This window comes from Rosa rugosa, chromosome 3 (assembly GCF_958449725.1).
Source record: "Rosa rugosa chromosome 3, drRosRugo1.1, whole genome shotgun sequence".
Classification (NCBI taxonomy): Eukaryota; Viridiplantae; Streptophyta; class Magnoliopsida; order Rosales; family Rosaceae; genus Rosa; species Rosa rugosa.
In genome coordinates, this window is record NC_084822.1 from 2,007,638 (window position 1) to 2,079,726 (window position 72,089).

At 39.2% G+C, this 72,089-nt stretch overlaps 4 protein-coding genes and 2 long non-coding RNA genes across 6 annotated transcripts; 3 read left to right on the plus strand and 3 right to left on the minus strand.

The window, feature by feature from the left end:
• Window positions 1-7,486: 7,486 nt before the first annotated feature.
• On the minus strand, window positions 7,487-8,073 carry LOC133735958 (uncharacterized). Its single transcript, XM_062163398.1, has 2 exons — window positions 7,711-8,073; window positions 7,487-7,612 (listed from the first exon to the last, which is right to left on the minus strand). The coding sequence occupies exons 1-2, from the start codon at window positions 8,021-8,023 to the stop codon at window positions 7,587-7,589; spliced, it is 339 nt and encodes a 112-aa protein (XP_062019382.1). The 5' UTR covers window positions 8,024-8,073; the 3' UTR covers window positions 7,487-7,586.
• Window positions 8,074-29,145: 21,072 nt separating this feature from the next.
• LOC133736277 (uncharacterized) lies at window positions 29,146-31,175 on the plus strand. The gene is made up of 3 exons (XR_009859487.1): window positions 29,146-29,554; window positions 30,036-30,094; window positions 30,945-31,175. It is a non-coding gene; the product is annotated as an uncharacterized LOC133736277 (long non-coding RNA).
• A 483-nt stretch (window positions 31,176-31,658) lies between these two features.
• LOC133735997 (uncharacterized) lies at window positions 31,659-33,293 on the minus strand. Its single transcript, XM_062163432.1, has one exon. The coding sequence runs from the start codon at window positions 33,291-33,293 to the stop codon at window positions 31,659-31,661; it is 1,635 nt and encodes a 544-aa protein (XP_062019416.1).
• A 10,445-nt stretch (window positions 33,294-43,738) lies between these two features.
• LOC133738470 (auxin transporter-like protein 2) lies at window positions 43,739-47,518 on the plus strand. The gene is made up of 8 exons (XM_062166025.1): window positions 43,739-44,088; window positions 44,192-44,377; window positions 44,472-44,584; window positions 44,717-44,900; window positions 45,001-45,098; window positions 45,696-45,903; window positions 46,040-46,297; window positions 46,935-47,518. Exons 1-8 carry the CDS (start codon window positions 43,930-43,932, stop codon window positions 47,205-47,207), a joined length of 1,479 nt encoding a protein of 492 aa, XP_062022009.1. The 5' UTR covers window positions 43,739-43,929; the 3' UTR covers window positions 47,208-47,518.
• A 1,162-nt stretch (window positions 47,519-48,680) lies between these two features.
• Window positions 48,681-59,480, plus strand: LOC133735258 (uncharacterized). The gene is made up of 3 exons (XR_009858869.1): window positions 48,681-48,804; window positions 48,901-49,244; window positions 58,921-59,480. It is a non-coding gene; the product is annotated as an uncharacterized LOC133735258 (long non-coding RNA).
• Window positions 59,481-65,409: 5,929 nt separating this feature from the next.
• Window positions 65,410-66,477, minus strand: LOC133740036 (glycine-rich protein 2-like). Its single transcript, XM_062167866.1, has one exon. It carries the CDS (start codon window positions 66,357-66,359, stop codon window positions 65,754-65,756), a length of 606 nt encoding a protein of 201 aa, XP_062023850.1. The 5' UTR covers window positions 66,360-66,477; the 3' UTR covers window positions 65,410-65,753.
• Between the last annotated feature and the right edge of the window lie 5,612 nt (window positions 66,478-72,089).

The window sequence follows — 72,089 nt, forward strand, 5'->3', positions numbered from 1 at the left end:
TCACACCATCACACAAATCCCCAGGGAAAAGAACGCCAAAGCTGATTCACTGGCGAGACTGGCAACCGCCCAACCACATCAAAGTCCAGCGGATACAAGGGTGGAAAGCCTTGACAGACCAAGTATCACAAAAACCCTGGCGGAGATCTTCAGCATTGAGGTCAGTCCCAGCTGGATGGACGAGATCATTGCATACAAGCGCAACGGCACATTGCCGGAGGATAAGGTCCAGGCGAGACAGCTCAAACGGAGAGCAACCCGCTATAACATCCAGAATGGCAAGCTTTACCGCCAGGGATTCACCCATCCCAACCTCCGCTGTCAAACCCCAGAAGAGGGAAAGGTTGTTCTAGGAGAGATCCACGGCGGAGAATGTGGAAACCACTCGGGCGCCAGATCCTTGGCCAACCGCACAATCCGACAGGGCTACTTCTGGCCCACATTTGGTGATGACGCCCGGCGGATTTCGATGTCTTGCCCCAAATGCCAACAGTTTGCAGATCTCCCACATGCACCGGCAGAACCGCTATCAATCATCATCGGCCCATGGATTCACTCCACGTGGGGCCTCGATTTGATGGGAAAGTTCCAAACCGCGAAGGGCCAGTTCAAGTACATCATTGTTGCCATCGACTACAACAGCAAGTGGATAGAGGCGGAGCCACTGACGACAATAACTACCGCCAAGGTAATTCACTTCCTCTGGAAGAACATCTACTGCCGCTATGGTGTCCCACATACAATCATTACAGACAACGGCACGCAGTTCAACAACAAGGAACTCATCTCCTTTACCGCCAACTGGGGCACCAAGCTGAGTTTTGCATCTGTCGCCCATCCCCAAACCAACGGCCAGGTTGAAGCAGCAAACAAGATAATCAAGAAGTTGCTAAAAAAGAAACTCGATGACGCCAAGGGTTTGTGGGCGGAGAAGCTTCCAGAAGTTCAATGGGCCATTCGGACAACTCCAACCGCCGCCACCGGCGAAACACCCTTCTGTATGATGTTCGGAACAAAGGCTGTCCTACCTCTTGAGGTCACTCAGCCTACCGCTAGGGTCGAAGGCTACTGCCCAGAGACCAACAGCGACGACATCAACCTGGACAGGGACCTCCTAGAAGAAAAACGACAAAAGGCCCACTTGCACAACTTACAAAACAAGCAGCGGGTATCGCGTTTCTACAACGCCAGAGTCAAGGCTCGGAACCTCCAACTGGGGGACTGGGTAATGAAGGAAGTCATTCCACCGCCAACAAAACTCCGCCCAACTTGGGAAGGTCCATACAAAATTGTGGAAGTCGTTAGCTCAGGCACCTTCTACTTAATGGGCAAGGATGGCGTCACGTCGACCCACCCTTGGAATACCGAACACCTTCGGTATTACTACAAATAGTCCTGCCGCTACCCAGGAGCATCTTGACTTAGCTAAATTTTTGTTCAATATTTAGCTAAGGGAAGCTACCCAACGGGTACTACCCCACTTTTGTACACGCTGATCAATCAGCTATCAATGAAACGAGGAATTATTCAAACCATTGTTCCCAAGTCTAGCACCGAGGGCAACTGGCAACGCCAGCAATCGTCAGCGGACCACGTCCGCTACGTGGTGCACTTGGACCAATCTTAATTCCTTTAATGTTTCATTAATTGACAAAAGAAAATTCTAAGTCAAAGTACTAGCGGTACAAACACATCATAACAAACGCAAATTCAAAACTTCATTCCATTGCAAAATACTTGTTACAAATTGTTATGCCTCAGCGGCTACAAAAAAAAAAGAAAAAGAGAACATAGTAGAGGTTCCAGCTTCAGGGGTTGCCCTCAGCAACTTCTGCTTCAGCATGCGGCGGCGCAATGGCGCGGCTCGTTTGATCAGACCCTCGGGCTGTGGGACTTGGAGTTTCTATCGTGCCGTCCGCCCGGGTGTGCGCCGCCAGGAAGCCAGCACGTGACACCTCCGACTGGGTAGGAGGAGGAGTCTGCTGGGACCCTTCCGCTGGGCGTGCGCCACTTTCTCCACTGCCTGAGCGGGCACCTCCCGCTGGGGCAGTCACGACATTCTTCTCCGGCGGGGCACTCTTCGCCGGCGGCACATCGGGCTGGAACGCTTTTGCGAAGTCGATGGCGCCCTTCCGCTGCAGTAGCTCTACGTTCGCTAAGGCCCCAGCCTTCGCCGCCTTAGTCATGGCCTTCTTGTACTCCGCCGACTGTTTGAATGCCTCAACAGCGGCGGCCGCGGCAGTATCCCCTTCAACCCTCAGGCGGGCAACCTGACCCTCTAGCCGCTTCACCTCCGTTATTCTGGCGGTGGACTCCCGCTGCACGATAATGAGCTTCTTTTCCTTAGCGGCTACCCGCTCCTGCAGCAGGGCGATGTCCTGCTCCAACTTGGAGACGCGTTCATTCCTCTCCAAATCCCACTCGATGGCCACCGTCAGCTTGCCGCGGGCGTCCGCGGCGTCACACTCCGCCTTTGCCAGACGCCGCTCCACCTCCGCCAGCTCCCTCTGGAGACTTTGGATTTCCTCCCTAAGCTCCCCTTCAACCAGAGGCTGCTTCTTCGCCGCCTCAAACATGTCGTGCAGCCCTGCTGATATTTGACCAAACGCCGAGCTATAGGGCGACTGGTCAATCGCTGTGGGGCGCGAGATCCCGGCTAGGCCGCCGAACCCTAGCCGTTCGCACAGATGGAAGAGGAACTCCCGCTCACCATGAAGGAATGGATGGATTTCAAAACTTTTTAATTAGTGCGGAATTAGTTTAACCATTAAACTACTAACTAAACATAAAATCCATTCCTTTAACCCATGATCTTGGCTTATTGTGATATGTATATAAACAAAGCATGCATAGTAAGGAAGAACAAAGAGGGAGTTTATGTTCTACTCACCCTTGGAGCGTGATTTTAATCCGATCCAAGTGAACCACCAAAGTTCCTCTCCTTGATCTCTCCTTGTGTGTGTTTCCTCCACCTTGAAGCACCTTGAATTAAGAACTCCTTCTTGTACTCCTTGTGCTTGTAATATTCTCCTTGATGTAACAAGTAGAGCCACAAAAATATATGGCCTCTAAGGATCTTCACCAAGTGAATCAAGAGATGAAGAAAGATGAAAGAAAAGAAGAAATTATGCAAGTGTTCTTCTTTCCTTTAATTTCTGAAAAATGGACCAAGAAAGAACTCTTTCTCTCTCTCTCTCTCAAATCTGAAAATAATAGTGTGGAGACACACTTATTCTCTTTGTCCATGCTTTCATGACTTTTATATAATAGGAAATAACTCCAATTACTAAAAGAAAATATTGACTTTCATAAAGCCAATATTTTGGCTGGTCCATACTTGTTATTGGGCACTAAAAATGTGTCTTGGGCTTTCATTTAAATCTCATTTAGTGAAGCCCAAGTCCACACGAAAAGCCCGACAATCATTTAGGCCCAATAGGTTCGGTTTTACCCGAAAAACCTAATTATGTCCAAATAATAAATCTAATTAATTATTTGGTCATAACCAACTCTTGTTTAATCTTCTTCATATACAATCTCAAGGATCCACTTATATGGTGTGCGATCTCTTAGGTTCTAATTAACAAGGCAGTGAAGTTTATAGAAACCATTCTATTTTGTTTACGAATCAAAAACTCCATTTTTGATTCTCCCTTGTTATTAGGATTATAAATGTTTATTAATCCTCGGGGACTTCACAAGTCATGAGTGACGTCTTGCAACATATCATGACTACCTTAGTTAATGTAGAATGACAAAGAACCTATTCAATTGGAATTACAATACAATACGGTCCTTCTCTAACACTATGTTCTAAATCACATCATCGGGGTATGGAATTGATATGTCAATCCCCTAATGTGATTTTCATTCTTATGTGATTCTTAGAATGTGATTAAAAACTCCTTTTTAATCTCATTCAATGCTTTGGCCAAAGACTCATTGAATCACATCTTTGAACATACACCTTATTTACTTAAGGATAGAGATTCCTTATTGTACACTCACATGTCTCCTTGACCGAATTGATTATACCAATGAATGCATCTATTATATCCATTAAGGGACACAATGTTATTGCATCATCAAGAGATAATCCATTCACTCATAAGACAACTATGGTGTCTCAGGTCAAAGGACTAATTTGTATTATTGCAATTTAGAGTTCAAGTTTGACATGTAAGTAAGACTCCATACAAGAACTCTAATGATCGCGTTCAGTGTACTCTTTAAGTTAAGAGCACCCACATACTTGTATTAGTGTCTCTACACAAATGACAAGAGACATATCATCCTCCATATTGAGCATACATAGTATGTGCTAGTCTTTCCGGATTATCAATGTCCAAGTGATAATCCTATGACTAGGAACCTTTTAGGATAAGAGTGTGAAAGAGTAAAGGTCTCACACATCTAACTCTTTAGATTACTTTCTCTTTAACTCATATTCCTTGGACCTTGTTCAATCAAATATTAAATATAAGCAATGAACAATAAACTTGCCCTTTTGAATAATAATAATTACAATAATAATTACATCAAAATGATTGTTTTAGGACACAATTCCTTCAATCTCCCACTTGTACTAAACCCAATCAGCCATGAAACGTACACCCATCTTCTCAAGATGTTGTTCTAGCTTTGCTTGTGATAAAGGCTTAGTGAATGGATCTAATATGTTATCAACAGATGCTACTTTGAGAATGTTAACGTCTCCACGATTAACAATCTCCCTTATGATATGGAAACGTCTTTCGATGTGTTTGGATTTTTGATGAGACCTTGGTTCCTTGGCTTGAGCAATTGCCCCATTGTTGTCACAGAAAAGTGGAATCGGTGACTCAATGGTAGGAACAACATCAAGTTCAGTGATGAACTTTTTCATCCAAACTGCTTCCTTTGCAGCCTCTGCAGCTGCAATGTATTCTGCCTCAGTAGTGGAATCTGCAGTAACACTTTGTTTGCAGCTTCTCCAATTTACTGCACCTCCATTCAAGGTGAAGACAAACCCTGATGTGGATTTTCTGTCATTCACATCAGATTGAAAATCTGAGTCTGTGTATGCTTCCACTTGCAACTCTGATTGCAAATCACCACCTCCATAAACGAGGAATAAATCTTTAGTCCTTCTCAAGTACTTAAGGATATTCTTAACAGCATTCCAATGTTCTAAACCTGGATTGGACTGATATCGACTAGTTATGCTTACGCCATAACTGATATCAGGTCTTGTGCATAGCATCGCATACATGAGGCTCCCTATTGCAGATGCATATGGGATCTTGCTCATCTTCTGCACTTCCTCAATCGTTTGTGGGCACATTTTCTTAGAAAGGTGAATGCCATGTCTGACAGGCAGAAAACCCTTCCTAGATTGTTCCATGTGAAATCTATTCAGCACTTTGTCTATGTACAAGGATTGAGATAATCCAATTAATCTTTTTGATCTGTCTCTATAGATCTTTATTCCTAGTACATAGGCAGCTTCTCCAAGATCCTTCATAAGGAAGGTCTTGGACAACCAAACTTTAATTGAAGATAACATTCCTACATCGTTCCCAAAGAGTAGGATGTCATCTACATAAAGTACAAGGAACACAACAGCACTCCCACTGACCTTCTTGTAAACACAAGGTTCATCCATGTTTTGTGTGAAACCAAAAGATTTGACTGCATCATCAAAACGGATGTTCCAACTCCTTGAAGCTTGCTTGAGTCCATAGATGGACCTATGAAGCTTACACACTTTATGAATGTCATCTTTAGACGCAAAGCCTTCAAGTTGATCCATATAAAGCTCTTCCTCAAGGTTGCCATTCAGAAAGGCAGTCTTTACGTCCATTTGCCATATCTCATAATCATAGTGAGCAGCTATAGCAAATAATATCCGAATGGATTTAACCATGGCAACAGGAGAGAACGTATCTTCATAGTCAATGCCCTCTCTTTGCTTATAGCCCTTTGCCACCAACCTAGCTTTGTAGGTTTCTATTTTACCATCTGAGCCTATCTTTTTCTTGAAGACCCATTTGTTTCCAATTGGTCTAATACCAGGTGGAGGGTCAACGAGAGTCCAGACTTGATTGGTATACATAGAGTCAATCTCGGATTCCATGGCTTCTTGCCATTGCTTTGAGTCAACATTTGACATTGCTTCATTATAACTAGAAGGATCATACAGGTTTTCATTGTCACCAAGGAGATTTAACTCCCCAAGGCTTTCATGACACAAACCATACCTCTTGGGAGGTATCCGGATCCTACTAGAAATTCTTGGAGTTTATGTTATAGTTGGTTCAGGAAGTTGTTCAATGGGAAATGGAGTGTTAGTTTGTGGCTTGTTGGACACTTCCTTGAGTTCTACCATTTGCTCAACATTTCCATCAAGGACGTAGTCCCTTTCAAGGAAAGTGGCATTCCTGCTAACAAACACCTTTTGTTCTTCAGGTTGATAGAAATAATATCCTAAACTATCTTTAGGATATCCCACAAATAAACACTTGTTTGATCTAGCTTCAAGCTTGCCTGCTTCTAGTCTTTTGACATAAGCTGGACAACCCCAAATCTTAATATGATTGAGACTTGGTTTCTTCCCATGCCACATCTCATATGATGTAAGAGGGACAGACTTGGAAGGCACTTTATTCAACAAATAAATTGCTGTTTGAAGTGCATATCCCCAAAAGGATATAGGTAAATCAGTATAGCTCATCATGGAACGAACCATGTCTAACAAAGTTCGATTTCTCCTTTCAGAGACACCATTGAGTTGTGGTGTTCCAGGAGGAGCTAATGAAGAAACAATGCCTTCTTGTTTGAGATAATCAATAAACTCATTGCTTAAGTATTCGCCTCCTCGATCAGATCTTAGAGCCTTAATACTTCTGTCGGTTTGTTTCTCAACTTCATTCTTAAATTCTTTGAACTTTTCAAAGGCTTCAGATTTGTTCTTCATAAGGTATAAATAACCAAACCGAGAATAATCATCGGTAAAGGTTATGAAGTATGAGAATCCACCTCTACTAATAGTGGACATGGGACCACATACATCGGTATGTATTAGGCCTAGGAGTTCTTTAACTCTTGTTCTTTGTCCACCATAATGTGACTGGGTCATTTTTCCTTTTAGACAAGACTTACAAGTAGGCATAGGATCAGATCCTAATGACTCTAAGTATCCATTTTTGGATAATTTGTGAATTCTATCTTGGCTAATATGACCAAGTTTAAGGTGCCACATCTTAATGGGGTTAACCGTTTCTCGAGTTCTCTTAGATCCCAAAGCATTTTCCTTCATACAGTTAATACTACCATCTAAAGCTAGATGAAAGAGACCATCAATAATATTAGCATGACATATCATGCGTTCATTAATAGATACAAAACCACTTAGTTTATCAAAAACTACTCTATAACCATCATTCAAAAGCATGGAGATGGAGAAAAGGTTCTTTATACATATAGGAAGATAAAAACAATTATTTAACTCCAATGTATCTCCTGATGGTAACTTCAAAATATAAGTCCCCACGGCTTTGGCATCAACTCTTGTGCCATTTCCTACACGTAGGGAAATTTCTCCAGCTTTAAGCTTCCTTGCTCCCACTAGGTCCTGCAACGAAGTGCAAACATGGTGGGATGCACCTGAATCAATTATCCAAGTGGAAGTATTATTAACTGTAAATATTGATTCAATCACATTGATCATACCTTCTGTTGAAGACTTGTTCTTCAAGGATGCAAGATAAGCTTTGCAATTCCTCTTCCAGTGCCCATCTTTGTTGCAAAAGAAACAAATACCTTTTGGTTCCTTTTGTTCCTTCTTCTTCTTCTTTTGGACTACTCCCTTAGGCTTTATCACTTGTTTCTTCTTCCCTTTGCCTTTACATTTGGACTTACTGGATGAAGAAGAAGCGATAATAGCCGCACTCCCACTCTCTTTCTTAATTTGCTTCTCAGCTGTTACCAGCATATTGAGAAGATCAGAAAGAGTATGATCCATTTGTTGCATATTATAGTTCATTATGAACTGAGAAAATGAATCATCTAGGGAGGAAAGAAGAAGATCTTGAGCTAGCTCCGTATCAAGTGCAAATCCAAGGTCTTGAATTTGCTCAATAAGGCCTATCATTTTTAGACCATGTTGATGAACAGGTGCACCCCTCACATGCTTTGTCTTAACAAGCTCATTGACTACTGTGAAGCGCACATTTCTATTTCTCTCACCAAACAATTCAGTGAGATGAAGTAATATAGAACTGGCGCTATCCATATTCTCATGTTGCTTCTGAAGTTGTGAGTTCATGGATGCAAGCATAACACATTTAGCTTGCGTGTCATCATCCTTATGCTTTTGATAAGCAACACGTTGCTCATCGGTTGCATCTTGAGCCAATGGAGTGTGAGGAGGTGCATTTTGTAAGACATAAGCGATCTTATCGAATGTCAATACAATTTTCAAATTGCGGAGCCAGTCATTGAAGTTTGGGCCCTCAAGACGATTTTCATTGAGAATTTTGGTGATAGGATGTCCTGACATATTGCAGTCTACATAACATAAAATAAAAGAAGTGAGATTGATTTTAAAACCAAGTGACTCGGGTCTTAAGAATCAAATGTCACCCTCTCACTATTTTAACAAATTCCAAATCCCTCAAAGGAATTCGAGAGTATAAATTAAAACTCTTAGTGAGTATGGAAAACTCATTTTCATTAAGCCAACCGCATCATAATAGAACTATAAGTCAACTTAATTTCCATGAGAGGATACTCTTATCCAATCACATCAAATGTGAATATCCATAACTTTGGCCTCTAAAGTAATTAAGTCTCACCATAATAGGATATTGATAAATTACTCTAGTTAAGCTATACCCAACATCTCATGTAAGTATAGAGATCAAAAATTAAATCTCATCATAATAGAATATTGACCAAGATTTGTCCCTACCTTACAACATCAAATGTTGAATAACCTCTCTTTAATGCTCCTAGCAAGAAATACCTCCGTTCGGAATGATATTCACATGCAAGAACATCTACTAGGAGATTACAATGTTGGAAGGCCACAAAGAAGCATTCATAATGACTTCTTCGTTTTTCAACTTAATATCACTTTGAGGGAATTTTAAGGTCTCATCTTTAATAATCTTATTAATAACAATCACATTGCATTTGCTTTGATCCTATTGCAATCACACATTCATTATACTTGATCTATAATAAAATACTCCCACTAATTGTTTTCAGAAAAACAATTTGATTTCATCAAAAACATTTTTCAAATGGAATCATGGGAAATATAAAATTACTTAATCAAGTGCAATGAACATACAATTATAATAGGTCACATAGGATGATTATGGACTTGTTGTTTGATCCAACATGAGCCAATATGTTGGATCAAGGTCATGTTTGGGTGGTTGATTTTAATTACGCGTAACGATTACGAAAATTAAATAACTAAGCTAAGCTATTACACTTTGCACTTGAACTTCTTTCAAGGCTAGATGACTTCAAACTTCTTCTTTGAATCATCCTCACGTGCCTCCATCTTCTATTACAAGAGTGGATAAGGGGCATACAAGCTCCCATTTAAATTTAATCAAACTTGAATAAATTAAATAAGCTACTTAGTTACACAACCAAATGAATTAACTAAATTAATTACATAACCCAAATGAATTAACTACTTTAATTACATAACCACATTCATTCAAAATGAATAGTCGGCCAATCTCATGCTCAATTATATTAGGCCATAATCCATAATCATCCTTTAATTAACCAAGATTAATAAGGTTAATTAAACAAGCATAATTAACTTATTCAAAATAAATTAACCACTAAATTACTTTAATTTAATGCAAGTAAATTAATTGAGTGATTTAGGGGATGATGTCTTACATCATGCAACACTAACTTTTGGTGAGTAATTTAGGGGATGATGTCTCACATCACTTTTGATGAGTGATTTAGGGGATGATGTCTTACATCATGCAACACCAACTTTTGGTGAGTAATTTAGGGGATGATGTCTCTCATCATGCATCACCAACTTTTGGTGAGTGATTTAGGGAGACATGTCTTTTATCTCATAATTTAGGGAGACATGTCTTTTATCTCATTCCAACTTTTGGTGAGTAATTTAGAGAAACTAATAGTAAAGATGACTAACTCTACCAACCTTTTGGTGAGGGAAACATGGAAATGATTTTATGTCATCATTAACTATTAGGTAAATTTGAATTCATGAATTTATGGATCAAAAGTGAAAAACAAACACCATGAAAAATTAGCTAGTTCATAACTAGATTAGACATGTTCCAAAGCTGGAAATAAAATTTCAGCTTTGTGTTCTTCCATTGAACACTTGTTTAGTTCATCTTTGAAGCCAAAAATCATGCATACCCTAAAGCATATATAATCTAACATGTTTCTAAGATTAACACTTTAATTAAGAAACATATAGAACCCCTTAATACATTCTTATATGCATCAAAGTTTCATAAAACTTAAACCACTTCTTACATGTAATTTCTAGAAACTTTTCTTGCTATCATAAAATCTACCTTGCATCACATGCTTCATAACTTTTATGATAAAGCAAATTTTATGATCTAAATTACATATTACTCTAAGCTTAAGAAAATCACATCAACCAACATACTTAGCCATGTTTATAACATATCAAAATTAAGCCAATGGCTCTGATACCAATTGAAGGAATGGATGGATTTCAAAACTTTTTAATTAGTGCGGAATTAGTTTAACCATTAAACTACTAACTAAACATAAAATCCATTCCTTTAACCCATGATCTTGGCTTATTGTGATATGTATATAAACAAAGCATGCATAGTAAGGAAGAACAAAGAGGGAGTTTATGTTCTACTCACCCTTGGAGCGTGATTTTAATCCGATCCAAGTGAACCACCAAAGTTCCTCTCCTTGATCTCTCCTTGTGTGTGTTTCCTCCACCTTGAAGCACCTTGAATTAAGAACTCCTTCTTGTACTCCTTGTGCTTGTAATATTCTCCTTGATGTAACAAGTAGAGCCACAAAAATATATGGCCTCTAAGGATCTTCACCAAGTGAATCAAGAGATGAAGAAAGATGAAAGAAAAGAAGAAATTATGCAAGTGTTCTTCTTTCCTTTAATTTCTGAAAAATGGACCAAGAAAGAACTCTTTCTCTCTCTCTCTCTCAAATCTGAAAATAATAGTGTGGAGACACACTTATTCTCTTTGTCCATGCTTTCACTTTTATATAATAGGAAATAACTCCAATTACTAAAAGAAAATATTGACTTTCATAAAGCCAATATTTTGGCTGGTCCATACTTGTTATTGGGCACTAAAAATGTGTCTTGGGCTTTCATTTAAATCTCATTTAGTGAAGCCCAAGTCCACACGAAAAGCCCGACAATCATTTAGGCCCAATAGGTTCGGTTTTACCCGAAAAACCTAATTATGTCCAAATAATAAATCTAATTAATTATTTGGTCATAACCAACTCTTGTTTAATCTTCTTCATATACAATCTCAAGGATCCACTTATATGGTGTGCGATCTCTTAGGTTCTAATTAACAAGGCAGTGAAGTTTATAGAAACCATTCTATTTTGTTTACGAATCAAAAACTCCATTTTTGATTCTCCCTTGTTATTAGGATTATAAATGTTTATTAATCCTCGGGGACTTCACAAGTCATGAGTGACGTCTTGCAACATATCATGACTACCTTAGTTAATGTAGAATGACAAAGAACCTATTCAATTGGAATTACAATACAATACGGTCCTTCTCTAACACTATGTTCTAAATCACATCATCGGGGTATGAAATTGATATGTCAATCCCCTAATGTGATTTTCATTCTTATGTGATTCTTAGAATGTGATTAAAAACTCCTTTTTAATCTCATTCAATGCTTTGGCCAAAGACTCATTGAATCACATCTTTGAACATACACCTTATTTACTTAAGGATAGAGATTCCTTATTGTACACTCACATGTCTCCTTGACCGAATTGATTATACCAATGAATGCATCTATTATATCCATTAAGGGACACAATGTTATTGTATCATCAAGAGATAATCCATTCACTCATAAGACAACTATGGTGTCTCAGGTCAAAGGACTAATTTGTATTATTGCAATTTAGAGTTCAAGTTTGACATGTAAGTAAGACTCCATACAAGAACTCTAATGATCGCGTTCAGTGTACTCTTTAAGTTAAGAGCACCCACATACTTGTATTAGTGTCTCTACACAAATGACAAGAGACATATCATCCTCCATATTGAGCATACATAGTATGTGCTAGTCTTTCCGGATTATCAATGTCCAAGTGATAATCCTATGACTAGGAACCTTTTAGGATAAGAGTGTGAAAGAGTAAAGGTCTCACACATCTAACTCTTTAGATTACTTTCTCTTTAACTCATATTCCTTGGACCTTGTTCAATCAAATATTAAATATAAGCAATGAACAATAAACTTGCCCTTTTGAATAATAATAATTACAATAATAATTACATCAAAATGATTGTTTTAGGACACAATTCCTTCACACCATCCGTCATAAACTTCGCGTACGCGGCAAATTAGTCCAATTCACTGGCGACGGGCGCCTCTCCCTCTACCACAGCAGCTTTCGACGGAGCTTGACGGGCCTTCTTCTGCTGATGGGCCCCGATTGTCTCCACATCCTCCCCCTCTTCCTCGCCAGGAGAGTCAATCTGCCGGCGCTTTCTGTCCAGCGCCCTTGGGTTCCCGGCAGCGGCCCTCGTCACCCTCGCCGGCGGCTCCTCCCATGGCGCGGCTACAGTCTCCGCCGGCTGCACCGTTCTTTCTTTTTGGGAACCACGCCTGATGGCGGGTACCCTCTCCTTTTGTGAAGCCGCTGTTGCGGCCTCCTTTTTCCCGCCGCCCACGGAGGCCCCCGCCTGGACGACAGGCAGGCCGTCGTCACCAAGATGGGAGTGGTGCGACATTGGCAGCACCACATGAACCTCGGACTGGCTCAGCGCCAGTGTCTCGGGGTTTACCAGAGTCTTCTGGGCCGCCAGACCCTCGGCATACATCGATTCCAGGAAGTTGTCAACCTCCGCACGATCCATCGCTTTTTCGAAGGCTTCGCGACTCGCTTTGTTACCCGGCGGATGTTCTAAAAAAAAAAAAAAAAAAAAAACTAGTCAGCCTGGGCTACTTATTACAAAAAAACAGTATGGCGGAGATTTCTTACCAACGTAGCGAGTTAGCCGCTGATCGACCAGCAACTCCCAACCGGTCAAAAGTCGGAAGTCCAGCAAGTTACGGTTCCGCCAGCAACCTCTGATCCGTGCTACGCGACACTCTTCTTCACGCGTTAGGTTATACCGCAGTCCCGCTGCACAAACACAATAGTCGTTAGTAAAAATACAAGTATGCAAATACAAGAACCCGCCAACTACTTTCAGCGGAAACCGGTTACCAACCTCGGATGGGTTGGAACTCCGACTTAATCCTAAACGTCGGCCCTTCCTCGTTCGACCCAGCCTGATACTCCCACCCCTCTGTGGCGACGCAGAAGGTCCCCCGCCAGTAGGACATTGAATCCCTTAGATTCTCGATCAGCTTGGGCGCTCCCTGGCGGCGGCTCAAGTTCACTTGCCCTCTGCAACCCTGGCGCTTCACATAGACCAGCTCGTAGAAGTGCAGCACCTCCGCCACAGTAGGCCCCTCACATCCGGACAACCGCCACAGAGAGTTTAGCGCAAGCATCAACAGCCACATGTTGGGGCAAATTTGACCGAAGGCAAGGCCAAATTCGCACACCAGGATTTGAAGATTTGGCACCAGTGGGAGTGTCACTCCTTGGCGGAATATCGCCTCATGCACGGCGGCAAACCCCTCTGGGAGAATCGACGCCTTCTCATCCGCCGTCGGCGGGCGCAGCTTCACCGAACCCGGCAACCGGAACATCCACTTCACCCGAGTGACGGCGGCGGCATTCACCGGCCCTCCTGCCTCGTCAACGGCGGTGCCATCCTGGAGGAACCACGGTGACTCAACATCCTCCCCCGCTGTTTCTTCTTCCCCAGCGGAGCCGCTGGCAGCGCTGTTGCTTGCCAACCGCTCATCGCGCCTAGCTTTGGCCGCAGCGGCCTCACCCGCCCTAGAGCTCTCTGGACGTGAAGCACGACCCATGACTACTTCCCAAGGTATGGTCTGTAGCGGCTCAACCTCTAGCGGTTCTGGCAGTGAGGTTCCTGCATGGGCAGACGGACGCAACGAGTCAATAAATATTTTGTCCGCCGCGCTGAACGACACGTCAGACCCGGAATCCTCACTGCTCGAAATCTCTATGACGTTAGCCATCCCAAACCCTAAAACCCACACCAGTTAGCACAAACACAGATCTAGCCTATTCTTACATCAGTTATAGCCAAGAACATCAGCAATAGTTTACCCAGAAAACACCAAAACAAGAACAAATAACCCCCAAACACTTAACCCAGATTCAACCATCTAGTAAATCCCGAAATCCCAACCGTGTCAAAAACACCAAAAAACCATCCCCAAAACCCACTTTACACACTCAGAACACGCCAAACCAGAACAGAACACCCCAAAATCAACAAACCCAGAAACTGACAGAAGCAAACACAGAAATTCAATGGAACAGGGATGAGATTCAGAGCACCAACCTCAAAGGTGAAATCTTTGGTGTGATTGAAGGCGCTTGTCTTCACAGGTAGAGGCCTCGTCCCCAAGATCCGATGACTCAACAAATTTCGTCCCCCGGAACTCTCTTCGCAAATCGAACAAAGCTTGAAGACGACGACTTAGGTTTGAAGTTTTCACAAAGTGTCAAATCTCGCTAAAGTTCCCCCCCCTTTTATGTCAACATCAACACGTTCTAAGCCGTCCGCTCAAAAACGACATCACACAACAACCGTACACGTGTCACAGGTCTCCATTTACTATCCGGATTAACTGAGGCGACGCCTCGGTTACGAAATCCATAATTACTAGCATTAATGGCGAGAAGACGGCCAGGCTTAGGAGACAAGCCTCCGCACGCTAACCCTCTACGGGTTGGACACGTGTCAACCACCACCAGACGAAGCGTCTGGTGGAAGTAACCACTTGGGATGAATTCACCAACCGTCCGAAGCCTCCGCTGAGCGAAACCCCGCCAGCGGAACTTCTCCCTTGTCATCTTCCAAGTGACGAAGTCTCCGCTGAGCGAAACCCCGCCAGCGGAACTTCTCCCTTGTCATCTTCCAAGTGAAAGTGTCTCCGCTGAGCGAAACCCCGCCAGCGGAACTTCTTCCTTGTCATCTTCTAAGTGACGAAGCCTCCGCTGAGCGAAACCCCGCCAGCGGAACTTCTCCCTTGTCATCCCCCAAGTGACGAAGTCCCCGCTGAGCGAAACCCCGCCAGCGGAACTTCTCCCTTGTCATCTTCCAAGTGACGAAGTCTCCGCTGAGCGAAACCCCGCCAGCGGAACTTCTCCCATGTCATCTTCCAAGTGACGAAGTCTCCGCTGAGCGAAACCCCGCCAGCGGAACTTCTCCCTTGCCATCCTGCAAGCGGGGCGTCTTCCGCTACACACCTCTAGCGGAATCCCCTTTTCATCTTGCAAGCTGCGTGCTTTGTGCAGCGCAATATCGCTCAATAAAATACCGCCAGGCACGTCTACTGGATGCTGCTTCCTGCTGCAGTCAGCGGGGGGATATCCGCCAGCGGCGGATCCCGAGGCCACGCCTCACTCTGACAACGACCGCCACGCGGCGTTACGGTCAGACCGTCCCTACGGGACACGGGGACTTGTCAAACAGTCTACGATGGCCCTGATCAGGCACGTTGACCCCCGTCACTTGGGTACTAAAGATTGGGCTCGCTACCCAACACCCTCTGCTCCGTGCAGCTCCCCCTCAACAAACAATCCGCCGACCATCCGGAGGTCTACCTTGGCCGGGGAGTGGGGGACTCCCTGGGGGGCCTAGCAGGGGCCCACCCGAAAGGGTATAAAGCGTTTGCTCACTAAAATCCATGGTTGACAACGCACTGATGCTAATTATGCTCTTGCAAGTCTAGCGGAAGAAAACGCTTCAAACCGCCGAACAACTCCCAACCAAGATTGCCCTCCTTGACTGGGGACTTGGGGGATTTGTACATACATGTACATTTGCAAGCATAATTAGCTATAATGGGCCACGCTCATTGTACCACTAAAGCTACTAATTCCAACCAAATGAATGACATACAGGTACACCGCCAGGCGGGCTACAACCTCAGCGTCGGATCACCCCCAGATCACCGCCGACGCGCCGCCACGCGCCGTGCCAAAATGGCATCAGTAGCTCCCAGAGCTGGGAACTGAAACACTTCAGTCCCACATCGAAAACAAAGAGAAGAACCTCCTCTTCCTCACCTATAAAAGGTTCTCTCCTCTCTCCTCATTAATGACGCGTTCAATACTTACCTACTGTTACTTTGTCAACATAAATACATTGACTAACTTAGGCATCGGAGAGTTGAAGACCGCCCAGCGCGGTCTCCCTCTGACGCCCTTTGTATTTTACTTGACAGGTAGCGGAGGCTTTGAGAGCATCACAAGTATCGATCCGCCCATCGGATCAGCGTTAACAAAGGTTCAGCTACCGCCGAACTTTTAGACATTAACAATTACTGAGCAGGTGAATAATGTAAAACTAGCTATGTTTTGTTACGTGACGAGAATCATTATCTTTTTTGTTTCTTCTAGATTTGTCTCTTCTTACTCCAGTGATTATTCAAGAGTTGATGACGATTCTCATCGATTCACATGTGATTCAGTTATGGCTCCTTAAATTACGAAGTATATATTTCCCCTTGACTACATAGAATACTAACTAGGCATATAATAAAATTAAGGGTAGGGAGATAATTAAGTCAGATTAAAGGGGCTTTTTTTTTTAGTAAGAAAAAATAAACTTTATCATCAAACTGATAAAATTACAATGAAATTTGCCAGATAGTGGCCCGTCAAAGTAAGTTTCCCACATATAAATCTACACATAATGTTGCTCAAATAAACAGCAAAATTATGTAGAGTACAAAGCTAAGTTAAAAAGATTCAAACCCCCGTACCCAAATTAAATTGGGGATATCTTCACATATGGTGTATGAACTTTAGACATTTTTACACTTTGGTGTACCAACTTTCATAACTATCAGAATGATGTATCAAGTTTGCTCCAATCTTTCATTTTGGTGTACGCCGTTAAATTTTCTGTTATCTTTGTCAAAAAAAAAAAAATTCCGTTATCTTTTGTTGGCGAAATTACAATAAAATATTATAATTTCTCTTGAGAAACTCGTTGACAAAAAGGCTGAGGTGCGGGTATCTCACTCTCTTTAAGGAGATTCAAGCCCTCTGCGGAACAATGCCGGTGCACCAGAAATCTCTTGACTTGTCCCCTCCAGGATACAACAGCCCAACAACAAGTTGTATGGCTCACACCAATCTGCACAAATTGGAGGAACCTAAAGCTCCACCAAAAGAACACATTTCTCTGGCAAAAAAACACACAAGACTCTTTTGAGGGATTTTGGAAAGAAGGTTGATGGGTGAATAGTTGAGTAAAAGTTTGATATGTTTTAGCATGCAACAAATGGTGCTATTTATAGGCTCTTAGGGCACTCCCTACAATTAATAGGGTAATAACCAAAAGTCATAGGTTACAAGAATTAAAACCCAAAATAAATCAAAATAAAACACCATGAGTTACAAAATAAAATTAAAAATAAATTCTGAATTTAAACACATAAATAAATTCAGAATTTAAACACAAAATAAATTCACCCAATTTTAATTTCAATAATAAAATATTAAAATTTTTCCTTTAGCTTTGTCAGTTTTTTTTTTTTTTTTTGGAAGATATCTTTGCAAAAAAAAAAAATTTCGTTATCTTTCCGTTATTAAACTGTGTAAAGTAAAAAGTAAACCCAACTACGAGCCAAGCACCCCCACCTCTAGCTGTCACTACCGAAGGGAAAAAAGATTAGACCACCGTCCCCTGGTAAAAATAAGATAGTTTGGGCCGAGGCAAACCCCAAGTCCAATAACACAAGTCCAAGTCCAAGTGGACAAGCCTAGCACTCCTAAGCCTCCAGAAACCACCTCCGCCGTCGTACCACCGCCAGCACATTTGTCGCCCCTCGACTACACAAAAATTGGCCAACCTTGATCAGATTTGGGAAGAGCATATCTAGACTCCCCAACACCATCATTGTTGAGATCCCTCCACCACTGTCCAATAATTATGAGATCTAGTTAAAGGAAGCACAACCCCATTCACTAGTCATCTCAGCTCCTCCCTGCTTCACCATCGTCATCCCTACACTCAAACCATCGTGGATCAGGTCCAAAGAGATACAGTGATGTGGCTGACTCACCGCCTCTCCTCAGACTTGAACTGTTCCAACGAAAAAACCACCGCCCATCGCACCAAAAGGTTGAGAAGACCTGTCCAGTTGCACCCATAAAGCGCCGACATGGCCAGAGGCCAACGCTGACTGGAATGGGCCACCAGACGAGAGAGGTGAAGGAAAAAAATGAAAACCCGGTTTAGGGTTTTAAGAGAGAGAACATTGAGAAAAGTAATGGAAAATAGGCTCAAGACCCTAAACTTCCCCTAAACTTCTCTGTTACAGCTTGCTGTTTGTACTCCACACATACTACAATTCATAACTATTATTAGAATAGGCAATCACTTTCTTTTCTGATGAAAAGACGTCAATCTTTAATGCTTCAGAGAACTTAGTTGTTACATAACTTACAATATAAAGCCAAGAAGGCCCTAAGTTCAGTTGGAATACAACCAAACCAAGAAAGATCAAAACTAGAATGAAGAGCAAACTTAGCTAACTTATTAGCATCAGAGTTGATCTCCCTATAAACATGAGTGAAGTAAGAGCCTTGAAGCAACTCTAGATGAGCAGATATATCATCAAAGATACGTCCCAGGACCGAAGTACCATCCCCATCTACCCGAATAGATTGCACTAGGTGAAGACAATCTGTCTCGAAGTAGATAGGAGCCAATCCAGGTAACACAGCCAATGCAGTAGTCATCCTTCTGCTATGGCTTCAACTTCTAGAGGAGTGGATACTCGAGTAAGCTGAGCACAAATTCCTCCAACAATTAAGCTATCAGAGTTGCGGATCAATACACCAACACCTCCTAAACTCCGATTTAAATCCCCATCCAAATTATCTTTGAGTCAACCCACTGCAGGAGGCTTCCAACTTTCTCTCCTCCTGTTCATATTTAGAGCCACAGCAAGCTTGCGCACTTGCAGGAACATATCAAATTGTGTTTTAGCATGAAACACAATTTGTTAGACAGAAAGAGCAATGTTGTTCCAAACTCTCTAGTTTCTTTGTTTCCATATGGACCACAGTACATAGAGAAGTAAGGAAAATTCTCTTGAGGTAAAATACATGAACATGCATGAACCCACTCGTGGAGAGATAACGACCCCTGCATAACACCCAAAATAACAACAAACTCTTGAAAGCTGCTCAACACATACTTCACTAAAGAGCAATACCTTTGAACATGTATAATAGACTCCTTTGCATCATTGCAGAACATACAACCATCCTCAATAAATACTCTCTTGGTTTTGAGCTACAAAACAGTAGGGAGAATATAGGAGCAAGAGCTTTCCAAGTATGGACTTTAACCTTACCAAGAACAACTGCATTCTGAAAATACAAGGACAAAATACATTTTCTGGAAAATGGGGATTGCAGTATATGGATCAATCCCTACTGGGCGGCAGAAATCAGAAATAACAAACCAAACTCCAGATTTTTGGTTACGCAGTGAAAATCTCAAATATGAGATTAAAAACACTGCGGGGCTCTTACTCTTGAGAACCCAAAATAATAATGATCTTATTCAAAAGGATATGTTCTTGTACAAACTTGTATAGTACTTGCTCGGCTATAAGATTTAGACAAAAGCCAACTCTAAGTTTGTCTTCCTTCTAGAACTCCTTCGCTTGAATGATCTTCAATTCTCGTTCTTCTTTCTTCACAGTCTCTCTACTGATCTCGAGAGAGTATTATGCATATGAAACTATGATCACAAACACTTATACATGGACCAAGTGTTTTGACTCTTTGTGAAGACACAAACTCAAACAAATATGCAAGACCCTATCACCAATTCTTGCGTTTCTGAATCCCACTTTTTGCCGTGCATATTTTCTGAATATATATCAAGCACCAACGGCAAAACCTCTATCCCAGGAGTTTGACCTAATTCCTCTTTAATTGAGAAAGAGATTTTCCATATAAGAAATACAATAAATCTTAAAGGAAATCAATTAGGAGTAGACAAATCCTAAAAACCCTAGGGAATCAATTACACAATTTCATAAACAGAAAAATATCTTTAAATAAAGAAAGTTAAACCTCAAAGATATTTTCCCGTTTTGTATGGGAATGCCAACACACCAAGTTGATCAATACTTGTACCTACAATCTCCCCCTTTGGCATTCCTATACAAAACATAAATTAGGACAAACTCTCCCCCTCAACAAGTACAGGAGGAACATCACAACTCTTCATCCATTCATTCCTGAAACATTTCTCACACATTGGTTAAAATGTATAAGATAGAATAACGTTATCACCGTTATGAATATGCTTTCTCCCCCTTTTTGAATAGGAATGACAAAGGTAACTTACGTAGCGGAAGCGATGTAGAAGGATCACAAATAGATGGTGCACAATAGACACTAGCCCAAGTCGAATCAATCAGAGGAAGATAGTCCAAGTATTAATACTCCCCCTAAGTGTGATCATGTGATGAGAGATGCAAGAATGAAATGCAAACACACAATGAGTGGGTTGTATCCAAATGCTAAGAATAGATTTAATTCGCATAGCTTTTCCAACAAGAGCAATACCACTTAACCATAAACAAGAGTGCAACAAAATAAGTTCACACGAGTGAATGGATTCCGACAATCACAAGGTAAGATAAAGGGTGATCGAGTATTCTATACCTCTTGTTGTGAATAGTGAACATATCTCAAGATGGGGTGTGTAATATTTGTGGAAACCTGAAAAGTAAGGCTCACATACGAAACACATTTAAGCACATAAACTTTATTCCCCCTTATAACACCGTGTGGGCATGATTTTGAATTTTTCTTTTGGCCTTTCACACAAAGTAACATTTTTACTCAAGAAGACTACGACCCTTGTAACGAGTATTATGCTAGCAGCTCCCAAGTCAGATGACTTTAGGGTACTAGATGTAACAAGGACATCCCAAAGAGCACATCTACTCGAGTCAATAGTTTCACAATCCACCGGGGTGACCAAACCATTCCCGTTTCTTCCCAATCCTCATATCGTTTGTCACGACCGAGGTCTGTTTACTTTGGGAATAGCCTGGCCATGCTCCATTAACCAACTACATTTTTTTTTTATATATCAAGGAGCAACCAACAAGAGTAATTTCGTACATGAGCAATGAGAACAAGCCAACCATCAATTAAAACTTACCACCACTTAGAGTATGTGTGCATGTGAGTTTTCAAGATTGTAGAGAATATGTTGTTCAAGCTCACAATTACAGAGTGACGTAAGTACAAGTTCAAAACGTGCTAGGCACTTTATTGCACACAGATTTAAAGAAAAGAGTATGGCCCTTGTCAATCTAAGTTCAAAATAATCTGTCAGACACTCAGGGATACAAACCACTATTTGTCAATCCTAAATTTCCACAAACTGAACCTAACAATGCAGAAACATAAAGAAAATGCACATATACTATCATGAAGACATACACCATGAATGCATGCAAAATGGATCAAGCGAAGTGAGAGTATCAATACTTAGAGCATCCACCAACGGTGCTTCTAAGTGATTCAAATTGAGTTTTGTCTAATGGCCTAGTAAACGAATTAGCCAATTTGTGTTCAGTAGGAACGAAAGCAATCTCAAGCATATTATCAAGATTATCTGTATGAGTAGAAAAATGATTATTTGAACCTTTTTTAATCCAGATTTGTTTCTGCTTTGTTTTTGTTTCCAGATCCACGGGGATTGAAGCCAGCTTTGCAATCCTGGCGATCAGATTCAGACCCTCTTTCAACTCAGCTTGCAACGAGGCATGTGAGTTAACTCCCAACGTTTTCCTCTGATTTTGAGTAGCCCTGTGAAGTATATTGCATCTAGGACGTATGTGTCCTAATTTTCCACAATAATGACAAGTAGGAACAAAGTTTTTGGAGTTATGAATATACTTGGGTTGATGCACAAAAGTGTGCTTATCAGGACTTACCGAGCGATCTTTTTGATGTGAATGAATGACTTCATGAGGTTCTATTCTTCTAGTCAATTTGGTACTAGACGTGTTGTCATTTGAGCTTTGTGACTGACTTGAAGAACTCTCATCTCCCATACTTTTTACAAAAGCCAATGGTTTGCAGGATTCTCCATTATATCCTAATCCTTCTTTATTGCCAATTTGCCATGAGCTTTGCCAATTCTCATCATCTTAGAGACTTGTTCAGATCCAATGGAGAACTTGTTAAAGCTTTCCTTGACCCTCAATAATTCTTCCTGCAATTTCTCATTCTCAAGGGTTAAAGAAACATTTAAGGTGGATTGAGCCTTAATTTCAACCTGCAAAACTTTGATTTTGTTAGTAATCTCATCATGCTCCTTGTCTCAATCTTGAGACTTAACCTTACCCTGCAAAACATTTATCTTAGCAACAAGGTCAGTACGCTCATCTTCCCACTCTTTCAAAGATATTTCAAATCTTTTCTCAATTTTTTCTTTCTCACCCCTTAAGAATTCAATTTCCTCTTCAAGTTTATTATTTTTCTTAAGAACAATTTTTGAGGCATTATATATTTGCTTGCATTTTTCATTTGTTTCTTCACCAAAAGTATCATCTTCTAAATCAGAAACATCAGATAATTCAGAATTAAAGGAGGTAGTAAGAGCAAGATTTACCTCTTCACCATCGGATTGAGTGTTTTCATCACTATCACTCCAAGTAGACTTTAAAGCCTTATTTCCACGCAAATTGTACCTCTTGTTGCCACAATCGGCAGCAAGATGTCCAATTCCACCACACTCAAAGCATTTAGGTTTGTTAGGAAAAATTTTCGATGAGTTTCCAGAAGAGTTTTTGTTTTTAAATTTTTTTTTGAACTCTTTAGTCAACAAAGCTAAATCCACAGAATCATCAACAATATAATCTTTCTTTTTAAGAGAAGAGAAAGCAATATTTTTTACCTTTTTCTCGGGCTTGATCCTCATCTCAAATGTTTTCAGATTACCTATCAGTTCGTCAAGAGAATAGGTGTCCAGGTCTTGAGTCTCCTCTATAGCTGTCTGTTTGGATTGAAACTTTGATGAAAGAGACCTAAGAATTTTCTTGACAATCCGATGCTCTTCAAAAGGATCACCAAGACTGTGACACTGACTTGTCACGTTCATAAGACGAGCATGAAAGTCATCTATTGATTCATCCTCCTCCATTTGCATGTTCTCAAACTCCAAGACAAGTCTCTTAAGCTTCTGACCTCTAACTTTTTTATTTCCTTCATAAGTGACCTAAAGAAGATCCCATGTTTGTTTAGCGGTGTCACAATGGCTGATTATCACCCTTTCTTTCTTGGATAAAGCTGTGTATAAGGAGTTCCGTGCCTTGAAATCACAACTTCTATTCCGAACCTCCTCTTCTGTCCATTCCTTCCTAGGCTTAAGAACTCTTGCAGATGACCCTTCAACTTTCTTTGATTCTTCTGCCTTTGTTGGGTGTTCCCATCCATTCTCAACTATATTCCACATGTTTTCGTCCTGAGAGTAGAGAAAAGCCCTCATCATAATCTTCCATTGTGAATAGTCTTCACCATCAAACAAAGGCGGACAATTTATAAAACTGGAGGCTCTGTCACGTTCACGTTCCATCCTTGACCACGGATCAACTAAAAAGCTTTAGAACCCGCTCTCATGCCAAGTGAAAATACAAGGACAGAATACGTTTTCTGGAAAATGGGGATTGCAGTATATGGATCAATCCCTACTGGGCAGAAATCAGAAATAACGAACCAAACTCCAGATTTTTGGTTACGCAGTGAAAATCTCAAATATGAGATTAAAAACACTGCGGGGCTCTTACTCTTGAGAATCCAAAATAATAATGATCTTATTCAAAAGAATATATTCTTGTACAAACTTGTATAGCACTTGCTCGGCTATAAGATTTAGACAAAAGCTAACTCTAAGTTTGTCTTCCTTCTAGAACTCCTTCGCTTGAATGATCTTCAATTCTTGTTCTTCTTTCTTCACAGTCTCTCTACTGATCTCGAGAGAGTAGTATGCATATGAAACTATGATCACAAACACTTATACATGGACCAAGTGTTTTGACTCTTTGTGAAGACACAAACTCAAACAAATATGCAAGACCCTATCACCAATTCTTGCGTTTCTGAATCCCACTTTTTGCCGTGCATATTTTCTGAATATATATCAAGCACCAACGGCAAAACCTCTATCCCAAGATTCTGACCTAATTCCTCTTTAATTGAGAAAGAGACTTTCCATATAAGAAATACAATAAATCTTAAAGGAAATCAATTAGGAGTAGACAAATCCTAAAAACCCTAGGGAATCAATTACACAATTTCATAAACAGAAAAATATCTTTAAATAAAGAAAGTTAAACCTCAAAGATATTTTCCCGTTTTGTATGGAAATGCCAACACACCAAGTTGATCAAAACTTATACCTACACATTCCAAACATGTTTCCAAAGATAACCCGAATCTACTGAGCCCAAAACCCCCGCAGTATTATGTAGCATATCATTAGCGAGTTTTTATGCACTTTTAGTAAAAAGTTGGCCTTTGAAGTCAAAGTGCCAAATCAAACGGTCACTAACCTGTTGGGTACTCAATTGGACAGAGAGAATTAAAGAGGCATCTTCCTCATCAAAGTGCTGCATAATCAAATCACTACTCCAGGAACTAGAAGGAATAATTAACTCACCAACCAAGCTAGGAGCTACAGGTTGTCGAATAAAAGGCTTGAATAGATACGGTCTTGGGAGCCAAGGGTCTTCCTAAATTCTAACTGATTGACCATGACCAGTCTGCCATCTCAAGCTACAGGTTGTCGAATAACAAACTTGATTTATCTTCGCCAGATGTTAATCCAAAACATTGTATGGTTGCAGCTGCTTTTAGGGATCATTCAACTTTGGCTTTGTGCAGACCTGGAGACGAGAACCGGACTATTCTCCTAGAGGTACCAGGTCTTGAAACCAGCAACTATTTCAATGATATATTGTCTTCTTCTGGTGCGTTACATGCCTGCTGAAGCTCGTACCCTAATGAGAAAGAGATGGCCGTTGAAGCTCGTACCCGAAACGACTTTGGAGAACAAGTAGTGGAATTAAAGTTGGTTCACTTTTTTGATTATAAACGTGGTAGGTATATCCCACGTCTGTTAGAATAAAAAAATGAGGTCTTAATTGTGATACAAAGAATAGTGGAGCGCGCTCGGGGATTATGGTTATCATGGTGAAGGTAACGACCATGATGATGGTGAAGTCAGTGAAGATGATAATGTTGATCAGGCCAATGGAGATGTTGAAGATGATAATGAATACATTAATAACGTAGAAGGTAATGATCAGGATGAAGAAATATATGATGAAGGATATCCAGATTTGATGCGGAGGACATGTTGTTCTAAAGTATACAAGCTTAACCCAAAGGATGGCAACTTTGTTAGCGTACAATGCTTGGTCGACCAAATATTACTTTTTCCAGACTCTGGTTATTTGTCCATCTCCACCATGGATAAGAAGGAGCTAGAGGCCAACCGCATTTATTTTGCAACAAAAACTTGCGTTATAAGCCTCCAGTCGTTTCTCATGATATTGGTATATTCGACCTTTTTTTTTTTTTTTTTTTTTAAGAAAATGGTATATTCGACCTAGACAGTGGAAGAAGTGAGCAAAACTTCCCAAGTATAGACATGTTAATGTGGTCTGGACTTGAAGGTTTACTAGAAAATGATATAATAAGATTCAGTTGGTTTACCCCAAGTACGTAAAATTGATAGATAGAAACTTTATAAATGGTTAACAATTCTTGTTCTTCCCATTCTTGTTTGCAGCACGTGCATGTTTTCTTGCCGCAAAAGGTCAATCCATACATTTTTATCATAATAAGTATTTAATTGTTGTTAACAGCATTGATGGACAATGCATTTTCTCCAAGTTTTTTTTTTTTTTTTTTTTTGAATAAACCAAGTTTTTTATATCTATATTAATTTTTAATCTTGTTTAATATACATAATTTGTTTCTTTGTATGTGACGCAGTCGGAAAGATCACCTAGGTTTACAAGCAATAAACCTAAGCAAAAGTTCTGGAGTCCACCAGAGATAAAAGAGAAAATTCTCAATTTGATTGATAATATGATAAAAGATAGGTTATGCAGCCGTTTAAGGTTGCATATATATGAGAAAAGAAACCCTAGGGCGACTAACAATGAAACTCTAAAGCCCACGGGTAAAAATAAAACAAATCCAAAACAAACTAGGAAACTGAAAATTCTGAAAAACAGTAAATTGCAGTTTTGAGGCCCTAAACGACCTCGAAAGCCTGAAAAAGCCCACACGTCATGATAAAGGGACAAGTTTTGTTCCTGGTGTCGTTCCCTTTCCGGAAAGCTATAGCAATCGCGATTCGGGCACCGAATGCCAAAGTTGCAGGAAACCGGATTTTCCTCCTTTTCCACAATCTAGCTGTTCTTCAATTCGGACTGCCATTCGTTCTACATCAGTCTCCTTCACCTCCGAAGAACACGACCCCAAGTTCTCTTCAGGATAAAGAACCTCATCTTCACGAAACTCATGCAGATCAGCCACATTAAAGGTGTTAGAAATGCCCATGGAATCAGGAAGTGCAACAACATAAGCATTGTCGTTGATCTTCCTCAGCACCTTAAAAGGACCATATTTTCTTGGCTTCAGCTTGTAGGTACCAACATAAAACCTCTCCTTCCTTAGAAACACCATCACGTCGTCACCCTCTTGGAACACTTTAACTCTTCGATGTTTGTCAGCTGCAGCTTTATACTTACCATTAGTTTCTTCCAACTTGGTCTTAACTTCTTCTCTAACAGTCTGCACATCCTTATCCATGCCTTCAGCAGCAACACTAACACCAGGAACTTTAGGAAGCTTCACTAAGTCAACCACATGTCGAGGAACAGCAGTATAAACTAATGAGAATGGTGACTTCCCGGTTGCACTATGCACAGCACTGTTATAAGCAAACTCCACCTGTTATGAGCATGGTGACTTCCCTGTTGCACTATCTCCACAAACACTCCGAACCATGTTACCCAAAGTTCTGTTAGTAATCTCTGTCTACCCATCAGTTTGAGGATGAGCTGTGCTGCTACAATTCAAAGCTATTCCAAACATTCTCGACAACGTAATCTAGAAGTGACTAAGGAACTTCGTGTCTCTATCAGAAGTAATGGACTTGAGCACTCCATGCAAACGAACCACCTCCCTGAAAAACAGTTTGGCTATATTGGAAGCATCAGCAGTCTTCTTACAAGCTATAAAGTGCGCCATCTTGGAGAACCTGTCAGCTACCACAAACACAGAATCCACACCCCTTTGGGTACGGGGTAATCCCAACACAAAGTCCATAGCAAGATCCTGCCAAATATCTTCAGGAATAGGTAAAGGTAAATAAAGACCAGTATTTTGGGATTGACCCTTAGAAACCTGGCAGCAGGTGTAGCACTTCCTCACAATAGCTCCTACATCCTTCTTCAGCTGTGGCCAGAAATACCTCTCCTCAAGGCTAGCAATAGTTTTATCTCAGCCCATGTGTCCACTCAAACTCCCTCCATGCAGATCTCTGATAAGTTTCTCCCTCAATGAGGAACTAGGAATACAAAGCCGATTGCCCTTGAATAAATAACCATCACTCACATAGAAATCTGCAACTGCATGATTGCTATTGCACTTGGCCCAAATCTCCTTAAAATCAACATCTTCCTCATATAAGTCCTTCAAGAGATCAAAACCCACAATCTCCTGAGCTAAAGTGACCAGCAAGGAAGCCCTCCTACTCAAAGCATTTGCCACCATACTAAGAGTACCAGATTTATGCTGAATTACAAAAGGAAATTTCTGCAGAAAACTCACCCATCTTGCATGCATTTTGTACATAGTTTTCTGACTATTAAGGTACTTCAAGGCCTGATGATCAGTGAACAATACAAATTCTCTCTGGATTAGGTAGTGCTCCCATTGCTTCAATGCCCGGAACACTGCATAAAATTCCTGATCATAAGTACTCCACTTCTGACGAGCTTCACTCAATTTTTCACTAAAGAACGCTACTGGTCTCTTCTCTTGTGACAACACAGCACCTACTCCCACGCCACTAGCATCACATTCCACCTCAAACACCTTGGTGAAATTGGGAAGAGCAAGAACTGGTGCACTACAACAAAGTTTCTCCTTGATTAAAGCAAAACTCTTTTCTTGTTCTTCTCCCCACTGGAATTTGCCTTTCTTCAAACATTCAGTAATAGGAGCAGTAATGGTACTGAAATTTCTTACAAATCTCCTGTAGAAAGTAGCCAAACCGTGGAAGCTTCGCACCTCAGAAACTGTTTTTGGGGCTGGCCATTCTCTTATAGCTCGTATCTTCTCTTCATCAACCTGAATGCCTTCTTCTCCAACCACAAAACCCAGAAACAACAGCTTGCTGGTGCAGAAAGTACAATTTTTCATGTTAATGTACAATTTATTTTCCTGTAGAGCTCCCAAAATGTTACACCCCGTATTTATCAATTTAGGGGTTGCTAGAAGTTGACTTTTTATGGGTTAACAATTTGAGAAAATTTCCTTCATGTATGTTGTAGGGGACGTTAAACCGAGTCCGTGGACATGTGGTGCACTTAAATCGGAGTTCGTATGTGAAAGTTATGGCTTAAAATGTGAAAGTTACTATTCATGGTAATTAATATATATGGAAAATTACTGTTGGTAGATTTCCATTTTTCGGAAATCCACCCCACCTCGGTAACTCTCTCTCCTTTTTCCCCCGAGCTCTCTCTTCCCTTCGGCCTCCCTTCGATTTTCCAGTCGATCTCCTCCTTCCGACCACCCAACAACGAACTCCGGATGTGGGGCGACGCTCCTCCTCCTTCTTTTCACGTTTTGGGTTGTGAGTCACCGTGATTTGGCCGGAGGAGAACAAATCGAAGCCCAGAAGTCACTGCTGCAGATTTTCCTCTTCGCCGATTTCTTTCAATTTCGACTACCTTCGGCCACAAAACCGGTCATTCTAGAATACCCACTCCTCATAGATGAGTTCCTTCGAGTTTCACGATCCAATTTGAGGTGTGGGAGGAGAATCGAAGATTTGAAGTATCTGTCACTGTTCATCTCGGTGTTCTTCAGAATTTTGCTCCGATTCCGGCAATTCCAGGTATAATTAGGCTTAGGTGCAGTTGAGAAAGATATTTGGATTGTTGAGTTGTGTTTGTTGGTAGAATTAGGTGGCCTGTGGTGGTGTTGCCGGCGCGTGGGCGCGCCGCCACTGTGGGTGGCGCGTGGTGGAGCGTAGGGTGGAGTTTTGGTTTCTGTTTTTAGCTAATTAAAATGTACATGAGTTATAGAGGTTGTAATTGTGATTTTGGTGAAAATTGGAAGAGTTGGGATTGGATTTCGAATTGTTGGAAAACTATAATACCGGTTATCGAATATCGAGAATCTGAAGATCGGATTTCTCTTGAATAATACCTAGAATTTATAAATCGACGAATTGGATTCTATGGTGTAGTTTGGAGGGAATCCGAGATGGATTGAAAGAGTTCGGTTTAAGGGGATGATTAGGATTTTCATTATCTAATTATCGTAAATTTAATTTCCGTCCTGTAATTGCATTTTTACGAGTATTATTCGTACAGGACGAGAGGAGTCTTCATACGAGGAGGATACCGAGCGACGTCAGGATTGACCATATACTGTGAGTGGACTTTTATTTTCAAAGAATGATGCATGCATTTATTTATTTATTTGTTTCCGAGATGATAATTTATTTATCGTATTCCTTTCTCGTGCATATGGTTATTTTTCGGAAATGGTTTTGGATATTTGATTATTTGAAGATTTTATGGCGTGCGGGGTCACGTAATTGGATTATGCTTATTTTATCTTATTTATTTTTTTGAATCTGAGTTTATCTTGGCGTGTGGGACACGTCATGGGAATTCTTTTGCGAGAGTTGGGGAAGCCTTATGTATTTATGATTTTACTGTGGTTTCCGGATTTTCTTTTGCCATACTTTGGGTGACTTATCATTGCTAGCATTGATCTTCCGCCTTTGTGGCGAGGTGATGGGATCACCGAAGCCCTCCGCCTTTGTGGCGCTGGTTACTGTCTCTGTGACAGTAATTCTGAAGCCCAGTATCCTATCGCTACACTTAGTGGCGTAAGGGTATATTACGGGAGTAATGGGAGTACTTTAGCCTGGGAGGCTCACTCGTATGGCTATCGTCTTCCCCTACTCACTTTACTATTTTTGACTAGCGGGGCTAATTCGATTTCCGTTTAACCAGCGGGGCTGGTCCTATTTTCTTGAGTACCGGAGTTTCAATCTTTTCTTTTAGTTTGTGACTAGCGGGGCTAGTCGGTTTTTCTTGTTCAGAACTTCTCTTGTTTTGTTGTCCTTAAACATTGCATGCATCGGAAGTTTTTAGACAAATAAATGGGGAAAGAATTAAATTCCTTTTGTTAAAATTTGTTTATTTTTGTCCACTCACGCTAACGTGTTTTTCAATACTTTTCCCCTGGGCCCTTTGGTTTCTAATGCCCAGTTTACAGTATTGCTGCTCGGCGTTCAGGAGTGAGCCATAGTGACCGCATCCGCTTCCGTCATCACATTTCGTAGGTTACCTGTTTAACCTACTGTACTCTATGTTAATTTACGTTCCTAGATTTGCTCTGATTACTATGAGATTTGTGACCCAGACTTGTAATGAATTATATTTGAGGTCTACGACCTAACTTTGTGAATTGTAGTATCCTAGATCTTGGAGTTTCTTAGACTTGAAGTGCTTGATACACTATTATTATTTTTGAGTTTGGGTTGGTTGAATGATGGGAGCAGGGTGGCTCCAGAAGTATGTGGTTGGATTATTAGAAGTGAAATTTGTTTTCCGCAGGTTTTTGGGTTGTCCCTTTTTAAGGGAGGTTATGCCGAAAGTTTTGGTAAACCTTCTTTAAAAGTGGGTCCCGCAGGGCCACTTCGGATTCCAAGGTGGAATCCGGGGCGGGTCTTGTCACAAAACCTGCCTCAAATGTACCAGATGTTCTTCTTTGGTCCTGCTATATATCAATATATCATCAAAATACACCACGACAAAAGAACCAATAAAAGGACGAAGAACCTGGTTCATAAGCCTCATAAAGGTGCTGGGTGCATTAGACAACCCGAATGGCATCACCATCCACTCATATAACCCATCCTTGCTCTTAAAGGCTGTCTTCCACTCATCCCCCGGCTTTATTCGAATCTGGTGATAACCACTTCAAAGATCTATCTTTGTAAACACCTTGGAACCCTCCAGCTCATCAAGCATGTCCTCCAAACGAGGAATAGGAAACCTGTACTTCATAGTTATCTTATTTATAGCCCTGTTATCAACACACATCCGCCATTGATTACCCTTCTTAGAAACAAGGAGGACTGGAACTGCACAAGAACTCATACTTTCACGAATGAACCCTTTCATCAACAAGTCTTCAATCTGCTCCCTCAAAATCTCATTCTCCTTGGGACTCATGCGGTAATGGGGCAGATTTGGCAAACTAGCTCCAGGAACCAAATCAATCTGATGCTGAATATCCCTCATAGGTGGTAACTCATTTGGCAGCTCATCCGAGATCAACTCCTCAAACTCTCTCAACATATTCTGCACTTCCTTAGGGACCACTATATCTTCCTTTTCTGCAGTCAACAGCCCTTTAATCACCACTGGACAAATAACTTCAGATTCTTTAAAGGCTTCCTCCATCTCGAATTCACTGCTAGACAAGGTCAGAAAGCTCTCCCTTTTCTTTACACCAGATCTCTCAAATTGAGAAACATGAGCCATGGCAATTTTATGACTATTCCACATAAACATCATCACATTATCTCTACCTTTGTAAGTCACATCCACATCATATTGCCAGGGTCGCCCAAATAAAATATGACAAGCATCCATATCAATAATATCACACAGAACTTCATTTTTATAATGTTTACCAATGGATACCGGTACTTTGCAGGACTCAGCAACTCGAACTTGTGGACCTTTCTTGACCCATCCCAGAGAATAAGGTGCTTCATGAGGCTGTGTAGGTAACTGCAAATACTCCACCAATTTTCTCGCTACGAAATTTTCGCAGCTCCTATTATCCACAATTAGATTGCACACTTTGTTATTAATGGAACAAAGTGGTCTGAAAATATTGTGCCGCTGCCCATCTTCCTTAGAAGTTAATAAGATCCTCTGCAACACAATATTAATCTTCTCAGGAGACTCCTCCACTGCAAACTCAGCCCCTTCATATCCATCAGCTCTTCCAACTTCTTCATCATCTTCATCATAATCATCTATAAGGGCAGATTGTCTCCTCTCAGGACACACATTAGACCTATGTCTAGACTTGTTGCATCTATTGCAGAGTTTTGTTGTAGGCCTTGCATAAGGATTATTAGGCTTCTGATTTGGGACCCTATTTTGAGCACCACTGGAACTGCTAGAACCGCTAGCCTCTTTAAAAGGAGGATTGGAAGCCCTAGGAGCACCCTCTGTATTTTGTTGTATGGCTTTTCCCTTGCCAGCTGAGGAGTTCACCAACTCTGTGCTCCTTTGATAGGTATACCTTTGGAAAGAAGAAGCTCGTGAAGGCTTCTCTAATAGTTCTGCTTTCAATGCTAGGCTTGTAGCTTCTGTCACAGTCCACACAGTTTGCAATCCAATTTTCTCTTGAATGGCTGGCTTCAGCCCACTGATATAGCGAGCCACCTTCTGACCTTCAGTTTCTTCTAGTTCATTGCGCTCTGAATAACGTAAGAACTCAGCAGTGTACTCAGCCACGGTCCTCGTACCTTGGACACATTCAATATACAACCTGTATAGAATCTGCTCATAATCATCTGGCAAGAATCTCTCCATCAATAAGCTGTTTCATTCTTCGCCATGTTTTAACCCCTTGCTTTCTCTGCTTCTTCCGAGTATTCTGAAACTTATCCCACCAAACTGCAGCAGTACTCTTTAATCGCCAGGCAACATGCTTAACTTGCTTGTTTTCAGGCACCTCCATAATCTAAAAGAATCTGTCCACCTGAAGTTGCCAATCCAGATAATCTTCCACACCCAAGTTGCCCGAAAAGAAAGGGATCTCAGCCTTGACTTTGTAATCCTGGTCAGCTTGTCCTTGTTGTTCATGTTGCACAATTTCTTTTTTAGAACCAGATTCTGAATTATTATCAACAACTTCACCACGTGGAGCCCTAACTCGCTGGCCTCCTTCCCCGCCTCTATTCCGATTGTTGTTGTTGTTATTGTTCCTCTCTCCCAACAATCCATGAATTTCTCCAATCTGAGTATTCACGCTGTTGAAGGCAGCGGTAAACGCTGCGGTAAGAGCCTCAAGATCTGTTTTCGTAACTTCACCCATAGCTACCGAGGTAAATAGGAGAGACAGAGAAGACCTGCTCTGATACCACCTGACGCAGTCAGAAAGATCACCTAGGTTTACAAGCAATAAACCTAAACAAAGGTTCTGGAGTCCACCAGAGATAAAAGAGAAAATTCTCAATTTGATTGATAATATGATAAAAGATAGGTTCTGCAGCCGTTTAAAGTTGCATATATATGAGAAAAGAAACCCTAGGGCGACTAACAATGAAACCCTAAAACCCACGGGTAAAAATAAAACAAATCCAAAACAAACTAGGAAACCGAAAATTCTGAAAAACAGTAAGTTGCAGTTTTGAGGCCCTAAACGACCCTGAAAGCCCGAAAAAGCCCACACGTCATAGCCAAGCGACGAGTTTTGTTCCTGGCGTCATTCCCTTTCTGGAAAGCTATAGCAATCACGATTCGGACACCGAATGCCAAAGTTGCAGCAAACCGGGTTTTCCTCCTTTTCCACGATCGAGCTGTTCTTCAATTCGGACTGCCATTCGTTCTACATCAGTATGTCGGAAGTAGTATAGTTTTTTTTTTTTTGAATAAAGGCCTGGTGCGGCTGCCCTCAAACATTGATTAATGAAACTGTCGAATACAAGGGGGGGACATTGAGCCTAAACCCCTTATTACAATAAGCATCTAGATTATTTTCCGAAATAATATCAGAAAGCTCTACAGGAGACTTGTATTCTAACAAGCACCAACTAGCAAAGAGTGCACAATTAGCTACTCATCCATTTGCTTTAACATAGCAGTGACACAGCGGAAAGCTAACTCGATATGTAACTCGATTACAACATAGCATAATTACTAGTTTTAGCACAACTTTCCTCCTATGTTGCCGTCGGAGAATAGATCCAGCAACACTTATTAGTCTCACCCTGCCACTAGGCGGTAACAACCACTTGACGAAGCAAGGAATTCGTCTCCTATCCAGAGCAGACAAGGCACTTGGAGTGCATACACAGACACAAAGCCCGACTAGTTCTACACAAAAAGTGTAGGATTTTATTGGTCGCATAAAATGCATCCAACCTGAAAAACATAAAAGTAAAATGACTTCAAAAAATAAAATAGCTTGGGCAGGACCCAAAAGTTGGGCCCCAACCCTAACATAGACCCATGAAGCAAGGATATCAGAGCCACGGTTTAGGGCCCAGCCCAATTCTGATCCAGCACGAGCCTTGGGTCGCCGCCAGCTAAACCGGGTCGCAACCGCCTGAGATGGATCGCGCCCGCCTGCGTCGGACCCTCCCCTGCGTCCAGCCACCACCTGCTTCAGTCCTCTGCCGACGTTGGAGTATCCTCTGAATCGGATCGAGACCTGCAACAAATCGTGCCCGGCCACCGCTCCTCCAACCCAGTTGTCCGAAGACGTTGTTCGCATCCACCATCTTCGTGCAACCCTCCTGCAGAACGTCCCCCCGGATCCAGCCTCCCATCTGACCCGCCACATCGTCCTGCTAGAGCTGTACTGTACCCACCCCGCCATCGCAATCCCTGCCACCGGACACTGAAAGATTCGATTTGAAGCAGAAAAGCCCCGATCAAAGAAACACTGATCACTTAGCAATAGATCCCATCCGACGACAGCGTTTACAGACGCGCCGTCGGACGGAGGTAGAGACCCTTTTCTAAAACCCTACTTTCGCTGTCCAGAGAGGAACTATTTATTCCGGAAGTAGTATAGTTTTGTTCGCCTCATTTTTTTACTTTTGGAGGAGTTACATTTGATGTCCATTTCTCCGTGATTGTATTCTCTTTTTCTTTTTCATTTTTTCCTAATGCTAAGAGGATTTCTTGCGCAGCAAGAATTGGATATGAGCTTATAAATAGACCAATTCGTCAATTGAGATAGATTGAGCTAGAGAAACGGAATAGAAAAGAAGAGCAACTAATGAAAGAGAAAGAGATGAGGCAACCCCAAAACATGAAAAATCAAAACGGAATGGACAGAAACGAAACATGAACAGATGGCAGACACCACCTGACGATATCATGGAGATGCATGACTTTACACTATCTGAATTTTTGGGATCGAATGTGATTAAGCCTGGTCTGCAAGCCTTGGAGGTCAGACATTTGTAATGCAAAACAAGAAGTCCCTAGTTAATTAGTACTACCTCAACTTCAGGACCCAAATTACAGCAATTAATACAACTACTTGAGCCTTTTCAGCGCCTCTGATAACAAAACTCACAAGTTTCCACTGCCTCCGCAACTTGAAGGTTCTCGGTTGTTGGGTCTTCTAGAGGTTGGTTGATTATGATAATAGAGCTTGGCCAAAACAACTCCGTCAATCTGTTCCTATTCAACCCAATTACAGGAGCCCAATGCCAACTTTCATCCTGCATAACAACAATTCCAGATTCTAAACTTGACCTGGAGAATAAACAAATGAATGCTGTCAGAGTGGTGTTATCTACCTCTGATGTTGATTCAAAACATTGTTTAGTAGCGGCAACTTTTTGGTCTTATAGTAATAGTGCATGGGTTTTGTGCTTATGCTAGACGAGAGCGCGCTGTAGTGTTTTCTTTGAGTTATCAGATCTGGGAATCCTCAACGTTAATGATATGGTGCTTTCTTCGGGTGTTTTGTACGCCTTAGTTACTCATTATGAGAGTCAGATTCACGTTGAAGGTTACACACCTTAAACTTTGGAGATCATGTGGTGGAATTAAAGTTGGTCTACATGGGAGATGTTGACAATTTTTCCTATATACCACATCTGTTAGACTCAATAAATACGAATGAAATCTTGATGATTCAGTAAATTTTGCAAGATTATATATGACCACAGGGACAGAGGTGGCAACAATGGAGATGATAATGATAACATCACAAGGACTAGGACAACTGATTTTATAGTACACAAGTAAGAATAACAAGTTTCTTAGGGTATAAGGCTTGGCGGAACGAGTATCCTTTCTGGCCGAACCGCCGAAGGTGGTTCCTTGTCCCTTGCAGTAAGTGGTAACCAAGAGTTAAAAGGAAGTTGCGTTTATTTTGCAACAAATACTGCTATGAAAATTCATCGTCTCCTGTCATTTTCTCCGGATTGGGAGACCGGCTTGTTTATCCCAGATGATGGAAGAAGTGAACAATCTTCTGCACATATCAAATCGATACAGGTTGGAAAGCTATCATCGGCTGACAACGAAAGACTTAGGAGTTGGTTTACCAAGTCTATGGTATATAGAGATGTGATAGGGTATTACTGTCCACCTAAATGGATGCACAAAAATGCCTATAACTTAACCCTACAAGAATGTCGAAAATAGTATAGGTAAGTAGGGATCGTTCCCGCAAGAGATTGTGGTCTAATCACTAATCTAAAGACTCAAAACAAAATAAAACCTAAACTGTCCAATTATAAGATCTGACTGGCAGACGACTCTAAACTATTCTAAATGTCACGAAAATTTACAGACAGACTCTAGACACGATAAACTAACTACTGACAAAGTTTGATAATTTTTGAACATGTTTTGGTTAACAAAATAATTAAATAAAAACGAAACACTAAATGACTCCGAAAATAAAAAGACTTGATTCAGGGTTTTGAAAATTAAAGATACAACAAGTTAGGGGATTTGTATCCACCACCAATCAATCAAGTAAACTAATCATGTTCAACCTAATTACATTTATCTATGGATGAAGATGCTCAAGTTAACCCAACGCCTAAATTAACCTATTGTTTTTCCTTATTTGTATGCTAGGTGAGAGACGCTCTACACCTAACCTATTTTCTAAAATGCAACCTAGGTTGACACAACAATAGATTTAACACAAATAAATCATTACGCAATAGAAAAATGAGACATCACAGGCATCTTGAGTACGACGCGTCTCAATTAACCCAGGAACCTAATCACTTGTCTTATAGACAATTTACTACTCTAGAACTTTCAACGGAACCCCCGAAACAAGGCACATGCAATGATTATTCTTAGCAATAGAGCCCTAAACATGCAATCTAAGTTGTGCACCAAAGAAAACATGCAAAGGAATCATCAATGTAAAAATAGAAATTAGGTTCTTATCCAATAGATAAACAAAACTAATTGAAAGTCATAACAAGTTTACAATCATGATTTGGGGCTTCAACAACGCCTAACTACTAACGAGTTAGTTTCTCATAGAAGGAAAAACAAAAACAAGCTAACTAGAAAATTAAGAAGTCGCAAGAGAGAGGAGAGGGAGAGAGAGAAAAGAATGACGAAGAAGAGAGGAACTTTTCAGATTTGCATAGCCCTTTTATATTGTTCCTTGAGTCTTCTTTCATTCCTTTTTGGTTTGAGATTCCTTGAATTGTAGAGAAAGCCAACTTCTTAATTCTCTATTTGATTTAAGATTCTCCACACTTTGTCCAATGAGAATCCTTGTATTCGACAGTTTCATTAGTAAATGCTTGAGGGCAGCCGCACCAGCCCTTTATTCAAAAAAAAAAAAAAAGATTCTCCACACTTTGTCCAATGAGAATTGCCATGTCATCATCAATATTTTCTGAATATTTCCTTAATTTGCCTCGTCATCTCCATGGATTGGGCTCCTCGATCCATCAAGGTCACTTGCTTGGGTTAGGACTTCAAGCTTTTCTTTATATGCACATATTTTCTCTATATTATCTCTTTTTTGTATATTTGCTCCAAAATACCTAATAAGCACAAAAGTAAATTATAATAAAGAGAAATAGAATAAACTAACAACGATTAATATAGGGATTGACATTATAAACGTTGCATAAAATGCTCCTATCTCCGGTTCCATGTTTTCAAAGAAATGTAGTAGCTTCAGTCACTGCAATTACAAATGATTTGTGACTCCTAATTAGTGCTAATTCTTCACCAGAACAATCCATGATCGATCTGATGGTCACTTGTCTTGGCAAATGCATGGTGATTTCTTCACTTGCTTCTTTAAGTCATGGCTTTTCTCATACTTTCAACTAATCAAAACCATATTGTAATAAAGCATACTTTAAGACAGAAGAAAGACATCACTAATATATAAACATGGCAATGGGAATAATATGTGCGCGTACCACCGAATTCTTTAAAAAACGAGTGTTTTTCGTATAGACTTTAAAGATACTACCGAATTCTCGAAAATACTAGCGTTTTCCGTCTAGGCTTTAAAGACACCAAAAGTTGCATTTTATACTTCTTAATTAGCAACATTTATAGCGATGTCATGGATGCTACGAGTGCCTCTTAGAAGAGACAATGCGGAATTGCGGTATATATAGATTGTAAATAACTGAAGAGAATAAAACCATGACCTAATTGAGCAAATCTAAGGGTTCAAAACTTCAAATGGCACCAGTTATTTCAAATATTGATGTACCTTACCGAATGATACTTTCATATCCTTTCTTTGTGTGCATTGTCAAAATGCAGCTTTAATGTGTTACCAAAGCCCAAAAGGGGACTAAAGTTGTACACATTTTCTTTCAAGATAGATTATATTCTTTGGTCCTAAAATTTGTTCTCAGAAAGGAGGCCACAAAGCAAGTTAACCATTATTGTGTTTGCTGATATATTTCTCCAATCCAATTATTTTGCACCAATAATATTAGGCAAGCAATACTTTGTTAACTAATGGGGGTTGACCAGACTTGAATTTGAATCATAGCAACCAGAATACCCAAAGGACCCACTTCATGTAATTGTATTTCAAGTCAATGTAGGCTTCCAAAAGCTTCTCCGATGAGCACAAAAAGACACCCATTATAAACTGTTTACATTACAGAAGAAAAGGAAATACCAAAAGCTTGACCAATTATGGGGCTTTAATCATTGCTAAGGATAAAGCCCTACAAGAGTTCTACAAATTAATAAGCTATATCTTCCCCGATCTTGGCAATTTAAGAAGGATTAATGTTAGTAACTTGTACAAATTAATAGATGTACATTAACTAAGAGATGGGTGATAAGTAAAGAAGCTCAAGCTAGAAATTATTGGCTCCAAAATTGGACCAGCTCGCGTGCTAAAAACCTTTACCATGCTCCAGAAATTAATGATAGAGATTGTTTTGATGTTGCTCAAACATTTTTGTAGATTTGGTTTCTTCCTTAATCAGCATTACTGATTAATCTCAATGATAAATATTTGGCTTTTGTGTTTTGGTTCCCCCATCGACCTCATAGTTATAGAGTACTCCATGTAGTGTTTGGCAAACAAAATTCATAGCAATAACATGCTTTGTCTGGATTTGTCCCACATCACACATTTGTCATTTTCAAATAATGAGGATTAATTTAATTATTAGTGCTAGATACACACCTTAAAAAGACTCAAATATAGTTTAGACAATTAAAACAATTAGCAGTGTTTGTACGTCTAGGTTTTCTCTTTCGAGCTCCTCGTTCTACCATTTATGAAAGATTGAAATTAAGCTCAATTTGCAAATCATGAAAATTCTTCTAAGTTCATAGTCATAGTACGTGCATTTGGAATATGTAGTCTAGGTTTTAATTAGTTTTACTGCTCCTGGTTATGAAAACCAATTTGCAATTCATGAAAATTGTTATATAAGTCCATATTTCTATATAGCAAGAACCGACACTCACAATCATCGATTGATTAAAAGATGTATGACTTGTGTGACTCATTATACATCAATATAGTATTGACAATCATCTATGTATGCATGGACGACTACATAGCTATAACATGCATGAGGACTTATTATACACTAACAACACTAATGTGATTTGTACGTGCGTAGACCAATACATTAGCATATGCCTAAACGTCCCATTATACACGAACTATGCCAATCATCTACACTTATGTTGTACATGAACAACTGACAATCATGTACATTTGCCTGTGTAGCTTGAGCTTCATTAACAACCGATGATAATCATCTACACATACAAGGCCAAGAATTTCTAGCATTGATCGATCATCAGTATTTACTTATTGCTACAGCGATTTTTGTTGACTCCACAAAACAATTAAAACACCCGACCTAATTAACAAGGATATGGAATTATGGATCATCATTTTGATCTAGTAATGCTTTCAAATCTATGCAGCAGCTGATCTGACAGTACGTGAGGTAATCTGGCGATATACATCAGCTAGATCTGTACCATATTTCATTCATATGATGAATACAATCGAATTAACGAGGTATAGACCGATGATGTGACAAGAACAAATTCCATACGCAAAATTATTGTGGTCAGCGTTGTACCATATTTTAGTCAAGGAGACAGAAGCAACAGGGAATGTTTCTGGTCCTTAGAGACTAGCTAGAATAGGAAGCATGAGAAAACAAATTAAGGTCGAGTGGAATATAATGTGATGAATGTGTGCCCAACAAAACCCATGAATATGTTGCTCTGCACCCAAACAAAACTTTTTAGACAAACTGATCGATAAGATGATGGTGATGTTTATCTTAATATCATCACCAGCAGTACTGGTTCTACTGCTGCACTTCAAATATATAAATGGGGTTCATCCTTGCTAATTATTTAAATAAAGACAAACTCATTATGGTTCATCATCATTAGAAATGTGGAAGATAATCAATAATCTCTCCAGGTGATCACTTTCTTGGTTCAAATTCAAAAAGAACCCTAACCTAGCTATAAGGCATAGATAGATAGATCTGCAGCACATTGAAAGAAGCGAAAAGGAGGAAGAAAAATTATCATACTGATGTTAACGTGTCACTTACTAGAATTAAATTGATTAACTTTGAGTTATTTTCCAGCTTAAATCGGAAAAATAAAAGAAGGAATTATTCTATACTAGGCTATATTAGGAGGGATGTCTGTTTCAATTCACATGTTTTGTTCTAGTAAGGAAAACCAAAATACGGTCAAAGATGCAAAGAATCATATCTACCATTAATGAAGCATCTGAATTAGATATCTTTCATTTCACAGATGTGCTACAATCTTTTGCTGTGACAGATGCCATTTGATAGGTCACGGGGTTGCATTACATTCAAACAAAAAATACCTAGTTTTATAGCAGATATTCAGAAAAGACTACATTAATTAAGGGTAAGGTTCTATCAGATACGGGTAAATTGAACCCAATTACATTCTTTTCTTCCATTACTTCAAAAAAGACCTAGTTTTATAGCAGGAATCTAGAAAAGATTACTTACATTAATTAAGGGTAAGGTTCTATCAGATACGGGTAAATTGAACCCAACTAACTTCAATAAGAAGTTTGACGAAACAGAGCAAAGAAAAATATCAAAGTTACGAGAATGCTAATGCGCAGTAGCGGCCTAGCTACCCACATTCAGAAACTACTCAATCCCCCCCAATTATTCTATCACGGAGGTTGAGTTGTGATTAAACTTTGGTTCATTTTTATTTTAATGAAAGAGATAAATTGTTTGATGAAATGTCTCAAATAAATATTTTATAATAAAACTGTTTGCATGTCTTAATTATTTCATAAATTTCTTTATCATGTTCGATTTAAGGCTTATTATATTTTAAAAAATTAAAAACAATTTAAACCTGTTGTAAATCGAAACTTAGAAAGAAACTATGGCCAAAAATGCTCCCCAAGAGTCTTGTAACACTAACACAAAAGGAGATGCTAATTTCCAAGCAAATGCACATGATGAAGCACGTACAGCAAGCACCTTCGAGATTATCTTTTATATTTCTGTCCAAGCATGTAATCCATGTGAAATTAGTAAGTTGTGTGCAGTTGATTAATTTCAACTGGAATTGGGGTTTGAGCTTATACATTCTCGAGTTGCAGAACTGAGAGAGCTTAAGATAGCAGCAGCTGCAATAGGAAGACTTAGGAGAGTGAGGGAAGGAAGAAGGCCATGTGAAAAAAGGCAGCCTTTCTTGTGTTGATGTTTGTAAAGCGACCACGCCCCGTTTGGCTGCAATCATGTGGTCTACTTTGTTATAATTCCATTCCCTTCACTCTAATTCCTCTCATTTCTTTTTTTTGTCATCACCCTTGTCCCCCTTCCCTAAGTACCTTGTTCCTGTACAACATTATGAAAATCACATTTTTACTTGCCCAAGTACCATACTACCCCTTACCAAACCATATCCCTTAAGCCTCATTTCAATCTCCTTGATATCGCAAGTTACCATTAGTTTGCTAATGGAATAGCTTATGTTGGCAAAGCTATTGGTTGAGATTGTTTCTTAAACCTTAAAGTCGACTATAGAGAAAGTTTGTGTTTGTAATAGTACGTCTCTATAAATAATCTTTCAATTACTTTATAAATGGGATCGATTTTTTTTATAATCTCAATTAATTTCCCACTACAAATAATGATCAAAATCCAAACAGATCATATTCACACTACAAATGAATAATAAATCTCCTTAAAACTTAAAGAATTGATCTTTGGAGTCTAGCCCTTCATGCTGGTATAAACTCTACTAGTACTCAATAATTTTTTCTCTTCCTTTGAGCTAGAAAGTTGCTTGGACGAAAATTGAAAGGATAACCTCTTTTATCTCTATATCAGATTTTCAATCTTTGGGATCAAAACTAATTTTGTTAAACCCATATGATAACAAACCATAGATACATAAATCTCGTTCAGACCTGATGATCAAGGTGTTCGAAATTTCTGTATCACATGAAAAATTGAAAACCAAGAGATCTTTTGTGTCTACAACTAGAACAGAAATTGTATGGCAAAATTGGTAGTTATGCATAGTAACCAAACAAGTGTAATAATCATCTCTCCAGCTTGGGAAGCGCGTAGACCCGCTCGTGCGGACAAACCATTCACGCTCCGCTAATTAATCACTTTTTAAAATTTAGATTATAGCAATTAACCCTATTTTATATTATGAGCTAAACAACAAAAATTTTAATTACCAAAAAGGGCCCGAGAACCATCGGATTTCGTCAAAACCCCAAACAGAGAATTAACTCGCTTCCCAAAACCGCTCTCAAAAATACCTTTCAAACACAGGGAGCCTTTCTCAGCTTTCAAGAACCACCACACCCCGGCCCTCTTGTCTTTGTGTGTATATATACCCCCACACCTTCACTACACATTAATCAATCACACCCACATTGAACAACAGATACCCACTAGCTACTACTATTTCATTTCAGTGTTTGTTTGTTGTTCACAGTGTCAAGTAAGGTATGGAATCTTCAGACAAGGTGGTGGAGACTGTCATAGTAGGAAACTATGTAGAAATGGAGGCTGATGGGAAGGGCAAGGACTTCAAGTCCAAGCTTTCCAAGTTCTTCTGGGATGGTGGCTCTACTTATGATGCTTGGTTCAGCTGTGCTTCAAATCAGGTTGGTAATGTTGTTCAAATTGAATGAGTGAGCTTTTTTTAGGTTCTTTAGGTGTTAGTTTTTTTGGTCTGAACTAATGAGTTCGTTTGCGTGTGTGTTTCAGGTGGCTCAAGTCCTGCTTACTCTGCCATACTCATTTTCACAGCTGGGAATGCTTTCAGGAATACTCTTCCAGCTCTTCTATGGCTTATTGGGCAGCTGGACTGCTTATCTCATTAGTGTACTCTATGTTGAATACAGAACCAGAAAAGAAAGAGAAAAAGTTGATTTCAGAAACCATGTCATTCAGGTATTTATGCAATTACATAACATGTATGCAGGTTTTTAATCTTTTTGAGGTGAATTCTGACATGGGTTTTCATTGATTTTGAATGGTTGTTTAGTGGTTTGAAGTTCTTGATGGGCTGCTTGGGAAGCACTGGAGGAACGTGGGGTTAGCATTTAACTGCACATTTCTTCTGTTTGGATCTGTGATTCAGCTCATAGCTTGTGCAAGGTACCTAGCTATACACGCATCTCTGACTCTAGCTTTAACTTGTATCTAGCTAGCTTCATTATTTTTCTTAAAGATACAAACTTTGGAATAAAGAAAAGAAAGGGTATCAGTAAATATCTATGTTTGTTGCAGCAACATATATTACATAAATGACAATCTGGACAAGAGGACCTGGACTTACATCTTCGGAGCTTGTTGTGCCACCACAGTCTTTATTCCTTCCTTTCACAATTACAGAATCTGGTCCTTTTTGGGCCTAGTAATGACTACTTACACTGCTTGGTACCTCACCATTGCTTCAATCCTCCATGGTCAGGTAAATTTACTCACCCAGTAATTCCATCACAGTTAATATCATTTACCCAAAGCTTAGTTCATCACTAATTTTTAATTTGTTTCTGTGTTTTTGGTGATAGGTTGAGGGAGTGAAGCACTCTGGTCCAACTAAGCTGGTGCTATACTTCACAGGGGCTACAAACATTCTCTACACTTTTGGGGGACATGCTGTTACTGTGTAAGACATAAACCTTATATTTAGAATGGATTCTGTTTTTCTGCTCAATATTTTAAGCTTGTAGTTTACGGCATTGTGAAGTTATTTAAGTAACTTAATCAAATCTAATGTTCAACATCAGGCTAGATTAGGCATTTTTAAATGCAGAGAATCCCATGTCTGTTTTGTAATAGACAAATCTACCCATGTTTATCTGAGTTTTAAATTGCTACACTATTTATGGGAAAAAATAAATAATTAAAGCATAGTATAGAGCAAGGACTACTTAGCGTCATGTTGAAAGTGACTAAACTTGTCTCTCCAGACATGATCTAACCAGGGGATCTTATGACCAATCTTCATCAAAAGAAACCTTGTTTTCCCTATACAAATTGCACTACACAATAACTCTTTTTCATATTCCCATGATACCCTTAGGCGTGGGAGGCAAAAAGAGCCTTATTTCTTGGGAACCTATCAATTCCATTTTCATGTAGCAAGCCAATACTCTTTCGGTCTTTCCAACAGTTGCTTTCGTTTTTATAGATCCTGTTATGAAAAACTTTATTGCAGAAAACAATTAATGGTTGAAAATAATGAAATTGATTTGGTGTGCAGGGAGATTATGCACGCAATGTGGAAGCCTCAGAAGTTCAAGGCCATATATTTACTGGCTACCATCTATGTGCTGACACTGACCCTTCCTTCTGCATCAGCTGTATACTGGGCATTTGGAGACTTGCTTCTTGATCACTCCAATGCCTTTTCTCTCCTCCCAAAATCGCACTTCAGAGATATGGCAGTCATTTTAATGCTCATCCACCAGGCACGAATACACATTAACTCTTTACTTAAGTAGAAATTTTGCTTAACGATATAACACATCAGATATGTAGTGCGACAACATTACTCGATTCTTGTTTCTAATTGGGATCGATGTGATGATTTTTCTCTACATGCAGTTCATAACATTTGGGTTTGCATGCACACCGCTATACTTTGTTTGGGAGAAAGCTATTGGTATGCATGACTGCAAGAGCTTGTGCAAGAGAGCAGCAGCAAGATTGCCGGTGGTCATCCCCATTTGGTTCTTGGCCATCATCTTCCCATTTTTTGGACCCATAAACTCCACAGTTGGATCACTTCTAGTTAGCTTCACAGTCTATATTATCCCATCTCTGGCCCACATCTTCACCTACAGATCAGCTGCTGCTAGAGAGGTACTACCTTACTTGAATTTCTTAATTACCCTCCAGCTGCAATATCTGAATCTTTGTCAGGTCTGAGTCTTGAGTCATAAATTTGACCAAATCTGAGAAGCAAGTTCATTAATCAATAGGATAATGATTGATCTCTCTTATACTAAATCACCAAGTTGAGTATAAACAACAAGAAAAACAGAGAGGTAGTAGCGTGTGGTCACAGTCTAGCAGACCAGACCCGGCTATTTCTCCTAATAGTCTTAACTTGTATTATCCATTTTGATAACTGGGTCTTAACTCTTAAGCACATTTCCATTTGCTTCTACTATTGCATTGGCTTTACTTAGTCTAATAGGAAAAAAAAATTATATCAATATCTATATTGCAGAAAAAAGCATGAGATTCCATCTGTACCATTGCGCCAGAATATCAGTTCGTACCTGTTATACAGTATTGGTATCCCTTTATCGGACTACTATATAATATCAATAGTGTTCTGCATGCAATTATAAGCAAACTGCAAAATGGTCCCAAAATGGTCCCAGAAAATAGCATTTGTTTCTTTCTTGTTGTATTACTGTATTAGTTTCTACCATGTTGTTTTTTTTATCTAATTTTGACTAATGAGGTTTTGATGGACGGTGGTGAATTGCAGAATGCAGTGGAGCGGCCACCAAGATTTCTCGGAGGGTGGATCGGGTCGTACACCATCAATGTGTTTGTGGTGGTGTGGGTGTTCGTGGTTGGGTTTGGTTTCGGAGGGTGGGCGAGCATTACAAACTTTGTGCGCCAGATTGACACATTTGGGCTCTTCACAAAGTGTTACCAGTGTCCTCCACAAGCAGCACCAATGCTCTTCAACGCTACTACTCATTCAGCTCCTCCTCCTCTCCACCACCCTCTCCTCAACCACACTCACCGCCCTTAATTTGTCTACTCTGGCTGCTTTCGATTACACCAGAAAAAATGGACACCAGAAGTTTAGAGTTGAATCAAAACAGATGAGGAAGTGCCATAGTGTCTGTGCATCAGATTACTATGCCCACCCATCAAAGTACACAACCAGATTTTTCTCTTTGCATCCTTCTGTCTCTGTTGTTTAGCTTCTAGGGCCATTTGTATGAGTTGAAAATGAGCAAGAAAAATGTATGAGACATTTGAAATTAAAATTGTAATTGATCTCTCTTCTTGTGTTGTATTGACATTTGAGTTAGAAAATTTTGATTCCTTCCAAATGTCTATTGTCTGCTAGCTCTGCAAAGAATGGTTTGGATAGTTTAGTAAGATTGGAAAGAATACTTACGTGGATGTCATTTATTATAAGCTAAGCATGTATAACACTAGCTACAAAGTTATCAAGGGAACACTTTCACAAATAATGACTAATCTGACGTGTTTTATCTCCAAAATTTTAATACTCCAAAGAAGTACTGAACTTGCGCTCATTACATAAAAGCATGACTTTTCAAACCCGGTGGAACTTGAAAGAATATCCAAGTTTATAATCCCCCACTTTTCTGTTCTTATCAATAATTCAATATCATAAATGATTTTGGTGTACAGTACTGATATGTATAAATGTGATTTATTATTTCAACCTACCATATACTATCCAATATAAATTTGACGTAATTGCTGCCATACACGCATATTTTAGTATTAGAGCGAAAACTTTAACCGGACATATATATATACACACACACACACACACACACAAGTGTACAACTACCACATTTTCTGTTTTTTATTTATTTTTTATATTCTTTTGTTTTCTATTTTACAATTTACTATATTATCTTTAACCTTGTAGGTACTAGAGGACAAATGCAACTAAAGGTCTAGAAGGGCTATAGCTCTTTCAAACATATATGTAATTCTTTTGATTTAGGGGCCAGCAGTATGGTTGAAGGTGAAAATGAAATAAACTACATTATTGACTAAAGTGCAAGGAAAAAAAAAACTACAAGATTAATTAAGAGTGTAAATTTGGTACATAGCTATACTATTATTAAGAGAAAAGGCTTTGTTAGCTAAAGTATGTGTGAAAAGACAATAAAATCCTTAAACCTTATATTAATTTTATATAATTTTTAATAATTGAGTGGTAGTATGGTAAATAGCAAAATTAAAAATTCTGTAAAAAATAAAATAAATAATTTTCAGATAGTTAACTACCTATGTCTGCAATAACCACCCACAATTTCAAATAACTTCCCACTTTTTTTTTTTCAAATAACTTCTATTTTTTTCTCAATATAATAATTATAAAATTTTTACACATGCAGAGCATGTGAGCAGAAAACTAGTATTTTAGAAATAGACAAAAAGCCAAATCCTAGCCGTTCTCTCTATTAGATTTGTTGTACCAATTTTGCAGATGGTCTCCCTTGCCTCTATGACAGCGAGATTAGCCTCAGTATTATCTTTGCAGGACAGTCATGAACCTGTCAATCTTGGAAATCTTCGTACTCAAAGCCTTGAATTGATTGCTAATCATTCCTACCTGGTTCCGAGAATGAATACTTGTAAGGCCTTCAATCACCTTTCTTTCATGGGAGCTTTTCATTCTATTTGGATGCAAGAGGTTGATGATGGATTTCTATTTACTGTCTTGGATGCAGGTGATGTTGAGAGAGTGAAGCGTGGTGGCCCGTGGAGCTTCAATAGGGCGTTGATTGTTCTCAGTGATTATGATGGTCTTCCCTTAATTTTAGAGGTCTCATTGAATCATTTTTGTGTGTCGGTTCGAATCCCTGGCCTTCCCCCTACTTTTGCTACTATTTCAACTATTTCTCTGATTGGGGAGACTTTGGAAAATGTTTTGGCTATTGATCTGCGTGGATTGAGAGAAGGAAGAGGTCGGCTTCTTATTGAATTATGTCTGTAGGATTCGCTACATACATCTAGGACATTCAAGGTTTCTCCTTCTAAAACACCCCTAACATTTTGAAAGGTTAGTAGGGTGGTGTTGAAGGAATTGTGTCCTAAAACAATCATTTTGATGTAATTATTATTGTAATTATTATTATTCAAAAGGGCAAGTTTATTGTTCATTGCTTATACTTAATATTTGATTGAACAAGGTCCAAGGAATATGAGTTAAAGAGAAAGTAATCTAAAGAGTTAGATGTGTGAGACATTTACTCTTTCACACTCTTATCCTAAAAGGTTCCTAGTCATAGGATTATCACTTGGACATTGATAATCCGGAAAGACTAGCACATACTATGTATTCTCAATATGGAGGATGATATGTCTCTTGTCATTTGTGTAGAGACACTAATACAAGTATGTGGGTGCTCTTAACTTAAAGAGTATACTGAACGCGATCATTAGAGTTCTTGTATGGAGTCTTACTTACATGTCAAACTTGAACTCTAAATTGCAATAATACAAATTAGTCCTTTGACCTGAGACACCATAGTTGTCTTATGAGTGAATGGATTATCTCTTGATGATGCAATAACATTGTGTCCCTTAATGGATATAATAGATGCATTCATTGGTATAATCAATTCGGTCATGGAGACATGTGAGTGTACAACAAGGAATCTCTATCCTTAAGTAAATAAGGTGTATGTTCAAAGATGTGATTCAATGAGTCTTTGGCCAAAGCATTGAATGAGATTTAAAAAGGAGTTTTTAATCACATTCTAAGAATCACATAAGAATGAAAATCACATTAGGGGATTGACATATCAATTCCATACCCCGATGATGTGATTTAGAACATAGTGTAAGAGAAGGACCGTATTGTATTGTAATTCCAATTGAATAGGTTCTTTGTCATTCTACATTAACTAGGGTAGTCATGATATGTTGCAAGACGTCACTCATGACTTGTGAAGTCCCCGAGGATTAATAAACATTTATTATCCTAATAACAAGGGAGAATCAAAAATGGAGTTTTTGATTCGTAAACAAAATAGAATGGTTTCTATAAACTTCACTGCCTTGTTAATTAGAACCTAAGAGATCGCACACCATATAAGTGGATCATTGAGATTGTATATGAAGAAGATTAAACAAGAGTTGGTTATGAGCAAATAATTAATTAGATTTATTATTTGAACATAATTAGGATTTTCGGGTAAAACCGAACCTATTGGGCCTAAACGATTGTCGGGTTTTTTTGGTGTGGACTTGGGCTTCACTAAATGAGATTTAAATGAAAGCCCAAGACACATTTTTAGTGCCCAATAACATGTATGGACCAGCCAAAATATTGGCTTTATGAAAGTCAATATTTTTCTTTTAGTAATTGGAGTTATTTCCTATTATATAAAAGGGAAAGCATGGACAAAGAAAAGTGAGTGTCTCCACACTATTATTTTCAGATTAGAGAGAGAGAAAGAGAGTTCTCTCTTGGTCCATTTTTCAGAAATTAAAGGAAAGAAGAACACTTGCATAATTTCTTCTTTTCTTTCATCTTTCTTCATCTCTTGATTCACTTGGTGAAGATCCTTAGAGGCCATATATTTTTGTGGCTTTACTTGTTACATCAAGGAGGAGATTACAAGCACAAGAAGGAGTATAAGAAGGAGTTCTTAATTCAAGGTGCTTCAAGGTGGAGGAAACACACACAAGGAGAGATCAAGGAGAGGAACTTTGGTGGTTCACTTGGATCGGATTAAAATCACGCTCCAATGGTGAGTAGAACATAAACTCCCTCTTTGTTCTTCCTTACCATGCATGCTATGTTTATATACATATCACAATAAGCCAAGATCATGGGTTAAAGGAATGGATTTTATGTTTAGTTAGTAGTTTAATTGTTAAACTTATTCCGCACTAATTAAAAAGTTTTGAAATCCATCCATTCCTTCAATTGGTATCAGAGCCATTGGCTTAATTTTGATATGTTATAAACATGGCTAAGTATGTTTGTTGATGTGATTTTCTTAAGCTTAGAGTAATATGTAATTTAGATCATAAAATTTGCTTTATCATAAAAGTTATGAAGCATGTGATGTAAGGTAGATTTTATGATAGCAAGAAAAGGTTTCTAGAAATTACATGTAAGAAGTGGTTTAAGTTTTATGAAACTTTAATGCATATGAGATATGTATTAAGGGGTTCTATATGTTTCTTAATTAAAATGTTAATCTTAGAAACATGTTAGATGATATATGCTTTAGGGGATGCATGTTTTGGCTTCAAAGATGAAGTAAACAAGTGTTCAATGGAAGAACATAAAGCTGGAATTTTATTTCCAGCTTTTTGGAATATCTCTAAACTAGTTGTGAACTAGCTCATTTTTCCATGGTGTTTGCTCTCACTTTTGATCCATAAATTCATGAATTGTTATTTACCTAATAGTTAATGATGACATAAAATCATTTCCATGTTTCTCTCACCAAATAGTTGGTAGAGTTAGTCATCTTTATTATTAGTTTCTTTAAATAACTCTCCAAAAGTTGGTGATGCATGATGTAAAACATTATCTCTAAATCACTCACCAAAAGTTGGTGATGCATGATGTAAAACATTATCTCTAAAATCACTCACCAAAAGTTTGTGATACATGATGTAAAACATTATCTCTAAATCACTCACCAAAAGTTGGTGATGCATGATGTAAAACATTATCCCCTAAATTACTCACCAAAAGTTAATGATGCATGATGTAAGACATCACCTCATAAATCACTCAACTAATTTACTTGCTTAAATTAAAGTAATTTACTGGTTAACTTATTTTGATTGAGTTAAATATGCTTGTTTAATTAACCTTATTAATCTTGGTTAATTAAAGGATGATTATGGACTATGGCCTAATATAATTGAGCATGAGATTGGCCGACTATTCATTTTGAATGAATGTGGTTATGTAATTAAAGTAGTTAATTCATTTGGGTTATGTAATTAATTTGATTAATTCATTTGGTTGTGTAACTAAGTAGCTTATTTAATTTATTCAAGTTTGATTAAATTTAAATGGGAGCTTGTATGCCCCTTATCCACTCTTGTAATCGAAGATGGAGGCACATGATGATGATCCAAAGAAGAAGTTTGAAGTCATCAAGCCTTGAAATAAGTTCAAGTGCAAAGTGTAATAGCTTAGCTTAGTTATTTAATTTTCGTAATCGTTACGCGTAATTAAAATCAACCACCCAAACATGACCTTGATCCAACATATTGGCTCATGTTGGATCAAACAATAAGTCCATAATCATCCTATGTGACCTATTATAATTGCATGTTCATTGCACTTGATCAAGTAATTTTATATTTCCCATGATTCCATTTGAAAAATGTTTTTGATGAAATCAAATTGTTTTCTGAAAACAATTAGTGGGAGTATTTTATTATAGATCAAGTATAATGAATGTGTGATTGCAATAGGATCAAAGCAAATGCAATGTGATTGTTATTAATGAGATTATTAAAGATGAGACCTTAAAATTCCCTCAAAGTGATATTAAGTTGAAAAACGAAGAAGTCATTATGAATGCTTCTTTGTGGCCTTCCAACATTGTAATCTCCTAGTAGATGTTCTTGCATGTGAATATCATTCCGAACGGAGGTATTTCTTGCTAGGAGCATTAAAGAGAGGTTATTCAACATTTGATGTTGTAAGGTAGGGACAAATCTTGGTCAATATTCTATTATGATGAGATTTAATTTTTGATCTCTATACTTACATGAGATGTTGGGTATAGCTTAACTAGAGTAATTTATCAATATCCTATTATGGTGAGACTTAATTACTTTAGAGGCCAAAGTTATGGATATTCACATTTGATGTGATTGGATAAGAGTATCCTCTCATGGAAATTAAGTTGACTTATAGTTCTATTATGATGCGGTTGGCTTAATGAAAATGAGTCTTCCATACTCACTAAGAGTTTTAATTTATACTCTCGAATTCCTTGAGGGATTTGGAATTTGTTAAAATAGTGAGAGGGTGCCATTTGATTCTTAAGACCCGAGTCACTTGGTTTTAAAATCAATCTCACTTCTTTTATTTTATGTTATGTAGACTGCAATATGTCAGGACATCCTATCACCAAAATTCTCAATGAAAATCGTCTTGAGGGCCCAAACTTCAATGACTGGCTCCGCAATTTGAAAATTGTATTGACATTCGATAAGATCGCTTATGTCTTACAAAATGCACCCCCTCACACTCCTTTGGCTCAAGATGCAACCGATGAGCAACGTGTTGCTTATCAAAAGCATAAGGATGATGACACTCAAGCTAAATGTGTCATGCTTGCATCCATGAACTCACAACTTCAGAAGCAACATGAGAATATGGATAGCGCCAGTTCTATATTACTCCATCTCACTGAATTGTTTGGTGAGAGAAATAGAAATGTGCGATTCACAGCTGTCAATGAGCTTGTTAAGACAAAGCATGTGAGGGGTGCTCCTGTGCATCAACATGGTCTAAAAATGATAGGCCTTATTGAGCAAATTCAAGACCTTGGATTTGCACTTGATGCGGAGCTAGCTCAAGATCTTCTTCTATCCTCCCTAGATGATTCATTTTCTCAGTTCATAATGAACTATAATATGCAACAAATGGATCATACTCTTTCTGATCTTCTCAATATGCTGGTATCAGCTGAGAAGCAAATCAAGAAAGAGAGTGGGAGTGTGGCCATTGTCGCTTCTTCTTCCAAGTCCAAAGGCAAGGGCAAAGGGAAGAAGAAACAAGTGGCAAAGCCTAAAGGAGCAGTCCAAAAGAAGAAGAAGAAGGAACAAAAGGAACCAAAAGGTGTTTGTTTCTTTTGCAACAAGGATGGGCATTGGAAGAGGAATTGCAAAGCTTATCTTGCATCCTTGAAGAACCAGTCTTCAACAGCAGGTATGATCAATGTGATTGAATCAATACTTACAGTTAATAATACTTCCACTTGGATAATTAATTCAGGTGCATCTCACCATGTTTGCACTTCGTTGCAGGACCTAGTGGGAGCAAGGAAGCTTAAAGCTGGAGAAATTTCCCTACGTGTAGGAAATGGCACAAGAGTTGATGCCAAAGCCGTGGGGACTTATATTTTGAAGTTACCATCAGGAGATACATTGGAGTTAAATAATTGTCTTTATCTTCCTATATGTATAAAGAACCTTATCTCCATCTCCATGCTTTTGAAGGATGGTTATAGAGTAGTTTTTGATAAACTAAGTGGTTTTGTATCTATTAATGAACGCATGATATGTCATGCTAATATTATTGATGGTCTCTTTCATCTAGCTTTAGATGGTAGTATTAATTGTATGAAGGAAAATGCTTTGGGATCTAAGAGATCTCGGGAAACGGTTAACCCCATTAAGATGTGGCACCTTAAGCTTGGTCATATTAGCCAAGATAGAATTCACAAATTATCCAAAAATGGATATTTAGAGTCGTTAGGATCTGATCCTATGCCTACTTGTGAGTCTTGTCTAAAAGGAAAAATGACCAAGTCACATTATGGTGGACAAAGAACAAGAGTTAAAGAACTCTTAGGCCTAATACATACCGATGTATGTGGTCCCATGTCCACTATTAGTAAAGGTGGATTCTCATACTTCATAACCTTTACCGATGACTACTCTCGGTTTGGTTATTTATACCTTATGAAGAACAAATCTGAAGCCTTTGAAAAGTTCAAAGAATTTAAGAATGAAGTTGAGAAACAAACCGACAGAAGTATTAAGGCTCTAAGATCTGATCAAGGAGGCGAATACTTAAGCAATGAGTTTATTGATTATCTCAAACAAGAAGGCATTGTTTCTTCATTAGCTCCTCCTGGAACACCACAACTCAATGGTGTCACTGAAAGGAGAAATCGAACTTTGTTAGACATGGTTCATTCCATGATGAGCTATACTGATTTACCTATATCCTTTTGGGGATATGCACTTCAAACAGCAATTTATTTGTTGAATAAAGTGCCTTCCAAGTCCGTCCCTCTTATACCATATGAGATGTGGCATGGGAAGAAACCAAGTCTCAATCATATTAAGATTTGGGGTTGTCCAGCTTATGTCAAAAGACTAGAAGCAGGCAAGCTTGAAGCTAGATCAAGCAAGTGTTTATTTGTGGGATATCCTAAAGATAGTTTAGGATATTATTTCTATCAACCTGAAGAACAAAAGGTGTTTGTTAGCAGGAATGCCACTTTCCTTGAAAGGGACTACGTCCTTGATGGAAATGTTGAGCAAATGGTAGAACTCAAGGAAGTGTCCAACAAGCCACAAACTAACACTCCATTTCCCATTGAACAACTTCCTGAACCAACTATAACACAAACTCCAAGAATTTCTAGTAGGATCCGGATACCTCCCAAGAGGTATGGTTTGTGTCATGAAAGCCTTGGGGAGTTAAATCTCCTTGGTGACAATGAAAACCTGTATGATCCTTCTAGTTATAATGAAGCAATGTCAAATGTTGACTCAAAGCAATGGCAAGAAGCCATGGAATCCGAGATTGACTCTATGTATACCAATCAAGTCTGGACTCTCGTTGACCCTCCACCTGGTATTAGACCAATTGGAAACAAATGGGTCTTCAAGAAAAAGATAGGCTCAGATGGTAAAATAGAAACCTACAAAGCTAGGTTGGTGGCAAAGGGCTATAAGCAAAGAGAGGGCATTGACTATGAAGATGTGTTCTCTCCTGTTGCCATGGTTAAATCTATTCGGATATAAGCAAGCTTCAAGGAGTTGGAACATCCGTTTTGATGATGCAGTCAAATCTTTTGGTTTCACACAAAACATGGATGAACCTTGTGTTTACAAAAAGGTCAGTGGGAGTGCTGTTGTGTTCCTTGTACTTTATGTAGATGACATCCTACTCTTTGGGAATGATGTAGGAATGTTATCTTCAATTAAAGTTTGGTTGTCCAAGACCTTCCTTATGAAGGATCTTGGAGAAGCTGCCTATGTACTAGGAATAAAGATCTATAGAGACAGATCAAAAAGATTAATTGGATTATCTCAATCCTTGTACATAGACAAAGTGCTGAATAGATTTCACATGGAACAATCTAGGAAGGGTTTTCTGCCTGTCAGACATGGCATTCACCTTTCTAAGAAAATGTGCCCACAAACGATTGAGGAAGTGCAAAAGATGAGCAAGATCCCATATGCATCTGCAATAGGGAGCCTCATGTATGCGATGCTATGCACAAGACCTGATATCAGTTATGGCGTAAGCATAACTAGTCGATATCAGTCCAATCCAGGTTTAGAACACTGGAATGCTGTTAAGAATATCCTTAAGTACTTGAGAAGGACTAAAGATTTATTCCTCGTTTATGGAGGTGGTGATTTGCAATCAGAGTTGCAAGTGGAAGCATACACAGACTCAGATTTTCAATCTGATGTGAATGACAGAAAATCCACATCGGGGTTTGTCTTCACCTTGAATGGAGGTGCAGTAAATTGGAGAAGCTGCAAACAAAGCGTTACTGCAGATTCCACTACTGAGGCAGAATACATTGCAGCTGCAGAGGCTGCAAAGGAAGCAGTTTGGATGAAAAAGTTCATCACTGAACTTGATGTTGTTCCTACCATTGAGTCACCGATTCCACTTTACTGTGACAACAATGGGGCAATTGCTCAAGCCAAGGAACCAAGGTCTCATCAAAAATCCAAACACATCGAAAGACGTTTCCATATCATAAGGGAGATTGTTAATCGTGGAGACGTTAACATTCTCAAAGTAGCATCTGTTGATAACATATCAGATCCATTCACTAAGCCTTTATCACAAGCAAAGCTAGAACAACATCTTGAGAAGATGGGTGTACGTTTCATGGCTGATTGGGTTTAGTACAAGTGGGAGATTGAAGGAATTGTGTCCTAAAACAATCATTTTGATGTAATTATTATTGTAATTATTATTATTCAAAAGGGCAAGTTTATTGTTCATTGCTTATACTTAATATTTGATTGAACAAGGTCCAAGGAATATGAGTTAAAGAGAAAGTAATCTAAAGAGTTAGATGTGTGAGACATTTACTCTTTCACACTCTTATCCTAAAAGGTTCCTAGTCATAGGATTATCACTTGGACATTGATAATCCGGAAAGACTAGCACATACTATGTATTCTCAATATGGAGGATGATATGTCTCTTGTCATTTGTGTAGAGACACTAATACAAGTATGTGGGTGCTCTTAACTTAAAGAGTATACTGAACGCGATCATTAGAGTTCTTGTATGGAGTCTTACTTACATGTCAAACTTGAACTCTAAATTGCAATAATACAAATTAGTCCTTTGACCTGAGACACCATAGTTGTCTTATGAGTGAATGGATTATCTCTTGATGATGCAATAACATTGTGTCCCTTAATGGATATAATAGATGCATTCATTGGTATAATCAATTCGGTCATGGAGACATGTGAGTGTACAACAAGGAATCTCTATCCTTAAGTAAATAAGGTGTATGTTCAAAGATGTGATTCAATGAGTCTTTGGCCAAAGCATTGAATGAGATTTAAAAAGGAGTTTTTAATCACATTCTAAGAATCACATAAGAATGAAAATCACATTAGGGGATTGACATATCAATTCCATACCCCGATGATGTGATTTAGAACATAGTGTAAGAGAAGGACCGTATTGTATTGTAATTCCAATTGAATAGGTTCTTTGTCATTCTACATTAACTAGGGTAGTCATGATATGTTGCAAGACGTCACTCATGACTTGTGAAGTCCCCGAGGATTAATAAACATTTATTATCCTAATAACAAGGGAGAATCAAAAATGGAGTTTTTGATTCGTAAACAAAATAGAATGGTTTCTATAAACTTCACTGCCTTGTTAATTAGAACCTAAGAGATCGCACACCATATAAGTGGATCATTGAGATTGTATATGAAGAAGATTAAACAAGAGTTGGTTATGAGCAAATAATTAATTAGATTTATTATTTGAACATAATTAGGATTTTCGGGTAAAACCGAACCTATTGGGCCTAAACGATTGTCGGGTTTTTTTGGTGTGGACTTGGGCTTCACTAAATGAGATTTAAATGAAAGCCCAAGACACATTTTTAGTGCCCAATAACATGTATGGACCAGCCAAAATATTGGCTTTATGAAAGTCAATATTTTTCTTTTAGTAATTGGAGTTATTTCCTATTATATAAAAGGGAAAGCATGGACAAAGAAAAGTGAGTGTCTCCACACTATTATTTTCAGATTAGAGAGAGAGAAAGAGAGTTCTCTCTTGGTCCATTTTTCAGAAATTAAAGGAAAGAAGAACACTTGCATAATTTCTTCTTTTCTTTCATCTTTCTTCATCTCTTGATTCACTTGGTGAAGATCCTTAGAGGCCATATATTTTTGTGGCTTTACTTGTTACATCAAGGAGGAGATTACAAGCACAAGAAGGAGTATAAGAAGGAGTTCTTAATTCAAGGTGCTTCAAGGTGGAGGAAACACACACAAGGAGAGATCAAGGAGAGGAACTTTGGTGGTTCACTTGGATCGGATTAAAATCACGCTCCAAGGGTGAGTAGAACATAAACTCCCTCTTTGTTCTTCCTTACCATGCATGCTATGTTTATATACATATCACAATAAGCCAAGATCATGGGTTAAAGGAATGGATTTTATGTTTAGTTAGTAGTTTAATTGTTAAACTTATTCCGCACTAATTAAAAAGTTTTGAAATCCATCCATTCCTTCAGGTGTAAGGAATGTCTGTCGCTTAAGCATGTAGGAGCGATCTGGCCGTGGGTGCAGGACGCTGAGGCAACATCGGGAAAAGAGGTTCCAGCAATGGGCGTGGCGGCGTAAGGTCAGTGGCGTCCATCGAGTCTCTCCCCTCTGACTTTTTTTAGGAATGTCAGTACGTAGTCCTTTCCTGATTCAATGTTGTAGCAGAAGGCATTGTTACGTGCTTGGGGGCCAAAGAGGACAATGGTCCTAAAACAGTTAGAGGACCGGTCACGGGCAGCCGTGTGTGATAGAGTAGAAAGGAGGTTGTGGAAGAGATGCCAAAACCAAGCTGCTTTAGTTTGAATTAGTTCCTGCTTCATTGTAGGCCGAACAATTGGGATTGACTTTGCAGGATAGTGGCTTAGTAGAGGTGCAGATGATCCTGGCTGCAGGCAAGAAAAAGGGCCAAGGAAGGCCACGTGGGAGCAGGAACAAGGTGAAGGCAATGGAGATTGAGAGTGAACCTTTGTTACACCCTGTACCTAGATTTACTGGTTTGCTTATCATTTAGACAGTAAACGACAATTATCTTTACTTTTACATTCATTTCTAGCTTTTAGGGGAGTTCCAAGAAGTTGACTGTTTCTTCCATTTGTCTATCGAAAAAAATTTGTTCATGAAAGTTTTAGAGGACATTAAACCGAGTCCGTAGACACATGGCACACTATAATCGGAGTTCATTTGAGTAAGTTATGGTCTACGAAAGTCAAATTACTACATCGAATTTTTCAAAGACTTTTACATTGGCAAAATCGACATTTCCCTTGATTATTATAAATAGGAGGAACCCTAGCATTTTAGGGTAGCCCTCTCTTACTCTCCTTCAGATCGAACAACACAGACACGACCCAGGCTCTGACCCGACCCTTTTTTGAAACCTGGTACTCCCTCTACCGTCCGACCACCACTGGCCTCGCCACCAATCGAAAGAGGACCGTCTGTCCTTCCTTAATTGATTCATCATCTTCACTGGATCGATTTGCAGTTTCTAACGAGAATAGAGGCTGAGAAATAAGTTTGAACCCGTGCCAGTTGACCCGGCCGGAACTTCCTCCTCCGACCTCCTTAAGCCGTGCCACCACCCACTTTTGAAAGCCCTCTCTGATGCGGCTCGATCCCACCTAGCCATCGACGCCGATTTGAAACAAGGAAGGAGAATCGACAATTTGAAGTTTCAGATTTCCGAAACTTCCGAGGTAAATTCTGGCTTCTACATCGAATTTGAGCTTTGTTGTAGTTAGAAGAATGGTTGGGCTCATTGTCATGATTGAATTGGCATAAGTTTTAGCCCTCCATTTGGGTTGGAGTGTCGGCGTGTGAGGCCCACACGAAGCCACTCATGGCGGCAAATAAGGGCTCGTGCCGCTCACACACCTTCTCCTTTGACCTATTGTTTTGCATTTTCCGACGAATTATTAAATGAGGGTTTTGGAGTTTCGTCATGAATTCAAATCTATGATATATATGGTTTATGGGCGACCAGAGTTTTTTGTTTTTTTTTAAATCTGGATGACAATGTAACTCCTCACTCCACCCTGATGTCAGTGAGATTTGAACCCATGACCTCCAAGGTGTTAGCTAGGCTAGCTAACCAACAGGCCACGGCTCACCGACATGGGACGGGAGTTGAATATTATGAATTATGATTTTTGATTAATTTTTCAAATTTTCGTATTAATTATGAATTTCGATTTTGATAGATGTTCTGGATTTGAGTTTTGCTAAAGATATGAGAAATAGTAAATATGTAAGCTGGATCATGATCATATTTCTCCAATTGAGATGTAAGAGATTTATTCACGGGGAGTTAAAAATTTAGGGTTATGGATGAATATTATTAAGGAAGTTAATTAAGGAGGTTAATTATATTATCAAATGCATGCATGCCTTACCTGGTCGGCAGTACCCTTCAGGTAACCAAGTAATATTCTGGTTAAGTGATTGTTTGATGTGATCCGCCCTTTTTACATCATTCTTTTAGTGGGCGCCTAGTGAGCACTACTGGTGAGACGATCCTAGTTGCCGCTTGGTGAGAGCTACGAGTGATTTAGTTGCCGTCATTTACAGCATCTTCTGTTAGTGGCCACTTAGTGGGTGCTACAGGTGAGTTGATCTTAGTGGTCACTTAGTGAGTAGCCACTTGGTGAGAGCTACATTGAAGTGCTAATTAATCATTTATTTTGTGTTATTGATTTCAGGTTTAAAGTAGATTATCTTGAGAAGCAGCATTATTGAACTATGATTGAGATCTAAGAGTTGTGATCCTTTGAGTTTCTAGTTGGAAGTTGGCTGTTATTATGAGAAGAAAGTAGGCTTCGGAATTTTGAGATTGGATTGTGATATTAAAAGTGTTGAGTTGTATTTGTAGGTTCTGGATAGTTCATTTTTAGGGAAAGTTCTGCCAAATTTTTTATAAAATTTCTCCTAAGGTGGGCCCTACATAACCACTTCAGATTTCAAGGTGAAAGCCAGCGCGAGCCCTAGCCTGTCAACCTTCAACTTCAATGTCTATTGCATTTGTTGATACCCCTTTCTGGAAAGAGAAAAGAAAAGAGAAAAGGTTTAAACTTTAAATTATGGAGATCCTAGTTTGGGTACTACATTGTGGCAAGCTCTGACTAGATAGAATGTTGTTAAGCACCACAATTGCGTGCATTGGCGAGACAATATTTTTATTCTTTTTGAAGTTGTGTAATAGTTAAAACATGCTTTAGTTTTAATTCTGTTTTGTTTTTCAATTTAATAAGTGAATAGTGAACTCTAGAATGGAGATTGTTTGCTAGGGTTTTGTGTCTCGTTTAGGCCAAGTAGACATTTCAGTTATTGTTATGGGGACTTTTGTTCTGATGTATGTAATTTCTTGATAGTGACTATGTGAAGCCGAGCGAATATACATACTCATTAAAATATATATATATATATATAAATTTGGTCGAACCACAATTTAAAAGCCTAAAACATATAAAATTTTGAAAATGCAAGAGAGAGTGTTTATTGGTCCCCAAAGTTGTCATTATATAGTTATATATAGTTTCAGTCACTTTCGCTACCACTTTATTCTGAAAATGCAAAATAAGACAATGCCAATGGTATGTTTTCCCAGTCTTAGTATGCATAATTGACCTATATATTATTCTCGAACTTTGTGAGATCATCCAAAAAAGTCTTTAATTCTTATAACTTTGTGAGCATATACATAGATTCACCTTATTCTCGAGGGCCTTAACCAGTTGGATTTGGTTGATTCCTTCACAGAAATCAGAACCACTTTTGGTTTTAAATTTTCTGGATTCCAATCATCCCATCCATCCCACTTTTTCAGACCATGAAAACGATATTACCTGAAGTAAAGGCACTCCCATGCAGGCTGTGCAGCAAGCACAGAATATCTATTATTGCCTAGCCTAGAACTGACAAAGCATCGATCTTTTTCTTCTTTCTTTCTTTCATTCTTTACAATCTGTATTCCCAGATGATCGATGATCATGAGAGCTACCTCACATAAACAGATTAAAGAAGAACAACTCCAGAGCAAGGTAAAAGAAAAGAGTGACTGACGTAAGATGAATTTGGTGTGGGAATCTAATAATCTAAAACTTCTCAGAGAAATGTCGGAGTACACCCGCAAAAGTTCCTCTCTTTTTTCAGAGACTATTAGCAACTTTAGATTTGCATGCGGCCCCCATGAAAATAATAAAAGCCTTCTGGCTTTTCAGCTAAAGCTCATTCCTTTGTCTCTTAGGGTTTTCTGCACTAGTTCTTTCTTTATTCGCTAGACAACAACATAACGATAGGAGACAAAGCCTGTTTATACTATTGGAGGAATTTAGTCTAAAGCCTTTGTGATACCACTGTTTTTGCTTAGATGTGTTTGTTTTTGACTCATAATTTGTTTACATGTGTTTGTATTTCTTATGCATATGCATACAAAAAAATGAAAGATTTTGGGAAAATTATTCTGTTTCTATCCATTTCACTTAATTTATTTTAAGCGGTGATTGCTCCCTTACATTTTCAAATTATTAAATTTGGTATGAAATATATTATTGTATTGATGATCTGATTACATTGTGAGAAATTGAGAATACAATTATATAGAAACAAACGACTGTTTTCCATGTCAAGATGGGATGACTTTGAGGTTCTTTTGGTCGTATTTAGATCAGAGAGGTTTTCCTTGGTTGATATGATGGATTACCTGATCCTCCAATCAGATGTCATCGTTCCATATTAATCGTTCTGGGTTAAAGATTTGGGATTGACTATTCCAAACTCATCGATCTTAATTTTGAGCATATTTCAAAGAATGGAATCAAAAACTCATTTGAAATTAAACCTCAAGTTTACATATTCGGATGGCCGTTGGCAACTTTTTCATTTACCTAAAGAGACGGAACAGGAGCATACATGTGACATGCGTAGGACACTACCAGCCTCCACCTTTACCCTCGAGCTTGAAAATAAACGAGCCAGACTTGACCATGATTGGAGCAAGAAGGAGCTCTCTCATAGCTCCTCATTTTAAGTTTCATCAACTGTAAAGTCTATTGTTTCAGGGTTATGGATGCATGTAAAACTTAAAAAATGACATAATTTACCAATTTATGGATGATGGTTATTGCGATGGAGGTTAGAGGGAGACAATGGTGGCGATTTTGATTGTGATGGTGATGGCGGCAACAGTGTTGGGTATGGCAGAGTAAATGGAGGTGGGATGTTGGCTGCACAATGACATTAACTGTGGAGTTGGAGAAGTTGTAGTGGGAGTTAGGCGGCGGTCGCGGCGGCAGCAGCAGCAGCAATGCATAACTGCACAAGGCATACTTGAACTTTCTATTTTTCATTATTTTTATTGGAAGAACATCATCCGCACTGGGCCGGAAGGCATACTTGAACAATGTGGACTTAAATTATCTCTTGGTAAATCCTTGTCACGGATCCATGAAAACATGGACGTTTTTGTCTCCTAGTCCAAGCACAATGTTTGATTCCCAAGCCCCTTTCACTTCGAATATGCAAAAGCAAAACAAATTGCTTTGTTTAGGGAACAAGGCCACAATCTGTTATCGCTTTGACTGTTGTTGCGACTACCACATTGTTGAAATCCTTGTGGCAAAGCTTAAAAGCACCGTTACAACCATCCAGGCAGTACTCCAACGACGAACGTACTGACATTCTGAATTTGGGTCAATTGTAGTATTGATTATTATCGGCAGTTCACCATTGAGAGTCGGTGAAACAAATGAACAACCACACCTCAGGTCCATATTCAACAAGCTCAAACGGCATGACCTCTAGTGCTCAACTGCTTATACAGAAGATCAGGGGAAGAATCTCACTAGAAGATCTTCCAAAAGAAGATCCTAGCAATTCCTACCAAGCTACCGGCGCCAAAATCAAAGGCATGATATCATAAACTAACCTCAGTAAGAAAACAAGAGATGTAGAGAGAATTTGGCCCCATGAGTTTTATGAAAGTAAAGTCTCTGAAAAGCCGAAAAGTTGCCGCTAATAGTGCAGAAGGGATCAGTTAATGGCGGAATGAATATGGAGGTCAGTGAAATCAGACTCACATTGAAGGTTATATCACTGGTAGTAGTTACACTTTCATTGATGGGTGTCAATGAGGTAACAGGGAACTATGAATGGGAGAACCGAAACAATAAATTTCTCCACCTTCCATCTAAACACAGGCTTTCCCTTTTATGGGTATGTAATCGCTAGTCTATACCCACAAAACTAAAGCCCAGCCCAGCAATAAAAAACTGTACAGCGGCCACGGTCCATATGACCTGTTACCGGTCAGATTCAAAGGTAAAAAAACTGTCATCATACTACATCACAATCAGAACTGTGTCAGTTTGACCACCTTTCTCTGATTCGAATGCCATCAGAGGAAACCCAGGAAGTAAAGACTACAAACGCTTTTTGACACTAGCATAACCCTATAAAACAAACCACATAATCCATTGACCTTGTTCAACGACTTGTGCAATCAAGAACGATTTTGAGTGTCGTCAAGAAAAAAGAACATTAGGGTTTTTGTGGGTACTGTTTTTCCAGTTCAAAGGTATCCAAAAGAATAGCCAATTCAGTGGTTAAGATATTGGTTTGGTTTGGTTGTATTGTGGGGAAATCAATTCAGCTAACAACCACGTCAATTATAGAAGAGCTAAAGTAGTGAACCAACCTGGCCAACCATACCAAGAGTGTGAAAAAAGGCACGAAAGGAATGGACCATCACAAAAAGAGAACAAACTTAAAACAGTAGGGTTACTACAATCGTAAGGACAGGTGCATTATTATGGTCAATTCTCTGCAGTAATCTAGTCTATAAAGCAAAGGATCATTCCCATCTAAAGTAGCTTTCAACCATCAGAATCACATGTAAGAAGAACAAAGGCATCCATGATTATATCAGAGGCATCAAGACTAAATAATTTCGAGCAACAATACCATTTAACCAAGAGCAGAGTATATTACTGTGTATGAAATCATCCATCAAACCACAAAACATAATCCACATTCTGCCCGAAAGTACCAAATACCGACCTAAAATATCACCGACTTAAACACGAAAAGATAATACATCAACCTGACTCAAATTCATAACCATTTTTCTTCTTGCAACAAAAGATGCTGACCCACAAAAGCAACCCACACTAGGTGTAGGGCAGACCCATACTTGAAAAGGAGTCAACATTCATGAACCCCGGACCCTAAAACGACACAACCAGAGATGAGAAAAGGACTAAAATCGAAAATGACCAAATTACCCAAACAGACAGATTCTTCATCATGATCAGCCTCTGTTAGGGCACTCCCTTGCGAAATGACCAGTTTCGCCACACTGATAGCAGCCGTTGGAAGCACCAGCGCCGCCGCCGCCTCCGCCTCCCGAGTACCTCCCACCGCCTCCGCCGCCGTAACCGCCTCCACCTCGGCCGCCGCCTCCATAGCTACCACCACCTCCCTCCGAGCAGTCCCTCGCCATGTGTCCAGCCTCACCACACTTAAAACAGTTCCCACCTCCACCGCCTCCATATCCACCGCCACCGCCTCCATAACCTCCCCCGCCGCCATAGCCTCCGCCACCGCCGTAGCTCCCGCCTCCACGGCCACCTCTCCCGCCACCACGGCCTCCACCGCCACGGCCGCCGCCTCCGGATCCTCTCCCCTGAACGGGACCCTCCTCCGGGCCGGTCACATCAACGGCCTTGGTGCGGCCGTCGTTGTCGGTCTCGATCTGGAACTCGACGGACTCGCCATCGCCGAGAGTCCGGAAGCCTTCGGTTCGGATCGAGGACTGGTGGACGAAGAGATCCTCGCCGCCGTCCGCCGGGGTGATGAAGCCGAACCCCTTCTGGTCATTGAACCACTTCACCGTTCCGGTCAACCTATCACTCATCCTCACACTTAAATCTGAAAACCCTAGAAACCCTAGAAAATGAAGAACGACGACCCACACCAATTTCTAATCTCTCTCTCTCTCTCTCTCTCGTTTTCTAGCACAGTGTGGTTATTTGCCCTTGAGGGTTTGACAGCTACTTATACACACATCAAAATCTTGGAAAGGGTCTGGGTGCCACGTCAGCCCCAGGGCGGAGGGTCCCCTAGGTTTTTTTTAGCCCAAATCAGGGATCCGACGGCTGGGGATATTTTTTATTTTCTAGGGTTTTTATTTGCGGTTGGATTCGGATTTGGGATAGAATACACGAATAGTCCATCGCTTGTCCCTTTTCGACTTTTCCCCTTCCTTTATCCAAAATATCTTCGTTTTCCACGTACGAGAAGAGAGCGGGGTCATTTTTGGAATTGGGAATTTGCTTTAAATGCTGAGTATTTTAAAAAAGGAAGAACTAATTCCCATAAAATGTTTGGGATTAATTTCCATAAAATGCTTTTGTCTGTGGAAATTACTGCAATGTCCCTGCTTGGGGAAATTTGTCGTTTTCCCGTTTTCAAAAGTGGGAATACAAAAGACTGGTCAAGACGGTCAATTGACGGTCAAAGCATATCTGCAGGGTTAGGTCATATCCTGCGTCTTGTGACTCCGGTCTTTTCCAATGAATTGGATTAAACCGTCCTGGAGTAATGCGCTAATAATGCATTTCATTATAAATTCCAGGTTAATTTTACCTACCTCCTCATTTGTCAGATACATTTTTATTGAACTTTGAACGTTTTGAGGTCTAATTTTATCCTCACCAACCCCGAATCCTATGTAATTCATGAAATCTTATCTTACAATATATAGTCCAAACAATACGTTTTAACGCCTCATTTACAGATAATTTTTTAAAAATATCCATGTATATTGGAAGCATGAACATAACTTGATACATATGAAGGTCTTCATGATTATAAGAATATAAAATAAATAAATAAAAAATAAAAAATAAAGCATTTATCACAAGTGGGAAGAATCTGATTTAATTTCAATAACTCGCTGTTATCATACAATGTATACGCTTCATTTAAAGATAATTTTTGAAAAATATCCATGTATATTGGAAGCAAGAACATAATTTGATACATATTAAGGTCTTCGTGATTATAAGAATATCAAATGAATGTGAAGAAATCGTTAATCACAAGTGGGATGAACTTGATTTAATTTCAATGACTCGCTGTTATTATTGATGAACAAGTTCAATGAATCACTTTTGTATTTTGATTTCGTAATAAATTCAGTGTTAATTCTACCTACCTCTCCTCATTTGTCAGATACGCTTTTATACCTTTGAACGTTTCAAAAAACAATTTTATTCTCACCAACCCCGAGCCACATTTCACGTGTGATTAACGAAATTTTATCTTACAATCTATATTCCGAACAATATTTATGTTTTAATACCTCATTTACAGATAATATACAATTTTGATACAAATTAAGGTCATCGTGATTATAAGAACATAAAATAAGTGTGAAAAAATCGATGATTACAAGTGGGATGAACTTGAATTAATTTATGACTCGCTGTTATTATTGATGAAAAATCCAATTAATCATTCTAGCATTCGATTTCACAATAAGTTCAATGTTAATTCTACACATCTCTCCTCATTTGTCAGATACGCCTTTAATGACTTTGACCGTTATGAAAACTCAATTTTATCCTCGCCAACCCAGAGTCACACACCATGTGTGATTAACGAGATCCCTCTACATTCCAAACAATGTCATATTTAAAAATGTCATTTAACGATGAACTTTGCCAAAGAAAAAAAAATCAAATGGAAGAGTTTTTAGTCATCCATGTTTGTCAAAAGAATGGACTTACAAGTTTGAAATAATTAAGATCAACATGATATAGGTTATAATATATAGCCACAACACTTCATCTAGATTGAGCACCGACAAAACAGGAGAGAACTAGGGTTGGAGAGAGTTAACGAAATTTGTCAGCTTGTCTGGCGGCGCCCCCGCGTCGGCCATGGCTCCCTACTTCATCGACGAGTGGCGGGTATTTCGGACGGGGTCTTGGGATCTCAGGGGTCCTACTCTGTTCTTCGTTTCGCTGGTCAAGGCTGGGCACTTTTCTTCGCTTCTCTCAGGTGGCATCATCAGTGTGGAAGACGGATGGGTGGCGGTCGGCGTGGAGAAAGTGGTCAGAGGCCAGATCATGGCGGTGGCATGCCATGGATCGTATAACACTGACTTCTACTCTACGGTGGGTCTCTAGACGGAGGTGGCAGCTTTGGTGGATCTGGGCTTTCAAGCTGGTGGGCATAGTAGAGGCAAGGCACAATGATTCTTTCATCGATTTCTTGGTGATAGATTTGGTGTGGTTTGCTGTATGGTTCAGGCACCTTCGACTTGGGGAGATCGAAGACATGGGGCTGCGGTGGTGGCCTATCGGTGGGTCACCTGATGACAAGGATGAGGAGTACTGAGGCGGCGACTATTTTCTTTTAGTTAGAGTCTTGTTTTTAGTTAGGTTGTTGGTTAGGTTACTTTGGTCAATAGTTGGTCCCTACTCGTTTGAGCTAGGGTTGGGTCAAATTGATGTGCTATGGATGTGGTGTCTTTCCTGGGGACGAGTTGGTTTATTTTCGGTTTTATCTTATGGTCAATGTGCTAACAAGCGATCCTTACACATGGTCTGGTTTCAATTGGACACGGTGTGGAAGAGGGCACTGGTTTTTCTGGCGGTTGTCTATGAGGTGTTTTCGAGTTTCTCGGGATTATCTGTAGACTGTGAGGTTGGGCGATATAGTTGGTTAGGGGTTGGGCTCTTTTGGCTCATGGATGTCATACTTAATGACGAACCCGTAACTAGTTTGGTTTTTAGGGAGGAGAGTGGGGAGTTCATGGCCACCACCGGTCATTCTCATATTATGTAATCTTAGTTATTTTCAATAAAAGATTTTTATTCTAAAAAAAAAGATCAACATGATTAAAAAAAACATAAGTAAATGGGAAACATCAAGTTGGATAAACCTGGATTAATTTCAATGACTCGCCCTAATCATTGAAGAACAAGTTTAATTAATCCAATATTTACTGTGAACAGGTTTAATCAATCCAGTATTTTCCAATTTTTTTCTGTACTTGTATACCTAAAATGGAGTAAATCATTAAAAGACGTTTCTTCCAGTTTTGGGGGAGATTCTTGGGGTTAATGATGTGATTTGTGATAACTAGTTTTGAGGTCCAACGACGCAGACTGGCATCTTTGATTCTTTGGTCAAATACACTTCTGCAGAACTGGGATAGAGTAGAATCGTACTACTACCACAGTCCACAGGGTTGATTGGTTGAGGTTGAATGCAGCTGTGGCCATTCTTATCCTTTTAACTTTAAGAAGTTGGGGTGAATATTAAATTTTACCAGCCAAGAAACAATTACAATAAATTTTGTTTACCCTTTATAGTGTTCTGTTATCTGTAGCCTGTCTTCTTCTCCATCTATTCAAGTTCCACGGAATAGGAAAGAAATGATAAATGACACAGGGCTGCGTCAATTTGGGAGGCTCCAGCCTTGGATTCTCGATCAAGATGATCATTGCTTGGGGACTGAGGTTCTAGTTGGACTGTGTCACGCTTGAATCCTCACACCACCTCTTGTGCCGAGATTGTTCACGTACATGATCGATGTTGGAGTCCCGAAACTGCATGTGTATTTATAAACGATATGTCTATTTACTAGAACTTTCAGTGACAAGTCTATTATCACCAATGACATCCTCATGCCACACTTAACAGTGATGCTTATTGTTAAACTTTATTTTCCTTTATTTGATGTACTATTAGATAGAAGTTTAGTGACACTTATCATTAAACTTTATTTTCTTTTATTTGATTCACTAATAGATAGAAATTTGTGAAGTTTGTTCGAGTGTCTTATTTTTATATGGGTGACATATATTGCTATATTCTAAAATAAAATATAATACAAACTACTTTCTGTCTCATAATTGCTAGTCGGAATTTTGCAAAATTTACAAATCACATTTTCTTTTTGTAGGCGGAGCTCCAATGCTATTGCCATTAAGTATGGCGGAGCTCAGGTTAAAGTGAATAAGGTGTTGGAGACTTGGAGGCGTGGGTTTGACAGCAAAATTGAAAAATCTACAACAAAATGTTAATGTGACAACAAGATGTGTGGTGTGACTAGAAATCACCAAAGAGAACAATTTATTAGTAAAAATGATATTTTTCTGCCAAAATGAAATTTGTGCTAAAACACACACACACACAAACTCTCTCTCTCTCTCTCTCTCTCTCTCTGAATGGAATCACGCTTGCGAAGTGCTCTTCTTCATTTTGGGACACTTTGGTTAACGCATGTCATAGTAACAAGCATAAACCTTAAGAGATCAAATCTAGAGTCCACCAGAAAATTTATAAATTTTTTTTTGATTTTCTTGATAATTGATTATGTGAAAGATGAGTTTAACAGCAATAAATGTCCAGTAAAAGGCCTAATCAAGTCCATGGGTCCAAATTAAAAATAACCAAACTAAATAAAAGTCTAGAAAAAAAAAAACGCAAATATTAGACCTTGAAGCCCCAAAAAGCCCATTAACGAGGTAAAACACGTTTGACTTCAGAAAAGTACATATAATCGGAGGTCAGAACCCAAAATTGCACAACACTGATTTTTCATTTTTCCTTTATTGCGCCAATCCATCTACTCCTCAATCAGCTCCTCCATTCATTCTACATCGTTGCTGGTGGAATAGCTGTTATTTTACTTTGATGTGATACTAATGCTCAATAAGGTGAAGCCACTTAGAAGAGAAGCAGGTTTGCAGCCATACCTCCCTCAAATGTTTTAGAAGCTGTCCGATAAACCATGCCTCCACCACGACTACTAATCTAACCCTAAGCGATTTGTGCTCGTTATTGTTGGTAAAATATCAATTCTTTTTCTCGTTTTGAAAAATGTGACATGCATATACTAGTATTACACACATCATGTGTTTGATAGTTCATATTTAACAAAAAAGAGTAGTTATGTTGTTGTTCATCATTTGGACTTCATTCTTAAACCACATTGAATCAGATTGTGGTAGATAGATAAACTATACTAACACCAAATGAGTTTTCTTCATTGAGCTAAAAATACCATAGATTGCATATGTTTGCATGTAAAAGTATTTCGAGTCATTTTATTTATCACATTATTATACTGGTTATGTGAACAACAAAAACTACTTACATGTGCTCAAGCCAAGTACCATATTATTTCTAAATTGGAAAAACTAAAAAAGTAACTTCAATAGTAAACCCAAGCCCACAAATAATGATGGCCAAGTGCCATATTAGTTCTAAAGGGGAAAAACCAAAAAACCAACTTCAATAGTAAACCTAAGCCCACAAATGATAATGGCCCAAAAAGAAAATAATGTATGGACCTATCTACAACACACCTTCAATCAAGATTTAAGAAAAATTAAGTAGTCTACATTTTCCACCAACACGTACAGAATGCATCGACAAAAAGAATCGGAATGGAAAACAACAAATGAAAAATATAGACTCAAAATCAATGATGACCATACAAAAACCCATCCAAGCAAAAAACACCAAAACTCCTCAAAAGATTTGAAATTTTGGAATAGGGGATAAATAGAAAGTGCTAGGAAGATGAGAAATAGAGGTGATGGGTAAAAAATTTAGTTGTTGGGGC

Coding starts and splice junctions, on each gene's coding strand:
- LOC133735958 (XM_062163398.1), bottom strand. CDS start 8,023: ATGAACTATAATATGCAACAAATGGATCATACTCTTTCTGATCTTCTC. Junction 7,613..7,710: donor GAACAAGTCTTCAACAGAAG/GTATGATCAATG, acceptor ACTTCGTTGCAG/GACCTAGTGGGAGCAAGGAA.
- LOC133735997 (XM_062163432.1), bottom strand. CDS start 33,293: ATGGAGAGATTCTTGCCAGATGATTATGAGCAGATTCTATACAGGTTG.
- LOC133738470 (XM_062166025.1), top strand. CDS start 43,930: ATGGAATCTTCAGACAAGGTGGTGGAGACTGTCATAGTAGGAAACTAT. Junction 44,378..44,471: donor TCAGAAACCATGTCATTCAG/GTATTTATGCAA, acceptor ATGGTTGTTTAG/TGGTTTGAAGTTCTTGATGG. Junction 45,099..45,695: donor GGGGGACATGCTGTTACTGT/GTAAGACATAAA, acceptor TTTGGTGTGCAG/GGAGATTATGCACGCAATGT.
- LOC133740036 (XM_062167866.1), bottom strand. CDS start 66,359: ATGAGTGATAGGTTGACCGGAACGGTGAAGTGGTTCAATGACCAGAAG.